The sequence below is a fragment of the Equus caballus genome, chromosome 21, assembly GCF_041296265.1.
Source record: "Equus caballus isolate H_3958 breed thoroughbred chromosome 21, TB-T2T, whole genome shotgun sequence".
Lineage (NCBI taxonomy): Eukaryota > Metazoa > Chordata > Mammalia > Perissodactyla > Equidae > Equus > Equus caballus.
This window is the reverse complement of record NC_091704.1, coordinates 15,188,234-15,260,322: the sequence shown is the minus strand read 5'-3', so window position 1 is coordinate 15,260,322 and position 72,089 is coordinate 15,188,234. Positions and strand designations below refer to the sequence as shown.

The following is a 72,089-nucleotide window of genomic DNA, read 5'->3' as shown; positions in this document are numbered from 1 at the left end:
TTAAATAACTCAAGAAGAGTGTTCCCCATTTAATGCTTCCCGTCCTTCCGATCCCGCGCTGAAGACCCCCTGGCACGGGCTCCTGCGTCTCTACCGCGTTCTGGCTGCGTCCCTTGGGGAAGGAGCGGGGTCCCGGGCTCGCAGCTCCAGCAGGCGGCAGCCGCGCGCTGGAGTCCGGGCGGCGGTCTCCACCTCCGGGACATCCTCCTTTCACTGCTCTTCTGCGTCGGGCAGAGCTGGGCTGGGAAAGCGGAAAACGTGCTCTGGCGGCGGCTCACCCAGGTCCAGCGGTTCCGGTTTCTACTTCGGCAGCGGTCTATTCATTTGCAGGGAAAAACTGTACAGGCTTCAAAACCATTCAGCTGAAAGAAAACTGCTGAGTAAATGGTAGCATTGCTGGCACTCAGATGTGGCAAAATTTGCCTCGAATAACTGAGGAATGGGAGACACTGGATCAAACAGACCTCCCGTGCTGAGTGAAGAGCAGAAAGAGGGAATTTCTCGATGGTTTGGCCCTCTGGCTTTCAAACCCGCCAGACTTGGGGTCAGATGCTGCCCTGGCCCGTGCGTAGGCTGAGGGTCTCCTCTCTGCCCACTTTCCCTTTAAAGGTGAGTTCCTTCTTCGTTGGGGGTGCTATTCAACCTTTCCTTCCAGCCTGTTGTTGCAAGTCACTTAACTTCGCGTCTCAGCGATGCTGTTTTCTCACCTGTAAACTGGCCTTAGTGGTGGTACCCAGGTCCCCAGGAGGTTGTGAGCATTCCATCAAATAAAATATGTCACTTATCAAAGGACTCAGGGCATAGTAAGCACTGGATAGATCAGACTCCTGTAACTCAGGAAAGATAGACACACGAGTTCAAGGAGCTAAAGATGTATGTTAAGTGGAGTATGCTTGATCGTCATGAACAGTTTTTTTAAAAAACAAGAGTTGCAAAGTTATTTGTTGAACTGATTTTTAAATGTTTTCAACTCTTTTCTCCTTTAATGGAGCTACAAGGCACTGAAAAAAGTCCCAAGAACTTGAGGTTTTGTCCATTCATGAGAAGCAGCGGGATTTGAGACAGAAGAAAACATCAACTTTGCAAAAACAAAGGTCATGTGTGCTTCTGAGTTAATGCCCACCTTTGTGCCAAGCAGAGACACAAAGTGTCTGTTTCTAAAGAGGCTTAGAGAGAGAAAGAATAAAGGAAATTGAGATTCCCTGAATGTAGCTTTTGCTGGAGAAACTTTGTCATGTTCATTTTTGAGGTAGTCCTTTCAACGAGTTCTACTGTTTCCCTCAACAAGCCTCCTCCCTCCCCTCCTGCCTCTGGACTCACCTCCACCGAGAGGCGAGCCTTTGACAATTTCCGTGTTGCAAACAGTCTCCCTGTGGCTGAAGTAAATAAAGAGACGCGCCATAGCACACTGTTATATACTGTTTCTTGAAGAACCTCAAGAATATAGATGATAAAATGTGAGAAAATACTTGGGAAGTGAAGGATGTTGACCATTTACTACCATTCGTCCATTTTAGACTTTATTAGTTTCACCTGCTAAATCTTTAAGCCAATTCTTCATCTCTAAGAACTTACTTCAGAGACTTCCAGATAGAAGGATCCATCTCCTTGTAATCTACTTTTGTATGAGACCTGTCATCCAGTGGTTTCAGCGCTAAGAACATCAAATTAAACTTCTCAGCAGTGAGAAGTGACAGAGTGAGAAGATGACACTCCGCCCTAGATTTCCCTGATTTATTTAATTTTAAATTTGTGTGATTTACCTTTAATAAGAGCTGTGTTTAACAGCCAGCTTGCAAAATTCCTGATAATTTAATAACTGGCTCTCGTGAGGGGGTTCGAGCCTCGTCCAGCACATCACTGACCACCTCCCTCCATCCCGTCCTCCCCCAGGTCATCTGATCACGGCACTCCCAGGATGAAAACGCCAGACGGACTCTCCAGACTTCAAGAGGAAGCCATAGCTCCCTACTGACATCCAGGGCTTCTCAACTCACCCCAACAAAATACTCAGCTCTTTTCCATCTCTGCCCTCCCCTGCTCGTGCCCCTGCTCCAGCAGACTGCATTCAGGCTGCCAGTCCCACACTGCCCTCTAAAGGCGTCTTCAAGGCTGGGCTGTGTCCGCCTGTGACAGCCTCCTTTCCTCTCATTGCCTAAGTTCTACTCACGTGTTCAGACTCTCATCACCTTTCAGTATTTTGAACATGCCCTTCCATTCTCTCCTAGCCTGTAGGGTTCCTCTGAGAAATCTGCTGAAAACCTGATAGGGATCCCTTTGTACGTTGTTTTCTTCTGCCTTGCTGCTCCTAATATTTTTCCTTATCTTTAACTTTTGCCATTTTTACTATTATAGGCCTTGGAGAAGGTCTGTTAGCACTGATGAAGTTGGGGGGAAGAAAAAAGAATCTCATCACCCCTTTCTTGGGCATTTCCTGGTCCTGGACCCCACCCCGCCTGCCAGCTCAGTGCCTATCACACCATATTATAACTGCAGCTTTAATATTTTTGTCTTGTGCACAGACCGTTTTCTCCACAGGGGAAGGTATCTAGCTCCATTCATCTTTACACCTGGGTGCCAAGCATGCAGTAGGTGCTCAATAAATGCTTGCATATTTCTGACTTAGTGTGAGCATGTCTTTAAACTCAGACTAGTTCTTTTATGTGCTGCTGGAACAGGTAAGATGCAAATTGTTGAAGCCAAAGTTATTCCTTCTATTCATATCATTCCTGATTTTTAAAAATCCTTCCCAGAGATTTTAAGGCCTTGATTTGTATACCTACTCTCGTATCTTACTTTGCACATCCTTCCAGTGTGTCTAAATACTTCAAGACTCATTCCTTTGAGCTAAGATGTTAATATTCCCTGATAAATGCAAGTGCCAACCCCTTATGGCAAAGATGACCATCCACACCTGGGTGTGAATTAGCATGGTGGAAAACCATGGCCTTGAGGGACTAGGACCCCAGAAAAGAAGTCCTGGTGGGGAGAGAGAGGAGATTGGGAAGGGCGAGAATTCGATGCTGCTGGATGGAGGCACCATGGGTCTGCTCAGTCTCCCCGAGTTGTGGTCCAGGGGCCGGGGTTGGCTGGGCCACTGGGCTTTCATGAGGGGAGGGGTCATGTAGAGGACAAGAAGCTCCACAAAGGGGATCACCAACCAAGGGGATGAGTGGGAAAGGGACAGGCACTGCCTAGAACCATATTTTCTCACTTGTGTGTCCAGGGTGTGGGGCAAAGAGGTGCCTGACAGAATTAAGGCTGTAAGAGAAAGGCGACAGGATGGACTGCAGCATTTCCCTAAGCAGTTTTGCTGAGGTCCACCCTGAATGCAAAGTCTGCCATGGACAGAGGCATGTATTTAGTGAGCGCTTACTGTGTGCGGGCACCGTGCCACAGGCTGGGGACACGCAGAGAATAGGGCAGACCCAAACTTGTGTGCAGGGGTCGACAAGTTGGCATTCGTGAATCAGAGGGATCAGTGACAGGGAAAATGCAGGGTGTTCTGGGAGCTCAGAGGGAGTACCTGACTCAGACCAGAGAGCGTGGAAGTCTTCCAGGGGGTGGTGACATCCACCCTGAGGCCTGAAAAATGAGTGGAAATGAACCAGGCAAGGGAGTCATGGGGAAGGACTGCGATGTGCTTCTCATCTTCCTCCTGTTCCCGGTTTCACCCCCTAGAAGTCTCCCTGAGTCACTCATCTCTATTCTCCTCATGACAATGGAGACCCCCTTTTGAGCACCTTCTGTGCACCACACCATGCTAAGGGCTTTATGGGCAGAGCTCATTGAATGCCCTTACTAGGGGGTAAGCTTTTACCCAAAGCAGCTGAAAACTTACGTCCACACGAAAACCTGCACATGGATGTTTATAGCAGCTTTATTCATAAGGGCCAAAGCTTGAAGCAACCAAGATGCCCTTCAGTGGGTGAATGGACACATATCCTGTGACACATCCAGAAAATGGAATATTATTCAGCGCTAAGAAGAAGCGAGCTATCAAGCCATAAAAAAAAAAAAAAACATGGAGGAACCTCAAATGCACATTCTTGAGTGAAAGCAGCCCATCTGAAGAGGCTACACACTGTACGGTTCCCGCTATCCGACCTTCTGGAGAAGGCAAACCATGCGGACAGTGAAACATCAGTGGCTGTCAGGGGTCAGGGGAGAGGGGTGAATGAGCAGGACACAGAGGATTTCTAGGGCAGTGAAAGTACTTGTGTGATGCCGTAATGATGGCTGCATCTCATCATACGATTGTCAACACCCAGAGAATTTACGCCGAGTGCAAACCATAGTGTAACTGTGGACTTTGGGTGATGATGACGTGTCAATGTAGCTTCACCCATTGTAACAAATGTCCCACTCTGGTGGGGGTGCTGATAATGGGAGAGGTTGGGCATGTGGGTGCAGGGGGTAAGTGGGAAGTCCCTTTATATTTTGCTGTGAACCTAAAACTGCTCTAAAAAGAATGAAGTTTTAAAAAAAATAAGTTGAAACCCAACAAGAAATGTTTGCACAATATTTTTTTGTAGATTAAAGTTTGAGAGCTTTGCAAGCTTTTTCTGTAAATGGCCAGATGGTACAAATTGTTGACTTTGCTGGTCACACCATCTCTGTCACAACTACTCAAGTTGCTGTTGTGACACAAAGACAGCCACAGACAAGATGTCAACAAGTGGGCATGGCAGTGTTCCAATAAAACTTTATTTATAAACACAGGCCGCAGACCCACATACCCTAGTCTTTCACCTCTAAAGCTGTAGTATAAAAGCATAGGGAGAAAGCAAGGAGAATGTTTCTGATGGGAACAGTATTAAGGCACAAGAAACAGAAGGCAAAGGAAAAGATTGGTAGACAATATTAGCACTAGAATCTCTAAAAACTGGCTGCAAATCAATGAGAAGAAGATGATCCAATAGGAAAAGGAGGAAAGGCTTTGAAGAGGCAGGTGGAAGAGAGGAAACCCACACGGCTAATGAGTGGTGGAGACGTTCCACTCTGCCAGCAATTAGGGAAACGCAAATAAAAGCGACGTGGGGACCACCGGGCAGCCATGTCCACAAAGTTAAGTTTCTCGCTGTCGAGCGTGAGCGAGGGTGTGGGAAACAGAGGCTCCACACAGGGGCTGGGATGCGAGTGAGCACAGCCACTGGGAGTCTAACGGCAATTCTTCTCAAATTCAAGAATCATGTATCAGGCGACCTGATCTTCTCACTGCTGATTCGTGCCTGAATCCGGTAATGCTGTGGCAGGAAAGGACACACAGGTACATGTCCTGCAGTATTCCCAATAAGGTGACAAATGGGAAGCCACTGAGGTTGTCTTAGTCAAATTTACACTTTACACTCATAAAATTGAATGTTGAACCGAGGTGGTTCCATAACAGTGGTTCTGACCCAGGGGTATTTCTGCCCCCGAGGGGACATTTGGTGACATCTGGAGATGCTTTGTCAGGGCTGGGCTATGCAGGCTGCTGGCATCTGGTAGGTAGAGGCCAGAGATGCTGTTCAACAGCCTGCAACATACAGGCCAGCCCCCACCACAAATGACCCAGCCCCAAATGTCAACACTGCCCAGGTTGAGAAACCCTGTTCTCTATAAACTAACATGGAGTTCATGCACCAAAGTGAGTAAAAAAGCAAGGTCACAGAAGGGCACCTACAGTATGATCAGAACCGTGTTAAAACTCGCAGTGTGGAGAATGGTTTGGTGGTTTGTGAGAGTTAAGCATAGGGCCCCAAATCCCAAATTTGCAGGGCATTAGACTCTGCTGGAGCCCCTGAGAAGCTCAGGTAATTGACTGAGCCCTGGCAGGCAGGGAGGGAGGGAAAGTGAGCACACACTCTCCCTGAGGTGGCCCTCTCCCTCGCAGGGTCCCCAGGGGCCCAGCATCCCCGTAGCAGAGGCAGAGGCAGTAGGGCCACAGTGAGCCAAGGCAGTGGGCAGGGCGCAGAGGCAGCATAAATAATGGCAGTCGGCCTCAGGCAAACCCCCCACCCAGCTGGCACCCTCAGGGCGGCAGGCTCCTTGCCTTGTGCCCAGCCCTCCTGAACAGCCCTCGCCTGCAGGGAAACACGAAGCCGGGGCTTCCTGCTGGGGTCAGGCAGAAGCAGGTGCCTAGGTGGGAGCCCCAGGTGAGTCCCTCCCCTGCCTTCGGCCTGACCAGGAGAGACCTGGGGGGCCAGCATCCACTCGGGACTCGGAGAAGAGCCACCTTGTTGATGCCACTCCTTGTGCCATTCGAGTCTCTGGGGTGGGGCTGCAGGCAGGGCTCCTGTCCTAGCTTCCCAGCAGTGGGATGACTGCTCTGCAGGCATTACCTTTTCTGGAGCTCTCCTTACCTTACAAGGAAGGTTCACTGCACAAGCGAGAAAACTGAGGTGCCGAGAGAGGGGAGCTGCCCCTCACAGTGACCCAGCACAGCTGTCTGACTTTTCAGCTCTCTCCCTCTCTGTCCTGGCCAGAAGCCAGCGGGAGAAGGATTGGGGCAAGGCAGGGAAAGAGGGACAAGAGGACTCAGGATGAGAGGCTCCAGCCACCTCCGGGGTATGAAGCACGGGAGGCACCAGGAGGCACAGGTTGGTGATGGTAAGAAGTTAAGGATGAAAATAGGGAGAGAAAGGGAGGGAGGGGTGGCTGAGATGGAGGGAGGGTGCAGAGAGGGGAACCAAACTGCTTCACCAGAGACAGCGGCATGGGGGCAACCAGCTAAGGCCAGATGAGGTCTGAGAGACAAGAGAGGCCTCATCTGTGGTCTCAGCCAGGGGCAGTGTGGCCCCGGAAGATGTTTGACAGTGTGTGAGGATACTTCTCATTGTTACGATGGGCGATGCTGCTGGCATCTATGGGTGCCAGAGACTCTGCTCAACGTCCTACAACGCAGAGGACTGCCCCCACCACAGAGTGTGATTTGTGCCCCTAGTGTCCCTAAGCTGATGGAGGGAAACCCAGCCCCAGGGGCATATGCAGGCAGGACATGTACATGGATGGGGCTGTCGCCTGAGTCCCTGGGTGGGAAGCAGGCCCCACCATGGTTCCTCCAAGGGCCAGATAGCAAGATTGCACTGTCTCTCTCCGGGGCTGGTCCCTTTACTCACAGACAAACCTGCTAGGTGATCCTGGTGGATCAATGCCAGGAGACGGTAGTCTCCATCTCTGCCGTCCTGCTCCCACGCCCACGATGGGTCTATGTCTGTCTGTTTACTTCGAAAAAATGGAGTTAAGAGAGTTGTTAGAGCAGTTTTAGGTTTCCAGAAAATTGAGCATATAGTGCAGAGAATTCCCGGATATGCTCTCTTTCTCTCTGCCCGCAGTTTCCCCTGTTATTAGTGTCCTGTGTTAGTGTGGTCCCTGTGTTACAGTTGCTGACCCAGAATTGACACATTATTATTAAGCAAAGCCCACAGTTTACATCAGGATTCACTCTTGGTGTTGTACGTCCTGTGAGTTTTGACAAACGCACAATGTCACGTATATGCCATTACAGTATCACACGGAATAGTTTCTCCACCTTAAAAAGTCCCCTGAGCTCCACCTGTTCATCCCTCCTCATCCCTGAGCCCCTGACAACCAGCGACACATCTGTTTCCAGTCTCCCTGGTTTGCCCCTTCCAGACTGAATGGACGCCCCTCTTAGCTGCGTCCTGCATCCCCACCATTCCAGAGGGTGGTACGTGCGGCCCTGGTCCACCCCCCAGGACATGGGGGTCTCTCGCCTTCTCATAGTTCTCCTCCCATTCTTCTTGGTGCCTGTGGATTTCTGCACTCTTGTTTGTGTGAGGAGGCAGCGTGTGAGTGGAAGAGCCTGGTGAAGCTGGCATCTCCATGGTCTGGGAGTGACCTCTCACATTCGTTAACAGCCACCAGCAATGGTGAGTGTAACAGAGAGGTTAGGAAAAGACAGGCCTTGGGGCCTATCAGAGTTAGGTTGAGATCCTGGCTCTCCCACTCCAGACCCGAGGTTTCTTGGGCAAGTGATGTGTCTTCTGTGGTTTTCATCTGCCACATCTGCAAATTGGGGGTCATGGCAGGTGCCTCATAGTGATGGGGTAAAGATTTGGTAGGAAATGCTTGAGCACAGGCCTGGTCCACAGCTCACACCCAACCAAGGGTAGCTATTCCCATGAAGACTTAAAACCCACTGCCAAGTACAGATGAGTCTCCACGTGGCAGGTTATGATGAGGGCCACAACAAAGTTAGGAGCAAGGAGTTTAAACTCACTCGGGAATCCTTCTTTTGGAAGCACCCAGGAATGAGTGTCCAGATATGCTCTCAGAAGAGGGTTTCCAGGAGGGCTGCACAGATGAGGTGACCTCTCAGCTGAGTCTCAAAGATAACCAGGCATTGCCAGGTGGAGAAAGAGGGGAAACAGGATCTGGGCAGAGGGAGCTTCCCCAGGAAATGCAACTGCGTTCTCTAGATCATTGGTTCTCCAGGGGTGGATGACTGTCCCCCATGGGGAGAGTGGCAATGTCTGGAGACATTCTTGGTTGTCACGACTGAGCAGGGGCTATTGGTGTGCAGTTGGTGGAGGCCAAGGATGCTGCTCAACATCCTACAGTGCACAGGACAGCTCCCCACAGCAAAGAATGATCCTGACCCAGATGTCACGAGTCCCACGGTTGAGAACCCTTGCACTAGACATTGGAGAGAAAGGGAAGGCTTGTGAGCACAACCCCACCACCCCCTTTTCAGCCATTCAGCCTCTTCTTGGAGCCTCTGGTTTCCAAGTCCTTGGCTTTGACTTGCCCGCTAAGATCCCTGAGTAGCAGGACTGAGTGGGGCTTTGGGGGCCTCTGTTCCGGGGACCTACGGGCAGGTCCTGACTCAGACATGGAGGAAAGATGCGAGTGACTCCAGGGGAGGGATGCCAGGAAACTCTGGACACCAGTGGCATTTGGGGAACGCAGCCTCCAGGCACCAGTGTGCCTGGTCCCCCTTCGTGTCTCGTTATCAACTGTCAGGGCTCGATCAACAACCTGAGCCCACTGAAGAGGGAATTTGTGACTTTTTTCTTATTTTTGAAATTATGGTAAAATATACCTAACCTAAAACGTACTTACATTAGCCACGTTATAACACACATTTCAGGGGCATTAATTGTATTCACGATGTTGTGCAACCACCACCTCTATCTAGTTCCAGAACTTTCTCATCACCCTTAAAGGAGACCCAATGCCCCTTAGAGGTGACTCCCCATTCTCTCCATCCCCCAGCCCCTGGCAACCTCTGACATGTTTTAAACAGCTACATGAGTGTTCACAGCAGCATTGTTCACAAAAGCAAACAACCGGAAACAGTGCAAACGTGCATCAGCTGAAGCAGGGGTGGACAAGGTGATGCATCAGTGCAGGGGGATATTGTTCAACCAGGAAAAGGGATGAAGTCTGATATGTGGTGCAGCATGTGCAAGCTCAGAAAATATCACGTTGAGTGAAAGAAGCCGCATACATCAGGACAATATTGTGTGATTCAACTTAGAGGAAACGTCCAGAACAGGTAAATCCATAGAGACAGAAGGAGACTGGTGGTTTACTGCCTTTTAAACTTTATACTACCTAATAAACACAGTTCATTTAGTAATAGCTATGTGATGGGGCCAGCCCACTGGCAGAGTGATTAAGTTCACTCCTCTGCTTTGGCAGCCCGGAGATCATCGGTCTGGACCCTGAATGTGGACCCACACACTGCTCATCAGGCCACGCTGTGGCAGCACCCCACAGTAGAAATGGAGGAGGATTGGCACGGATGTTAGCTCAGGGACGATCTTCCTCACCAAAAAGAATAAATAAATAAAGTAAAATAGCTGTTATTCATAAAGACGCATCAGAATCTCATCAAATTGAACGGATGTACTGAGCACAAACCACGTGCATTGGCTCACTTAGTGCACTGATTTAACTATCCTAGGCAGCACCTACAGGGGGCCAGGTCACATTCCAAGAACAACTCATTTACTTCTCACAACCTCTCCTGGGTAGGTCAGGGGAAATGGAGGTATCGAGAGGGGAAGAAATTCAGTCAAGTTTACGCAGGGGGCAGAGCAGAGATTTGAACACAGTTGGGGTGACCCCCACGTTCCTCTGTCTGGCGGCTGTGTGGCATCGCCTCAGAACACAGAGATGTGCATCATGGGGGCTGGGAAACAACCAGAATGTTATTTCTAGTCTCCTGCCTCTGATGCCCTGCACGGATGACTCCAGAGGAAGAATCTGGTTGATTCAGATTAAGTTAGAGACGCGCCCTGATCCAAGGAGTCGTATGCGTGGGGCAGGGACGTTTCACTGTGTCTGCAGCTGTGGAACGAAGAGGACTTCTCAGAAGGGAGGAGGAGGGCAGAGCAGCCATGGCTGGAAGCTCCATGGAAGGAACATTTTCATTTTTAGAGGCATCCTTGAGAGATGGTGCAAGGTATAGTCTTAGGAGACAGCCCAGCCATGGGTTCAAGTCTTGGCTCTGCCATTGTGACAGCTCCACCTTGAGTAAGCTGTGTACACTCTCTGCAGCCTAATATTCCTAATGAGTATGCTCAGGATACTGAAATTGCGGGTGATAAAGACAGCACCTTCCTCACTGGGATGATAGAGGAGTAAATCATACGAGGCACTGAATGGGAATCAATCAATGTTAGCAGTCACTTATCAGGAGCACCTGATGACCATTCTCCATCCAGTAGCTGACCTCTCGCTGTCACACCTCACCCCAGGCACAGCCTCCATGCAGGGAGCCAACCTCTCAGCAGTGAGCGAGTTCATCCTTATCGGCTTCTCCACTTACCGCCACCTCCAGCTGGTGTTCTTCCTGCTGTTCCTCCTGATGCACCTGTTCATGCTGCTGGGGAACCTGCTCATCATGGCCACCACCTGAGCGCAGCCTCCACACGCCCATGTACCTCTTCCTGTGCACTCTCTCCATCTCCGAGATCCTCTACACCTTCACCATCATCCCACGAATGCTGGCTGACCTGCTCTCCACCGTCCACTCCATCACCTTCACAGCCTGTGCCAGCCAGATGTTCTTCTCCTTCACTTTCGGGTTCACCCACTCCTTCCTGCTCACCGTCATGGGCTATGACCACTACGTGGCCATCTGCCACCCTCTGCGCTATAGTGTGCTCATGAGGCCTGGTAGATGTGCCTGCCTAGTGGCCTGGTCCTGGGCTGGTGGCTCAGTCATGGGGATGGTGGTGACAATGGCCATTTTCCACCTCATCTTCTGTGGACCAAATGAGGTCCACCATTTTGCTTGCCACATGCCAACACTGTTGAAGTTGGCCTGTGGAGCTGATGTACCACGGGTGGCAAGGGTGTGGGCCTGCTCTGCATCACAGTCCTGCTGGGCTGCTGTCTCCTCATCCTGCTCTCCTATGCCTTCATCGTGCCCACCATCTTGAGGATGCCCTCAGCTGAGGGCCGGCACAAGGCCTTCTCCACGTGTGCGTCCCACCTCACTGTGGTGGTCGTGCACTACAGCTTTGCCTCTGTCATCTACCTCAGGTCCGAGAGTCCCCAGTCTCTGGAAGGAGACACCCTGATGGGCGTCACCTACACGGTCCTCACGCCCTTCCTCAGCCCCATCATCTTCAGCCTCAGGAACAAGGAGCTGAAGATCGCCATGAGGAAGATCTTCCTCAGCAAGCTCCACCCAGAGAAAATGTGATCATCTGGGAGGAATTCCTTGGAAATAGCTAAACTGGTCTACCAGATGCTACCATGAGAAGTGGCACCCTGTATACACGTAGGAACCTATTTATCTGATGCCTTAAGGTTTAAAAGGAGCCTCGTCGGCTGTATCCAAATGTACCAACATTGGTTAAACAACGTCAGGAGCGCATTTGTGGTGAAGAAATGTGTGAGATTGTAACACACAGAAAATTAGATTTCATAATTCCTGCCCACTGCGGGACACTTTGTCAGGTAGCATTACACCTGGAACCTGTTCTTCTGCCAGAAACCAGGGTGGTCTGCTTACTCCCACTACCATAAATCCAGATTGCAAAGAGAATTGGAAGACGCCAGACGCAACCCTCTACCAAGCAGCAACAGGTAAATACAACATGGATAGTATAAAGCTACAGAAGACCAAAGCAGGTTATAGCAGAGCAGAGGAAAACACCCTAATTTTCAGCATTGCACAGCTCTGTGCAGTAGCAGTTAGAAACAGTAATAAGCAGACTCACAGAAAAAATTGAGGAAATCCCTACATTTCAAGTGTGAATTTTGAGCTGTTGTGGAGAGAAAGAGAAGTCTCTACAGTTCAAGGAAAAAGTGCCATCACGAGAAGTTGCCGGCTGTGTTACAGAGTTACGGGACACACTGGCCGGGCAGGAACGCTGTGTTGAGGCCCAACAGTGAGAGCAGAGCCCAGGATGAAGGTGTGTGCCGTGGTCACACAGCCTCGATGCTCTTCCCTTTCTCCACAAGGAGGGACTTGAGGTTGAGTGCACTGAATAGTGTTTATAATTCATTGAAAGTGTGTGTATTTAGGGGAAGGACAGCTACTTGATGATGTCACCTATGTCTAAACAAGCCACCTCATAAAAGTAAAGTAGAATGGTGTCGCCAGGCATGGGGTGTGGGAGAACCAGGGAAATGCTGTTTAAAGGGAGAAATTTGAAACCAGTAGTCAAACAAGCCCAGGACATCGAATGCACAGGACGGTGATTGCAGACAGCAATACTGTATCATAAATCTCAAAGTTGTTAAGAGACTAGATCCTAGTTGTGCCCACCACGAAAAAGAAAAGACAATTATGAGACGTGGTTGAGGCACTAGCCGGTGCTACAGCGGTAATCACATTGCAGCATATAAATGAATTCAATCAGCACGTTGTACACCTTGAACTCACACAGCCTTATATGTCACATGTTTCAATTAAAAAGAGGTTTCCCTGACAAATTTGTTTCTGAATATGAATATATGCACTTATTTTAGAAGAGGAATTTGTAATAACACTTAATGGACACCAGTTTATGGTGATACTGTCGTACTCAACAACAGATGTAATTAACATGCACAAGCAATAAATAAATGTCAAAGTTAACAAAATAGAAAATACGTGTATTCCTGTTGAAGTTGAATAGTAAACTACACATTGTTTGTCCTAAAGCTGATTCAGTCTTTCTCTACAACTTGAGCAGTAAAAACATCACATGTCAACATGAAGTGGGAGGACGTCGGAAACAATTTCAGTCAAGACTGGGAACCCAGAGCACCGTCCTTGCAGAATACATGATGTACTGCATTTTCGTTACGTCATCGTCTCACTACAGCCTCACATCATCTCATTGCATCATCTCATTACAGCCTCACAACAAGGCGTAAGGGCAGGTAAACTCACATCCACCCCATTTGACAGAGGGGAAGCTGGGGAAATGGTTGCATGACTCATCCAAGATCAGGCAGCCTAGCAGAGCCAGGCTTCCAATGAAGGTGTTTACTGAACCCCAGTCCTCCCCACCCACTGTTTCACACATGGTCTTCCTTTAATGGGTTTTGTGGATCAGCCATCAGGGGAGTCTAGCCCATCCTCAAATCAAACAACCTGGCAACCTAAGAGTCTTTCATACCACAGGTGGGCAATTGCAACCTGGCATGCCCTGGAGCATGCATCCTTGGGAGGCTGGTGGAGTATGTCTACAGATTGAGGACTGCTGCATGATTTTAAATTCAGCTTTAGTCTTGCAGGAATTCCTGTGGAACACTTTCACACTGTTCCAAGATGCTCCTCTCTCTGGCGGCAAAGCCAATCGAGACAAGAATATAAGCTGGCCCTTTCATTTTCTTCATTAAAGGACAGTTTGAGCTTGGATCCTTCTGGGATCCAAATGGAAAGAGAACCTGGAAAGTGGTGTGTACCCACAATGAGCTGGGCCCCCAATGTCTTATGCTAACTTATTGTGGTCCCTCAGGCCATCAGCCTCCTGAGGTCAGGAAGTGTGTCCGTGTTGCTCACCATCCCACCCAGCACCAACATGGTACTTGGAAGATACAACTGATTAACAAATGTTTCTTGGCTGGACCAGTGTAATCCTCACAATGCAGCAAACCAGTGGGAAACGGGGTTCAGGGAGCTATGTTTGAGGTCAGAGTGACCTGGGTTTAAATCCTGCTTCCCTTTTCTCACTTAATTAGATCGACACTTAGAGATATATTCCACATCTGTGTCAATAAAAGGATGTTCAGAGCAGGGACATTTTTGATTGGAAAGCATTTCATATATGCGTTGATAAAAGCCTCATAAGCAAATGTGGGTTCATTTGTACAGTGGAACCCAAGGCATCCAGTAAAACCATTCAACCCTTGGACTTCATCAGCGTCCCTCTCTCCCTGGGGATCCCATGATGTATGGTGGCCTCATGAACCTCTGCACACAGCTGATCCCTAAATTGTTGTCTTTATCCCTATAAAGCTGGCTACTCAACATCTCTGCATAGGGATCTGGTAGGCATCTCAAATTTAATGTGCCCAGAACCAGCTTTTGGACATTCTCTTTGTTGTTATCGTGCTCTCTCTCTCCCTCTCTCCCTCCTTCTCCCTTTCTCTCTCTCTTTCCCCTCCCTCTCTCCCCTCTCTTCCTCCACCCCACCCTCATAGCCTCCTTCTCTCTCCGCTTTCCTCCTCCTTCTCCCCCTCCTCCTCACCCTTCTCCTCCTCTTCCTCCCAGTCTCTCTCTCCCTCTCCCTCACACACACACACGCACACACACACTCCTTCCTCCCACAGTCTTTCCTATCTGAGAAAATAGCAACCCAATCTGAGTTCCTTGGAGGCACTTCTGCTCAAACAGCAGAGAGCCCTTATCTAACCATAGCAAACAAATTAGAAACTCCCCTGGCCATGTCCCTTCTCTCTTGATCTGCTTTATTTGTCTCTCATGTGCTTCTCACCACCTCGTGTAAATCTGCTGATCAGATATTGTCTGTCTCTGCCTTAGACTGCGGCTTTGAAGAAGTCAGGGACTCAGACCATTTTGTCCACTGCTGTGTGCCTCCATGGCATATGGTAGGCTCTCAAATATTTATTAAAAAAATTAATTTGGAAGAATGAGGATAATTGAAAGTAATCATGAGGTACAATTTTTATTCATCCAATTGGATGGACAAAAAAAATTTCAGTTTTGTTAACGCTCTTGGAGCAACTGTGGGAAAACTGGCTCTTCCCTACATTATGGAGTGTCCTCAGGCAGGTCACTTGCCCTCTCTGAGCCTACCCTGTAAGAAAGCAAAAGAACCTCCCTTCTAAGATAGTCATGAGACTGAAGCAAGACAGCGCTTGAGAAGGGCATAGCACAGTGCCTGGCATGTGCACATCCTCAGTAAACAGTAGTTAGGGTGATATTATAATTTTGAGTTTGGCTGGACAAGGGTTGGATCAGAGCGAGAGGCGTGTGTCGGAAATGACCAACTGGAGTCACAGATTTGATGTGTCTGGGTTCTCAGCGAGGTCGAAGGTGTGGGGCCTCAGTGGAGATGGTGGTGGTCCAGCAGTGGGTGCCGTTGGGAGAGGTGCTACTCCAGTGAGCTTCCTGACCTGCCCCTCTTCTCCCAGAATTCCCCTCCCCAGGAACAGTCTACTCTCTGGCTCCTAGCATCCGTGAATGGTCTACGTGACTCATTGCCATGGTGACAGCTGATAGGGATGGAGCCAGGTGAGAACTTGCTCTCTTGGGAGACAGAGAGATGCTCTGACCTGCAGGTAGGACTGGGCAGTGGTTAAGCGATGAAGCAGCGTGCTTGGTTAAATCACATCCCGTCTCCTAGCCTCAGTTTCCCATTATTAAAATGAGTTTAATAACAATTTGGCCGCTTGTAGGATGGTTCTGGTAGTTAAATAACATCATCTGTGTAGGGAAATTGACAGTGACTGGCACACAGTAAGCATTCATTAAACGCCAGCTTTTTAAGGTCGACTTAACAAGTACTTGTGCCATCTGCGCCTCAAATCCTGTGGTAGTTTTGGGAGTACAGAGAGGGCCCACTGCTGTTCCCGGCCTTGGAAGCGTTTCCATGGTGCTTGCTGGGCTGACACACAGAGAAACACCAGGGCTCTCACCAAGACATGGGCCAAGTGCTAAGGGCCACCAAGAGCGGTGACTGCACAGCTCAGGTCACATCAGCCAGGTCTCCCTCCTCTGTACTCCAGGGGCCTCACCAGTGCCCCCCAGGGGACAATGCGGAAGGTTCTGGAGACGGTTTTGGTTGTTGCAACTGAAGGACTGAAGGCGGGGGACGTGCTACAATGTCTGGTGGGTCAAGGCCAGGGATGCTGCTCAACCTCCCACAGTGCGCAGAGCGGACCCCACCACGGAGGACGGGTTGTCCCCAAATGTCAACAGTGCCGAGGATGGTAAACCCTGCAGCAGTGACCAATAAACATTTATTGAGCACTGACAGTATGCCCTGCACGTCTTTAGACTTCACTGGGACACAATATTGAACTGATCAGACATGACCCTGATGTTTGCAGTTGAGAGGGAGGATGTGAATATTAAACAGATAATCACAGTAATTGCTGTATATGATAAATCGTGCTCAAAGCCGTGGGGAAAAGAAGTGAGTTGCTACGAGGGCTTCTAATCGGGTTGGTGACACAGCATAGGGAAATCAAGGAAGGCTTTCCTGAGGAGGTGTCTTCTGGAGTCGGATCCAAGGATGTGTGGGAGTAAGCCAGGTGCAGGGTGCTCCAGGTAGCGGCAGAGGCACGTGCAAAGCTCCTGGGGTACAAGTGTGCTTGGTTTATTGCAGGAACAGGAACTAGTTGGGCTGCAGAGGTGGGGAGGGCAGGAGAATAAAGTTGGCAAGGAAGCACTGACCCAACCACATGAGGTTTGTGCTGCATCCTAATGGTGTAAGCAGAGGGTGATTCTTCAGATACACTTTAGAAAGATCCCTCTGGCTGCTGGACAGAAAGCCTGGTGGGCTGGGCTGGAGAAGGAGGAAAACGTCCTCGAGACAGGACTGGACTTTCATCCCCAGCAAGGGGGTTGGGGTCCTCATTTTGGAAGAGCAGAGCAAGAGGAGTGAAGGCAGCAAAGTGTATCTCTCAAGCTGGCTTTTGCCTCCAGCAGCTAGCATGGAAACGCTTGGCTCCAATTAGCGCAGGAGGGGCTCCCCTGATGTCTGCAGATCTGCCCATCAACAGCCCTTCTCTGTGCTCCAGGCCTTTTAACCACCTCTCTGGGCTCTGTCCCCACCTTGGAGATACCCAAGAATGTGGCTCCTAGGGGACCATTAGCAACGAATGGCAGACAGCTAGGAATGCAGGGTTAGGGGAGCTTCAGAAAGTGGAAGCTGAATAACGGAAGGCAGGACAGGGCCCCTTGGGGTAGGGTCTCCACCCCTGTGGTGTGCAGGGCATCAGCCCTGGACCCTGGTTGCATTCAGAATGACCTTTGGGCGCTTGTCTCTATTTTCCACAACCAGAGAGCTAACGATGGCTCCTAGTTTTTGGTCTTTTGCAGGGAAAAGAAATGTAAGGTTATTTTGGGGTCTCAGCGTGGGGAGAGTCTGGCATGATCAGGACTAGGGTCAGGTAAATGAGGCCCCCGCCATACAACCAAATTCAAGGGACCACCACAAAATTCAGTGATCAAGACAAATTATGTTTAATGTAATATTTTTAAAAATCAAAATTAATGCAAAAAATCCCAATGAACAACATATCAACATTTTAAATAAAGATGGGATGCAACGCTGACTCTAATAAAAATGTTAGATAATAACAACTGCTGTCGAGGATGTGGAGAAATCAGACCATCCTCCAATGCTAGTGGGGATGTACAATGATGCAGCCACTGTGGAAAACATCTGTCATTTCCTCAAATGGTTACGCACAGTTACCACACCAGCCATCAGTTCCACTCCTAGGTATACAGCCCAGATGAAAACGTGTCCACACAAAAACCAGCACGTGAATATTTAGAGCAGCATCACTCATCACAGCCAAACCGTGAAAACAAACCGAGTATCTATCATCAGATGAAGGGGTAGACAAAATGCAGTATATCCGTACAATGCAATATTATTCCTCCTTAAAAGGAAATGAAGCACTGATGCATGCTACAACGTGGATGAACCTTGCAAAAGTTATGCTGAGTGAAAGAAGCCAGTCACGAAAGCATAAATATTGTATGATTCTATTGTGTGAAATGTCCAGAACAGGCAAATCGATAGAGACAGTAGATTGGCACTTACTTAGGGCTGGAGGGAGGCGAGGAAAGTCGGGTGATAGCTGAAGTGTACAGGGTTTCTCTGGAGGTGATGAAAATGCCCTGAACTGACTGTGGTGATGATTACACGTATCTTTGAATGGACGAGTTACATGGTGTATGAATTGCATCTCCTTAAAGCTGTTTCTCAAATCCCATACCTAGCTGATGATAATGCTCAAAACACTGGAGCTATTACCAGCATAACTATTATCAAGGAAGGAAGAAAGGAGGAAGGGGCGGAGGGAGGGAGGATGGAGGAGAAGAGAGAGAGAGAGAGGGAAAGTTACTCTGTCTCCGACACAGATGTCCGGCTTCATCTTTGAGCTAAAGCGTCTGCAGACCAGCGGTCCCCAATCTTCTCTGCAGATCCTGTAGGGCACGGTCCCCACAGTGTCACCCCCAGACCACCAGCAGCATCACCTGGGGTCGCGTTAGAAATGCAGATCCTACAGCCCCTTTCAGACCCTCTGGGGTGGGCCCAGCAGCCTGTGACTTAGCCAGCCCCCAGGTGAGTGTGATTGGTCCCCACGTTGCAGACTCACGCTGGCCTCACTCCTGCCACAGAGGACTCACTCAGCCGAGCCCACACTGCATCCCTGCACCTCCCTGGCTTTGTGACCCTGGACAAGTCCTGAACCTCATTGTGTCCCTTTCCTCAGTTAAAAATGGGCTGTAACCCAAAAGGGCTGCCTGCCTCTTACCGGGCCCCCTTTTTGAGGCAGAGCCAGCCTATGGACGCACATCCCCCCAGTATCTGACTCTACAACACATGAAAGAGAAGTGGGTTTTCATTGGGGATTTTGAGGGAGTCGGGGAAGAAGATTTACATCGAGTACTCTAAGGCAAGCTTATAAACCTTATAACGTGCCCTTTTCCTCCCTGCTCTTTCCTCCAGTGTCTTCACCAGTCACTGGCCCATCACCTCCCCTGGTTCCTGGTCAACTGGCAGCAATTGGGCATTTCTTCCTGCCCCTCCCATTTCCCTCAACGCAGCCACCACTTCCTCATCCCTCTCTACGTCTTTGCCCCATCTCTCTACACATTTCTTTTCTCACAAGGAGAAATTCAGATCCCCCCCTCCCTCTGCAAGTTGCATCCTTAGAGCATCTTCAGCTCAGCCAACAAAGGCAACTTATAGGAAGACAACCCCTTCCTTCTAAAATGTGATGAACTGAAAATGAAAACTAATTTTCCCCATCAAAAATGCGTTCCTTTCCTCAACACGACAGTCATGATGAGAAACATGAAGTGTCTGAAGCACAGATCACAATCCGTGGTATACAGCAGGTGCCGACTCACTGTGCTGTTGGTGTCATTGTTTTGAGTAGATCAAGCACCCCTCATTCACACATTCAAGACAAACCATGCACACAGGTTCCCAACACAGCGATGTGGGCATCCCGTCCTCCATGGACAACCCACTCTCAGCACAGGGGACAGAAGGAAGTCGACACACCAGGCCAATCTTGGGGAAGCTGTCTCCCCCATGAATCCTGGAGGAATGAGGTCATCCAGCCTGGGGGAAAGGAAAGAAAACAGAGATCTAGAATTTACAGAGCGCTTGTAGGGGGAGGAGGGGAATTCACTGACAGGAATCATCACAGTGAAGCATAACTCTTCACCTTTTACAGATGGAAGACTGAAGTGCCTCCACCTGCCACATCCCCTGCCACAAAACCAGCCACTTCCGGAGTTCTGGGGAAAGGAGGAAGGGCTTCCTCATGCGATCTTCAGATCCTTGTTCCTGAGGCTGAAAATGATCGGACTAAGAAAGAGGGTGAGGACTGTGGCCATCAGGGTGTTACTGTCCATAGAATAAGGGCCCTTGGGCTTGAGGTAGATGATGGAGGCAAAACCGTAGTGCACGACCACCACAGTGAGATGGGACACACATGTGGAGAAGGTCTTGTGCCGGCCCTCAGCAGAGGGAATTCTAAAGATGGTGGACATGATGAAGACATAGGAGAGGAAGATGAGGAATGAGCAGCCCATCAGAGCCGTGACACACACCGGGATCACACCCAAGGTGACAGAGGATGTATCCCTCCCACAGGACAACTTCAGGAGGGAAAGCACGTGGCACCCAAAATGGTGGATCACATTAGACCCACTGAAGGTGAGGTGAAACACGATCAATGTCACCATCATACCCATGACTGAACCACCAACCCAGGACCAGGACACAAGATGGACACAGCCTTGGGTGCCCATGAGCACATTGTAGCGCAGAGGGTGACAGATGGCCACATAGCGGTCATAGCCCATGATCATGAGCAGGAAGGAGTGGGTGAAGCCAAACATGAAGGAGAAGAGCATCTGGCTGGCACAGGCCACAAAGGTGATGGAGTGATGGGTGGAGAGCATGTCCACCAGCATGCGAGGGGTGACAGCCACAGTGAACAGAATCTCAGAGATGGAGAGGGCGCACAGGAAGAGGTACATGGGCGTGTGGAGGCTGCGCTCACTCCAGATGGTGGCCATGATGAGCAGGTTCCCCAGCAGCGTGAACAGGTGCATCAGCAGGAAAAGCAGGAAGAAGGCAGGCAGGAGATGCTGGCGGAAGGTGGAGAAGCCAAGGAGGATGAATTCAGTCACCGTACTCTAGTTCTGACCAGGCAAGGATGCTGCATCTGCTCAGATCAGAAACAGAATGAAGCCCAGTCATTAAAACATAGGCTCTAACACAATTATATGGCAATTCAAGAGAACTATTCTATTGAACAATTTCCTCAACTTTTCTGGGTCTCATAGTCTTCATCAGTAAGACAGAGTAAATCATAACAGTGCTTTCCATTCAGTATTGTGATCAAGATAAAATGAGATCAGTATATTGAGTGCTTCAGGCATAGTTTGGTACTGGGTTTTTACTAAAAGTGACTGAAATATAGAAGAGCTCCCATGTTTGGAACCATTAAAACAGATGTAGATGGTCAGGGTCATATTCTCTTGAATAATGTGCATGTTCTAGAAAACATAGATTTGGATCTTGGGGATAAAAAATATTTTTACTCTGAGAGTCTTTGTCTTTTCATTGACTATTTCAATCATCTACATTTATTTTGATATTGCTTTAATGGTACTCATTTCTGCTGTCTTACTTCATACTGTGCATTGACTGTTCTAAAGGAACTGAACATAAAGTTTGAAAATGAAAGGATGGACAAGTATGTGTCAACCAAATACGTACCAAGTGAAAGCTGAGTCAGCAATCTTGAAACAGACAAAATGGATTTAAGGAAACAATAATGATACTGTCTCTATTACCATATGCCACTGAAAGGAACCAAGATTCACTGGAGAAATGGCCTGGGCATGGAAGCAAGCCTAGGATGTCTTGTCTCAGCCGGAGATGAAACTTTCACTGAGTTATGGGTCAATGTTAAAAGGATGTGGGAACCAGTTTGAAAATGTGCACAATTGGCCAAAGCTGATCATGTAAATGAATGATCATTGCACTTAGAATGGAGGATCAATTTAAATAACATCCTAAGCAGCAATCAGATAATCCAGAGGGTGGGATATTCCACAGAGCCATTGTTCTCGTCTCATCAGTACCAGAGTCATGAGAAGAATGAAGAGCAATTTAAGGGGCATGGCACCCAGATGCAGTGCAGGTACTAGATTACATCCTGATTTAGGTAAACTGGTGTAAACTATTTTTAAAGCTCTAAGAACACTTTGATTTTGGAATGAATAAATGGCTAAGTATGAATAATATTAAGGGATTATTATCACTATAGTTGATTTTAAGTGTGATCTCATTATTTTGGCTGTGAAGATAATATTCTTAGTTTAGCTGCATGCAGAATTTCAAAATTCTATACACACACACACTCCAAGAGACAAAGAGGAATGGTTGCTTAAGTATAGAAGAACATTGTAGAAACCAGCATGAGGATCAATCATCTATATAACAGTAACCTGGATATTAAGTAGTAGATAATCAATACAACTTCAGGGAAATAGATATCAATAGTAAGAGCTAAATCAATAATAGATAAAAAATTGTAGACATTTTAAGAGAGTTCAGAAATGTCAGTTGGGAATTATTAATTAAAATGCAATTAGAATGTTCAGATTTTAGCTATTGGATATATTTAGACCCTTAACAAAGGAAGATTAAACATTGATTTCAAGCACATAGAGGACTTTTTCAAAAACTGACTACAGGTTAACAGATAAAAATATCCCCTATCAATTTGAAAGTATAAATATTATATAGATTATAGTGCAGTAAACTAGAAATTGATAAAGAAGGAATAGCTTTATGACCAGCTAGATTTGGAAGCTAAAGTGATTATTAAATATTCTTCTGTTTCAACAGGAAAACACAAATCAAATGTAAAAATATTTACAGTTAAATGATTGAAGCATCAAAATTCTAATTTTAACCTGAAAGAGTAGTATGAAGGAAATACACAGCTTTAAATGTATTCATTAAGAAACTTTATGAAGAAAACAATCATGCTCAATAAAAGCAAAATCAGCTTATTGGAAAGATTAACAAGATAGAGAAAAAAGGCACAAGATGTTAAGAACAAAACTCAAAATTAACATTGGGAAATAACAACAAAAAATGGAAATTTTTAAAATTAATAACAATAGTAAGAAAAATGCAAGTTAACAAGTTTGAAACAGTAGATGAAATAAATGCATTCTTTGAAAAATGTAAACTTTCAAAACTGGTGCAAGAAAAAATAGCAGCCCTGAATACTGAAATTAGTTTTAAAAAATTAAATGTTGGTGTTTTTACCTTCTACTTATGAGTGAGATCATACGGTATTTGACTTTCTACCTCTGACTTATTTCACTCAGCATAATACCCTCAACGTCCATCCATGTAGTCACAAATGGCTGGATTTCCTCATTTCTTGTGGCTGAGTAGTATTCCATGGTGTATAAATGCCACATCTTTTTATCCACTCGTCCCTTGATGGGCACATAGCAATGGAAAATGGAAAGGTGGTTACCATTGGGGCGGGGTGGGGGGAACAAAAGTGGTGATTAGGCTCACATGTGAGGAGATGGACTATAATTAGTTTTTGGGTGGTGAACATGATGTAATCTAACAGAATTCGGAATATATTATGATGTACATCCAAAAGCTATATAATGTTATAATCCAATGTTACTGCAATTTAAAAAAAATAGCAATAAATTGAAAAAAGCAAAAGAAATTAAATGGTTAGTCAGCGACTGTCCCTCCCCAATATTGTGGCCCCAGTGGATTTACAGGTGAGCTCTCCTAAACTTTCAATGAAGATTTGGTGAGAATATTATACATGTTCTTCAAAAAGGAGAAAAAATATGTGAAAACTGCTCCACTCATTTCATGAGGTGAATGCATCTTGATTCTAAAACCAGGTAGAATGTTTCTAAGAACAGAAATTCGTGCTTGCCCTATTCATGCAGATTTTAAAATCCATACTAAGACATCACCTAGTAAGATCCAGGGGTTTATGAAAAATAGTATATTATGATCAAGTGGTGTTGGTTTATCCTGTGAATGACAAGGGTGGTTGGTCATCAGAAAAGCTATCCTGCAACTCATCATAAGAATAAAGAAATATAGAAAGAATAAAGAAAAATCGTATGATTATTTCAATCAAGGAAGGAACATACTTTCTAAAAATCAAGTCCCGTTTGTGATTTTTCTGTGAGCTATAATTGACATATACACTGTACTAGTTTTAGGTGTACCACATAATCATTGGATATACGTACCTCTATTTAGGGTTTTTGAAAAAGTCTCTTTGCAACATGTGTGGAAGGGGACTTTCCTAGCTAGATAAGGAAGATATCCCACAAATTTAGCAAAAAGTCTACTAACAGGGGAAACTTCAGAGGCAGTGTTTTAGGATGAGGAGGAAGCCAAGGCTACTCACTGTCTCTGCTGTTCTTTAGTGTGGAACCGACAGTCATGATCAGTGAGAAAAAGAAAGAAGGAGACTCAGGAATGGAAGGGAAGAACGTAATCACCCACCTGGAAAAGATCAAAGGTCAGCATGTGACACATGACAACAACAGGAGAACACAATGCTGCAGACAGCAGATCAATTCACAAGACTCATAACCTTTCTCATGGTATTACACCAGGAATAATCATTCAACATACAGGATTTAAGTAAAAAGTAAGATAGTATTTCCAACAACGACACAAACTGTGAAGAAACAGCTCTCAAGCATTTTGGTCTCCGGATCCTCCAGACTCAAACGTTACTGAGGCCCCTAAAGGCCTCTATCAGTTTTTACCCAATTAGACATTAAAACTGAGAATCTTGAAAAATATTTAGCTATTAGTACATTTAAAAGAGCAACATACCCTTATTTCATGTTAATGCAAGTAACATGCTTTTAGGAAAGTACATGTTAAAAAACATTTAGTGAGAAGAGTGGCCTTGTTTTACATTTTTGAAACATGTCCAACGTCTGAGTTGAGAGGAGACAACCTGATCATTGTATCTGCTTCTCATTCAGTGTGTGGCAGTATGTTCTTCCAGTCGACGATATGACAAAACCCATCCTCAGATGTAAGTGGAAAAGGAAGGGACTGTGGACCCCAGGGTTCCTCATATCACACTTTGGCATCCTCTGTTATAAAATGAATAGGAATTAACCCAAAGCTTGCAATACCTCCAAAGACAGAAAATTTAACTACTAGTAAAAATGTAGGTGATCTGAATACATGAAAACCTGTCTACACTCTTGGACGGGATGAGCTAGTGTGGTTATGATGTCAGTTGTTCCCCAAATTATGTCATTGGTGCAAACGCACTTCCAATTCCCGTGAACTGACTGGAAATTTAACACTATAGAAATTTTCTTCTGAAAAACAAAAATAGGGCAAAACTATACTAACTTTCTAAAATGAGTAATTGGGGACATCAGTGTCATGGCAGAGTGAGCTTGCCTGGGACTCTCTCCCCTCCAACATACAACAAAAAGGAGGAACCATATTTGAACAGAAAATGCCCTAAAAGCACAGGAATCCTTAGACAGTCACAGCAGCCAAATGATGGGGGGTGGAGATGTGGGAGCGCCCCTCAGAGGAGCTGGAATGTGTTGAGAGACTTCACTCCCTCCCCTAAAGACTGCAATCGTCCTGCAGAAGGAGCTATGAGGGAAGGATCAGGGGAGGGGTCACATGCCTGCAGAACCTCCCAGAACTCCCTAAGGTCCTTGCAGCCTAGAGGGAAGCCCTCTAACCTGGCAAAAGCTATTGCGTGGGGTGACCTTATTAAGCCAAGACCCCAGGAGACCAGATAGCAGAGCTTATCAGGAAACCAGGGACTGTGCACAAAGGAAAATGCACCCCGCCAACCCGTGCTGTGCTGCACCATCTCAGCTGAAGGCGTAGGGCTCAGAATATGTGGCTCTCAACCCTCATCCAGTGGCGATAGGCTGTAACTGCCACCGAATAATATCAAAATGGAAAAAACCCACCCTTTCAGCATCAAACCGTTCATCAAAACTCCAGACCAGAGAGAAAACAAATATTCAGAATTCTGTCCTGAGGAGTCAGAAATGAGTAAACTAAACAACAATGAAATTCAGAATAGCTATCATCAAAAAACTAAATGAGGTAAAAGAGAATATAGAGAAATAATTCAATGAGTTCAGGAGCTACTTCACAAAAGACATTGAAACTATAAAGAAGAATCAGTCAGAAATACTAGAGATGAAGGGCTCAATGGAAGAGGCAAAACAAAATACAGATTCCCCGAATGCTTGTGTGGACACCACAGAGGAACAAATCAGCATAATTGACGGTAGACGTGTTGATGGGGCCAGCCTCATGGCCGAGTGGTTAAGTTCGCATGCTCCAATGCGGCGGCCCAGGGTTTGGATCCTGGGCGTGGACATGGCACCACTCCTCAGGCCACATTGAGGTGGCGTCCCATATGCCACAACTAGAAGGACCTACAACTAAGATATACAACTATGTACCGGGGGCGATTTGGGGAGATAAAGCAGGAAAAAAAAGATAGACATGTTGAATTGTTCGAGACAGAGCAGGAGAGAGAACTGAGGCTAAAAAGAAATGGAAAATGTCTCCAAGAAATATCTGACTCAATGAAGAAATGCAACATAAGAATTATAGGTATCCAAGAAAGTGAGGAGAAGGAGGATGGAGCAAAAAGCTTGTTCACAGAAATAATAGCAGAGAGCTTCCCAAATCTAGGGAATAAGAGGGAAATGTGTGTGGAGGAAGCTTTCAGATCTTCTCAATTTGTCAATGTAAAAAGACCTACTTCAAGGTATATAGTAGTAAAACTGGCAAAAGTGAGTGACAGAGAAAGAATAGTCAGGGCAGCAAGGCAGAAGAAAATAACCTACAAAGCAACCCTTATCAGACTTTCAGAACATTTCTCTGCAGAAACCTTACAAACTAAGAGAGAATGGAATGACATATTCTAAAGTTTGAAGTATAAAATTCTTCAGACAAGAACACTCTATCCAGCAAAAATACCCTTCAGATATGAGGAGAAATTAAATCTTTCCCAGACGAACAAAAGCTGAGGGACTTCATAGCCACGAAACCCACTCCTCCACTACAAATCCTCAAGAAGGCCCTCATAGCTGAAAAAGGGGAAAAAGGGAGAATGGGGTCACAAAACACAGGGGAAGGAGACAAATAGATAGAATCAGAATAGGATAGCAAATATTCAACTGTAGCATTAGGATAAAAGGAAGGAAAAGATCACAAACAAAGACAATCTCGTCACTTTGACCACAAACTCAGAACAGGAGCTGGATAAGATACAAGAATAATAACTTAGGAGGGGAGGAGGAAAGGGACTGAATCAGTTTAGACTACGGAAATAAGAGGCCATCAGAAAATGGACTATGTTATGCACGAGATTCTGAATACAAACTTCAGGGTAGCTACTAAACTAAAAAGTAGAACAAAGACACACAAAAAAGGTAAGGAAAAAACTAAGAAACACAGCATAACAAACTGCAGAACTCAATGTGTGGACCAAAACACACAGGACGAGAAACAAAGAAAATGCAGGAAAATCGGAAAACGAGTGACAGAATGATGGCATTAAGCCCTCATATGTCAATAACCACCCAGAATGTAAATGGATTGAGCTCTCCAATAAAGAGACACAGAGTGGCAAGATGGATTAAAGAACAAGATCCAACAATTTGCTGCCTCCAGTAAACACATCTGAGCCCCAATGACAAATACCAGCTCAGAGTGAAGGGGTGGAAGAGGATACTCCAAGCTAATGGCAAGCAAAAGAAAGTGGTTGTCACAATGCTTATATCAGACAAAGGTAGATTTCAAGATAAGGAAGGTAAAGAGAGACAAAGAGGGGCAATATATAATGATCAAAGGGACACTGCATCAAGAAGAAATCATGCTTATAAATATCTATGCACCCAACACCGGAGCACCAAAGTGCATAAAGCGACTATTAACAAACCTAAAAGAAGACATCAAAAATAACACAATAATAGTAGGGGACCTCAACACCCCACTCACATCATTGGACAGATCATCCAGGCAGAAAATCAACAAGGAAACAGTGGAATTAAACAGAAAGCTAAAACAGTTGGACTTAATAGACATATATAGAACACTCCATCCCAAAACCGCAGAATACGCATTCTTCTCAAGTGGACACGGAACATTCTCAAGGATAAACTATATGTTGGGAAACAAGCAAGCCTCTATAAATTTAAAAAATTTGAAATAACACCAAGCATCTTCTCCAATCATAATGTCATAAAGCTAGAAATTAATTACAAGAAAAAAGCTGAGACAGGGACAAAGATGTGGAGACTAAGTAATATGCTATTGAAGAAGCAATGGATCATTGAAGAAATTAAAGAAGACATCAAAAAATATCTGGAGACACATGAAAATGATCACATGCCATACCAACTCATATGGGATGCAGCAAAAGCTACAGTAAGAGGGAAAGTCATTGCAATACAGGCTCACCTTAACAAACAAGAAAAGTCCCCAATAAGCAATCTCAAATTACACCTAAGTGAATTAGAAAAAGAAGAAAAAACAAAGCCCAAAGTCAGCAGAAGGAGAGAAAAGCTAAAAATCAGTGCAGAAATAAATGCTATTGAAACAAAAAAGGCAGTAGAAAAGATCAATGAAATAAGGAGCTGGTTCTGTGAGAAGATAAAGAAAATTGACAAACGCATAGCTAGACTTACTAAGAAAAAAACAGAGAAAGCTCAAATAGACAAAATCAGAAATGAAAGAGGAGAGATAACAACAGACACCACAGAAATACAACGGATTATAAGAGAATACTATGAAAAACTATATGTCAACAAAATGGATAACCTAGAGGAAATGGATAAATTCTTAGACTCTTACAACATCCCAAAGTTGAGTCAAGAAGAGACAGACAATCTGAACAGAACAATAACGAGGAAAGAGATTGAAACAGCAATCAAAAGCATCCCAAAGAATAAAACCCCCGCACCAGATGGCTTTCCGGGGGAATTCCACCAAACATTCAGAGAGGATTTAATATCTATCCTTTTCAAGCTATTCCAAAAAATTAGGGAGGATGGAACACTTCCTAGCACATTCTATGAGACCAACATCACTCTGATACCAAAACCTGACAAGCACAGCACAAAAAAGGAGAACTACAGGCCAATGTCGCTGATGAACATAGATGCAAAAATTCTCAACAAAATTTTGGCAACCTGAATTCAGCAATTTATCTAAAGGATCATACATCATGATCAAGTGGGATTTATACCACGGACACAGGGATGGTTCAACATCCGCAAATCAATCAATGTCATACACCACATCAAAAAATTCAGGAATAAAAAGCACATGATCAGCTCAATAGATGCAGAGAAAGCATTTGATAGGATCCAACAGCCATTTATGATAGAAATTCTTAACAAAATGGGGATAGAAGGAAATTGCCTCAACATAATAAAGGCCATACATGACAACCCACAGCCGACATCATACTCAATGTGAAAAAACTGAGTGCCATCCCCATGGAAACAGGAACGAGACAAGGATGCCCTCTATCACCACTTTTATTCAACACAGTACTGGAGATTTTGGACAGAACAATTAGGCAAGAAAAAGTAATAAAAGGGATCCAAATAGGGAGTGAAGAAGTGAAACTCTCGCTGTTTGCAGACGACATGATCTTATATATAGAAATACCAAGGAATCCATTGGAAAACTATTAGAAATAATCAACAACTACAGCAAAGTTGCAGGGTATAAAATCAACTTACATAAATCAGTAGCATTTCTATACTCTAATAACGAACTAACTGAAAAAGAACTCAAGAACACAATACCATTCACAATCATAACAAAAAGAATAAAATACCATGGGGTGAATTTAACTAAGGAAGTAAAACACCTACACAATGAAAACTACAAGACTTTCCTAAAAGAAATGGATGACGACATAAAGAGATGGAAAGACATTCCATGCATACGGATTGGAAGAATAAACATAGTTAAAATGTCCATTCTACCTAAAGCAATCTACAGATTCAATGCAATCCCTATCAGAATGCCTATGACATTCTTTACAGAAATAGAACAAAGAATCCTAAAACTCATATGGGGCAAGAAAAGACCCCGAATTGCTGAAGCAATCCTGAGAAAAAGGAACACAGCTGGAGCCAGCACAATCCCTGACTTCAAAGCATACTACAAAGCTACAGTAATCAGAACAGCATGGCACTACTACAAAAAGAGCTGCACAGATCACTGGAACAGAATTGAAAGCCCAGAAATAAAACCACACATCTATGGAGAGCTAATGTTCGACAAAGGAGTGGAGGGGATACACTGGAGAAAAGCAAGTCTCTTCAACAAATGGTGCTGGGAAAACTGGAAAGCCACATGTAAAAGAATGAAAATGACCATTCTTTTTCCCATTCACAAAAAAAACTCAAAATGGATCAAAGACCTAAAGCTAAGACCTGAAACCATAAGGCTTCTAGAAGAAAATCTAGGCAGTACACTCTTTGACATCAGTATCAAAAGGATCTCTTCAGACAACATGTCTTCTCAGACAAGGGAAACACTAGAAAGAATAAACAAATGGGAATGCATCAGACTGAAGAGCTTCTTCAAGGCAAGGGAAAACAGGATTGAAACAAAAAAACAACGCACCAACTGGGAAAAAATATTTGCAAGTCATATATCCGACAAAGGGTTAATCTCCATAATATATAAAGAACTCACACAGCTCAACAACAAAAACTCAAACAACCCAATCAAATAAGGGGCAGGTGACATGAACAGAAATTTCTCCAAAGAAGATATACAGATGGCCAATAGGCACATGAAAAGATGCTCATCATCACGGATCATCAGGGAACTGCAAATCAAAACTACACTAAGATATCACCTTACACTCATTAGAATGGCAAAAATAACCAAAACAAAAAGTAGCAAGTGTTGGAGAGGTTGTGGAGAAAAAGGAACCGTCATACACTACTGGTGCAAATGTAAACTGGTGCAGCCACTATGGACAACAGTGTGGAGATTTCTCAAAAAATTAAAAATAGAAATACCATATGACCCAGCCATCCCACTACTGGGTATCTATCCAAAAAGCTTGAAGTCAGCAATTCCAAAAGGCCCATGCACCGCTATGTTCATTGCAGCATTATTTGCAATAGCCAAGACGTGGAAGCAACCTAAATGCCCATCAACTGATAAGTGGATAAAGAAGATAGGGTGTATATATACATATATACACACAATGGAATGCCAGTCAGCCACAAAAAGGATAAAATCATTCACAACAACATGGATGGACATTGAGGGTATTATGTTAAGTGAAATAATCCAGATAGAGAAAGACAATCTCTGTATGTCTCCACTCATATGCGGAAGTTAAACTTGTGGACAAAGAGAACAGACTAGTGGCTACTGGGGAAAGGGGGGATAGGGGTGGGGACAAAGGGTGAAGTGGTGCACCTACAACACGACTGACAAACAATAATGTACGACTGCAATTGCACAAGGTTATAAACCATCATAATCTCAATAAAAAGTTAAAAGAAAATAACAACGAGCAATTGGGAGACATAAACCTTTGCAGAGATTGAGACACATTATAGAGTCATAGTCATTTTTAACAAGATAAACGTGGAACATACACAGACACTGATTAAAGCGATTGATTGTCTCAGAAAACGTGCCTGCATTATCAAAACCTAATGTATGATAAAGGCAGCTACAGGAGTCAAAGGAAAAGATGGATTCTTTACTAGTTTATGTTGGGAAAATGCTCATTTTATGAAGCAAAGTTAATCTAAATTTCTGCCTAAGACCACATGCAAATGTGGAATCCAGAGGGAACAAGACACAAATATGAAATACAGACTATAAAGTTAACAGGAGAAAGTGTAGAAAAATAACTTTGTTGATCTAGCAGTGGAGAAGGAACTCTTAGCAAAAGTTTTCAAGCACAAATGGCAAGGCGATTTTGAAAAGATAGAAAACATCAACATGAACGATTTTGTTCAACAAAGGACGTCCTGGATAAAGTTGACAGGCAGATGGAAAGTTGGGAAAGGAGCATTTGCATTGTCCTATGCCACAACTAGAAGGACCCACAACTAAAATATACAACTACGTACAGCTGGGATTTAGGGGTGGGAAAGCAGAAAAAGAAAGAAGATTGGCAACCATTGTTAGCTCAGGTGCCAATATTTAAAAAGAAAAAAAAAAGAAGAAGTAGGAACTTCAGTACAGAAATGAGCGAAGGTCATGAGCAGACAAAACAGGTACCCAGGTAAATGGAAAGATGCTGAAAAGAGTAATAACAGGAAAAAGAGAGAGAACAATGGAATTTCACTGTGCAGCTGTTCAGTCCCCTGCATCAAAACATGCCCCGAGTTGACCGGGCTGTGGGGAGAAAGGTTGCTGGAGCACGGCTGCTGGAACATGCAATGACGAAAATTAAGAGAACGCATGCTCTGTGTACCTGTCATTTTGCTCCTGAGCATCTGTTTCGGTTCCTCATACCTATTTCTAGGGGAGTGTGTAAGAGGATCTTCCTTGTAGCATTGCTCTAGTAGGGGAATGGGACAAGCCTGCCTGTCCGTAACGAGGGAGAGGACAGGTAAGATGGGTTGTACGCAAACTCTGGTCCCCCAGGCAGGAGATAAATGTACACAGGGCAGGGGATATGATTCTTCAAAATATTATGATAGAATAAAGCAAAACAGAGGAAAACCTCTCTGGCATAATTCCATTTGGACGCATTAAAGATATAGCACATGAAACTACTCTGTATGATACTGCAACGGTGGATACTTGTCAGTATTCCTTTGTCAAAACCCGTAGAATGTACAACACAAAGAGTGAAACCTAAGGTAAAGTACGGAATTCAGTTACAATAATGTATCCATATTGGTTCATTACTTGAAACAGTGTACTACCCTACTACAGGATTGTACAGCGTTTGGTAGCTTTCCTGGCCCCAGTCCACCAATGCCAGGAGCATCCCTCCCTCCTCGTGAGTGAAACAAACAAACGTATCTCCAGACATGTACAAGTATTCCATAGGGGTCAGAATCACCCAACATGAGAATCACTGACCTAGAGGCTACAAAGGGCACCCAGGTGGGTGAGAAGCAGGGACCCAGAAGAAGTAACCTGAGAAGATCCCTCCCAAAGAAAGGGCCTCTCTTAGGACCCTTCTCCCGGGTCCTGACCCCATGTCCAGGCTGGGCAGCACTCCCCTCCCGACAACTGTCTGATCCGGCCCTCCTCCCCTCACAGTCCTGGTCTCCCTCAGCCTGGGCCGCCTCTCCCATGAAGCCTCCAGCAGGGGAGGGCAGAAGAAGCTCTCCTGCTTGATGCTGTGAGCAGCACACACAGGCAGGTGTGGGGCAGACCTCGGGGCTCCTCCAGCTGAGGCCATGTGCTTTATCCCTGCTGCAGCCTTCCCAGCACGCTGCTCCCCACGGCCTCTCCGGGACGCCAACCTAGAGGATCTGTCCACAGGGTCTGGAGAGGCCAGGAGGTACCTCAGTTGGCCTTTCGGGCCCTGCAGCCTCCACTCAACCTCCAACTCTGCACACATAGCAAGGATCCCCTGCTGACTCTCTCTCAGAGAGGCCCCAGCTCATCTTGAGGTTGAACTTCTGCCTTTCAACACATCCTCCACATAGGTGCAACTCAACCACAGTAATGAGACATTAACGGGTTTTTAACAAATATGTGGAGAAAAAGATAAAAGGATTTCCACAAGATGTCAGATAGCAACACCTTTTTAACATGCTTTATGGTCTTACCCAAACACTGAAGCCCATCCCTTTCTCTCTCTCCTCTCCTTCTCTCTCTCCCTCCCTTCCTGAATCCTTACCTCCCGCATCTCCCTTCTCTATCCTTCCTCAGGGGCAAACTGCTCTCTTACCAACCTGCTTCTCCTTCTTCCTCCCTTTCCCAGATTTTGCCTGATATTCTTTTTCATCTAATTCAAGTTCAGATTGATTTAAAGGACTCTATTCCTACTGATCTGCTCTCTCTGTCTCTTTCCTTCTCTCTCGGTCTCTCTCTGTATTGATTCCGATTCCTTTACTCAACTTGGCTCAATGTAAGAAAACTCTCGTAGAATCCATCCCTCCCACAGGCAGTGAGGAACTGCAAACCGTAACCCATTTTCTCAGAGACACATACTTTATTATCTTGTGCACATTTTTAATAATTTAAAAGACATTAGTAAAACACTAGATACAATGCCTGATGCAGAGAAAAGGTCCAATGCTGGTGGCATTTATTATTATTATTATTATTGTTTATTCTTACTTGGTGGGGGGAAATAAAGTATTTTCTTGCTTGTCCGTTCAAGAACGGCCAAGTGCATCAGTACCCAGACACATCCACGTGATGCCACTCACCCACCTACAGAGAGATATCTCAGTCTTGGCTCAGATAATGAGGCGGAGTTCATCACTCTGGTTTATAAACAAGGGATCATGATTGCTTAGGCCTAGTCAAGAGTAGGACAAGCAAACTGAGGAGAAACAAATCAATAGCTTCATTGACATCCTATGGGGTGTAGGTATTTTCACACACCTGAGCCCTTACAACAGCCTTATGGGGACAGATCATTATCTCAGCCCTCCTATCATAGTTCCTCACCTCCAAACTGTTTGTCAGGAGCTCACAAGACAGAGTTTTCTGCAGACGCATTTTTTTTATGGCATTCTTCAGCTCCCTATTCCTGAGGCTGAAAATGATTGGGCTAAGAAAGGGCGTGAAGACTGTATAGGTGGTGGCCATCAGGGTGTTACTGTCCATAGAATGAGGGCCCTTGGGCTTGAGGTAGATGATGGAGGCAAAACCGTAGTGCACGACCACCACAGTGAGGTGGGACACACATGTGGAGAAGGTCTTGTGCCGGCCCTCAGCTGAGGGGATCCTCAAGATGGTGGCCACGATGAAGACATAGGAGAGGAAGATGAGGAACAAACAGCCCATCAGAGCCGTGACACACACCAGGATAACACCCAAGGTGACAGAGGATGTCTCCCTCCCACAGGACAACTTCAAGAGGGGAAGTACGTAGCAGGCAAAATGGTGGATCATATTAGACCCACAGAATGTGAGGTGAAAAACTATCAAAGTCACCATCATCCCCATGACTGAGCCACCAGCCCAGGACCAGAACATGAGACTCGCACAGCCTTGGGTGCCCATGAGCACATTGTAGCACAGAGGGTGACAGTTGCCCACGTAGCAGTCATAGCCCATGATCATGAGCAGGAAGGAGTGGGTGAAGCCAAACGTGAAGGAGAAGAACATCTGGCTGGCACAGGCCACAAAGGTGATGGAGTGATGGGTGGAGAGCATGTCCACCAGCATGCGAGGGGTGACAGCCACAGTGAACAGAATCTCAGAGATGGAGAGGGCACACAGGAAGAGGTACATGGGCGTGTGGAGGCTGCGCTCGCTCCAGATGGTGGCCATGATGAGCAGGTTCCCCAGCAACGTGAACAGGTACATCAGCAGGTACAGGAAGAAGAAGATGGGCAGGAGATGCTGGGGGAAGGTGGAGAAGCCAATGAGGATGAATTCAGTCACCGTGCTCCAGTTCTGACCAGGCCAGGATGCTGCATCTGCTCAGATCAGAAAACAGAATGAGGGCACAGTGGTTAAAACATAGGCTCTAACACAATTAAATGACAATTTCAGAGCTCTCAGGTTTGAATAAGTTGCTTAGCTTTTCTGGGTCCCACAATATTCATCAGCAAAATGGAGGAAATGTTAATAGTTTTTACCATGAAGCATTGTGATAGGGATAACATGAGATCACTCTATTAAGCGCTGAAAACAGGGTCTGACTACTAAGTGTTTTTGCTAACAGTGACTAAATTGCTGAAAAGTCCCCATATTTGGAACCATTAAAGAGAGACACAGATGGTCAGCATCACGTTCTCTTGAATAGTGTTCCTGTTCTGGATCATATATTTGGATTTGGCAGTTCAAAGAAAAATTCTCTGAGAGTCTTGTCTTTTGATTATTTAACCTATTTACATTCTTTTTAGTACTGTTTTATTGGTACTTACTTCTGAAATCTTATTTCATATTTTGCATTTACTATTCTATATAAACTGAACAGAAAGTTTGACAATAAAATGATGGACAAATATATGCCAGGCATAATGCACCAAAGGAAAGCTGAGGCAGCAATATCAAATACAGACAAAATGGAATTTAAGGAAACAACAAACATAATGTCTCTATTACCATAAGTCATTACCGACAAGCAGAGTTCCTGGAGAATGGCCTGGCATGGAAGCAAGCCTAGGACATCCTTGCTGCTGTGAACTAGAACTTTCTCTGAGTAATGGGTGATGTTAAAAGGATACAGGAACCAGAGAGAAAACGTGCCCGTTAGCCAAAGCTATAACAATTTGAGCATCAGAAGGAATTATCATTGTTTGGAGGATGGAGTAACAAGCTAAATGACACTGTGAGGAGCAATTAGACCAATCTAGGAAGTGGAGTATTCCTCAGAACAGTCGGTCGTGCTCGTCAATAAATCAGGGTTATGAAAAGGATGGCGTGAAATTCAAGAGACGTAACAGTATAGCATACTAGATTGGATCCTGATTTAGATCAATTACCTGTAAAGTGTTTTTAAGGCAATAGAGAAAATGTTGTTCATGGTATGAATGTGTGATTAGGTGTGAAACATTTTAAGGAATTATCACTAATTTATTTGTTAATTCTAAGTGTTATCTTGTTATTTTGGATATGAAGGAAACTATTCTCAGTTTTAAAATGCATACGGAAATTTAAAAATTACACAAACACACCAAGGACTAAAGGATAATATTTTATAAAGGTTAGAAGAACGTTTAAGCAAGCAGCATAAATATCGTTAATGAATATAACAATATACCCTAGATATTAAGTAACAAATGGTCAACACAACTTCAGTGAAACACATATAAATAGAAGGAGCTAAATCAATAATAGACAGATTAATATTATGATTAGAAATTTTAACAGAGTTCAGAAATGCAGTTTGTGAATTACTAATGCAGTTAATAATTTTCAGACAATTGCTTTTGGATATATTTAGAGTGCTCAAAAAAGAGAGCTTAAACATTGTTTCCAGGACATAGAAGACTTCTACAAATATTGGCCTTGTCTTAGGACACAAAAAAACCCTTCATCAATTGCAAAGTATAAATATTATACAAGCTATGATACCCATAAATAGAAATCAATAGAGAAGGAACAGCTTTTCAAATCCTACATGTTGGAAGCTAAATTTTTTATTAAATACTCTTTTGTTTTAATAGTAAATCTTAAAATAAATTAAGAAATAATAATTAGATAATTTGAGCATCCAATATTAAATTTTTAAACAAAAACAGTACTATATTAAAAATATAGATTTACATACATTTTCCAGAAACCTTATGAGAACAAAATCGTGTGCAATAAAAGCAGAATGAGTTTATTGCAAAAAATCAGTAGATAGTAAGAAACAAGGAGAAGATGTCACAAAATTGGGAAGTAACTATAGAAATAATAAGTATTTTAAAATAAAAATAGTAAGGGGATTGTAAGTTAACAAATTTGAAATGTGGATGAAATGAATAAATTCTTAGAAAATATAATATTCCAAAACTGGGCAGGAAACAATAGGGGCCCTGGATGCTCAAATAAGTTAAAGAAACAAATGTTTAGTTAGGACCTTCCCTCCCTAACATCACGGCCCCAGCGGGTCTGCAGGTGAGCTCTCCTGAACTTTTAAGGAACAGTTGGTGTCTTATACATGTTCCTCAAAAAAGCATAGAAAATATACGAAATCTACTCCACTCACTTTGTCACGTTGAAGCAAACTTGATTCGAAAACCACATAGAATGTTTATAAGAACAGACGTTCGTGCTTCCCCAGTCCATGTGGACTAATGTACCCTTAATAAGACAAAATCTGGTGCAACGCCATGTTTTACGAAAAATAGTACATTATGGGCTGGGCCCCATGGCCGAGTGGTTAAACTTCCATGTACTCCGCTTCAGCCGCCCAGGTTGGTGGGTTCCAATCCCAGGCATAGATCTACTCCACTCACCGACCACGCTGTGCAGGTGTCTCACATGCAAAAAAAATAGAGGAGGATTGGCAGCAAATGTTAGTTCAGGGCGAATCTTACTCACAAAGAAAAATTGTATGATTAACTGATGTATGTTTATCCCATGAATGACAAGGATGGTTGGGCATCAGAAAACCTACCATGAGATTCAATACATGAATAAAAGAAAAAAGAAAAAACCATATACTTATTTCAATCAAGGCAGGAATAATTCTAAAATTCATGTCCTATTTATGATTTTTTGGAGATGTAATAACATTATATAGTTTTAGTTCTACAAAATAATTATTTAATATACAGATGCATTTATGATTTTGTTAAAAAGCCTGTTTGCAACGTGTTGTAGAAGGGGACTTTCTTAGCTGGATAGATAATATAAGCTATGAAACTACTAATAGCATAACAAATGGGGAAAGATTTAGATGCAGAATTTTAGGATCAGGAAGAAGACAAGCCTACTCACTGTCTCTGCTGCTCTTTCCAGTGGAACTGACAATCATGAGTGGTGCTACGAGGGGAGAAGAGAAAGAAGGTGTTTCAGGACTGGAAGGGAAGAACGCGATCACCCACCAGGAAAAGATCGAAGAGTCAGCATGTGACACGTTACAACAACAGGAGAACACAGTGCTGCAGGAGGCAAATCAATTCACAAGACTCATAGACTTCCTCATGGTATTACACCAGGAAGAATCATTGAACACGTAGGATTTAAGCAAACAGTAGGATAGCATTTCCAATAGCGACACAAACTGTGAAGAAACAGCTCTCAAGCATTTTGGTCTCAGGATCCCTTCACACTCAAAGGTATTGAGGCCACGAAAGGGCTTTTGTTGGGGTGAATTATAATTATCAACTTTTACTGTATTGGAAATTAAAACTGAGAATCTTTAAAAATATTCAGTATATTTAAAAGAACAATAATAAGCCTATTTCATGTTAATATGAGTAATATATTATTAGGAAAGTAATCACAGTTCTCAAAAAACAAGTAGTGTGAAGAGGGGCCTGGTTTTGCATTTTTACAGATACGTCCCACGTCTGCCTTGAGGGGAGACAACCTGGCACTCGCATCTGCTTCTTCATTCAGTCCGTGACAATATGGTCTCTCAGTTGAAGCATTTGACAAAATACATCCTCACATGTAACTAGAAGGGTGAGGACCTGATGGACCACAGGGTTCCTCATATCACACTTGGAAAACTTCCTAGGAATTAACCCAAAACATACAACACCTCCAGAGTCAGAACTGTAACCACTAACAAAAATGCAGGTGATCTGAATACATGGAAAATCGCCCACACTCTTGGACAGGATGAGCTAATAATGGTTATGATGTTGGTTCTTCCTCAAATTATACCATCAGTGCAATTGCACTCACAATCCCCATTATTGGTCTATAAATTTAATACTACCCTACATTTCCTTCTGACAAATAAATGTCAATGGAAAACTATACTGATCTTATAAAAATGGAATAAATGGAGAGATAAGCTCTCCCAGGTGTTGAGACACGTTATAGAGCGATGGTCGTTTTCAAAAGTGCGAACCTGGAACAGACATAGATGCTGATTAAATTGACTGGAAAGCTCAGTAAATATCCCTGCATTATAAAAACCTAATATATGATGAAGGTGGCAGTGGAAATCAAAGGGAAAAGATGGATTTGTGGTGCAAAAAATGTCCATTTTATGAAGCAAAGTAAATCGCAATTTCCGCTTAAGACCACATTCAAAGATGGATCAAGACATAAATATGAAAGATAAAGTATAAGGTTAGTAGGAGAAAGTGTAAGGAAATAACTTTGTGCTCTAGGAGCGGAGAAGGATTTCCAAAACAAAATTTCAAAAGCAGCAATGACAAGGTGATTTGAAAGACATGAAAATGTCTGCGTGAAGTATTTTTGTTTGGTGGAGCATATCCTGGATAAAGTTAACAGGCAGCTAGAAAATTGGGAAAAGATCATTTGCAATGTCTAAAACTGTCAAGGGAATACTGTCAAGAAGAATAAACAAGAAAGCATAGGAAGCTCATCCCTGTATGGGCAAAGGATATGAGCAGACAAAACACAGAAGGAGGAACGAAGGTAAGTGAATAGGTACCAAGCTAAAGAGAGAGAGACACAGAGAGAGAGAGAGAGAGAGAGACAACAGCAATGGAATTTCACTGTGCACCTATTCAATTCCAAAATCAGAAAACGCCCAGTGTTGATCGGGCTATGGGGAGAAGGGAAACTGGTGCACTGTTGGTGGGAGGTAGAATGGTGAAAATTCAAACGATGTTCCTCTGCTCCTGAGTGTCTGTCTCCATTTCAAAAGCCTATTTATGAGGGGACGTGTAAGAGGATGTCTCCTGTAGGATTGCTTTTAGTGGGAGAGTTGGACAAGCCTGTCTCCCTATAATTGGGGAGAGGGCAGGTAAGCTGGGTTGGATGCAAACCCTGGAGCCCTAGGCAGGAATTAGATGTACACAGAGCATCTTAAATAAATTATTCTTTAAAATACTATCGAGTGAATAAAGCAAAACACAGGATGAACTCTCTACCATGATTTCGTTTGGGCACATTACAAATATAGGGCATGAAACCATCCTTGTGGGACTGCAACAGAGGCCACCTGTCATTATGCATTTGCTGAAACCCACAGCATGTTGAACACAGAGTAAAACCTAATGTGAACCATGGACTTTAGTGGATACTAATGTATTCATATTGGGGCATCAATTGTAAACATGTCCCTCACTGATACAAGATGTGAACAATAGAGGAAACTGTGGGCAGGGAGAGGAGGTACATGGAAACTCTTGATATATGCCGATCAATTTTCCTGTAAACCTAAAACTCCTCTAATTAAATAAAGTCCATTCACTTAAAAAGTTAAAAAATAATTTAAAAACATTTATGCACCCAGAAAGCAATACATATCTCACAAGAACAAATACAAATCAGAGAGCACATATCAAGGATGTTAGAATGATTGTCAAAACACAGAGGAAATGGGGTGAAAGAAAGCAAATTATTAAGTGAAATAAGAGAAGGACCTTGTGCAAACTAACACTGATCAAAAGCCACAGACTGGAAGTATCATTGACTCAAACCTCCGATCTGAAGTCCACCGTCAAATAAAACAGAAATATTTTTGTGAATAAGTTGAGTCACTTCCCTGCCCAAGCACCTGAAGTTTTTGGCTCTGGGAGCGGGTCCACCTATTATTCGAGGGGTGAGATGTGAGTAGTCTCACTAGGGCATTTGTCCCTAGCTGTTCCTCCCAATAGGGATCAGCCTGGAGCTTGGAGGACACGGAAGCACCAGAACAGTGAGGAGCTCTCCTGCAGTGAGGGGCACTTTGCTGGAGCGAGGAAGACTGCACTGATCACCTGGAGAAGAAAGTCCCCCACGTGGCCCCCCTCCCCAACCCAAGACCTGGCATCAACTTCCTTCTGCACCTCGTCCCTCCCTTCGCTGGGCCCTCTCTCCCCTACAAAGAGTTCCTGGCTTGTTCCGTGCCATGCCCTCCTCATGGCTCATCTCCTCTCCCTGGACCACTGCCCCGGGCTCCGGCCGTTCTCCCCTCCTCTGCCCCCGGTCCACAATGGCTTCCAGAGAGAACTTTCTGAGACACACACGAGGTATGCAGTCATCACACCCAGGGTGCAAATCCCAGCTCTCGCTGTGTGTCTCTGAGGAAGACTTCCCGACTCTGAGTCTCCTCGCCCCAAATGAAAAATGAAAGTACTCAGAGAAGCGCCTTCAGGGGCTCGCTGAGGATTCATGTCAAGGGCTCAGAGTCCACCTAGTAAGCGGGGTGACCACTGACTTTGTTATTGTTTTTGGCCTTGTGAGCTGTTTGTTCTCGTCCTTGTGTACCAGGCGACACCCACTACTCCCTTTCTCAACTTTGGGCTCTGACCCCAGTGGGGCCTTAGTACCTGTGGTAACCTCACAATGCAGTTCCCCCAGAGGCTGACCCAAGCCCCACACTCTCCTCAAGCCCCTGCCTCACCCCTACAGGCCACCTTCCCACCTCCTGATTGGCAGAAAGGCCATGCATCTCAGGACTGGGCTGCCCCTCTCCTCTGAGATGTAGACACAGTTCTGTCCGCACTGGTCTCCCAGAGGATGGCTCACACACAGGTGCTGAGCAAACATCATAACCCACAGGAGTTCATCCAGTGCACCCTCTGCCTCCCCAGTGTCTCCCCTCCCGGTTAGCAGGGGCCACCTTCCCCCAGCCCAGGTTGCAACAGTAGAGGCAAGACACACTCAAGGTGGCATTTCTCCACTTCTGCACTATTGACATCTGGAGCTGGATGATTCCATGCAGCTGGGGCTTCCTGTGAAGTGCACAATGTTTAGCAGCATCCCTGGCCTTGGCCCACTAGATGCCAGGAGCATCCATCCATGCTCATGAATTGTGACACTCTAAAAGGTGTCCCAGATACTCCCAAATGTCCCCTGGTTGGGAGAGTCACCCTGGGCTGAGAGCTGCTGACCTATGAGCTGTAGAGGACTCCTAGGCCAGTAACTCCGAAGGGACCCCGAATAGGCAACCCAAGAAGATCCCTCCCAAAGAAAGAGCCTCTCTTAGGACCCTTCTCCCTGGCCCTGACCGCATGTCCAGGCCATGAGGTGCTCCCCACAACTGTCTGATCCTGCCCTCCTACCCTCACAGTCCTGGTCCTCCTCAGCCTGGGCTGCCTCTCCCATGAAGACTCCAGCAGGGGAGGGCAGAAGAACCTCTCCTGCTTGATGCTGTGAGCAGCACACACAGGCAGGTGTCGGGCAGACCTCGGGGCTCCTTCAGCTGATGCCGTGTGCTTTATCCCTGCTGCAGCCTTACAAGCACGCTGCTCCCCAGGGCCTCTCTGGGACACCAACCTAGAAGATCTGTCCACAGGGTCTGGAGAGGCCAGGAGGGACCTTAGTTGGCCTTTGGGGCCCTGCAGCCTCCACTCAACCTCCAGTTCTGCACACACAGCAAGGGCTCCCTGCAACCTCTCTCTGCCCAGAGAGGCCCCAGCCCCTGCTGAGGGCTGAGGAGCTCCCAGTCTTGGGGAGACAGGGCTGTGTACAGATGCCTCAACTCCTTGGGGTATAGCTAGGGTCAGAGGGAAGGTGGGAGCTGGAGGAACCAGAGTGGGAATCCAGGGCTGTGCCCTGGGTGAGGACAGCTGAGGCTTCCCAGGATAAGGGCAATTTGGAGCTGGTCTTGGAGAGAGGATTCTCTTGGGCAATATGTGTGCTCAGTGTCTTCTGGACAAAGTGGATAGCCCTGCCTCTGTTCCCGGTCAAGTTCTAGCCTGTCCCTGTGTCCTGCCACCAGTATATGCCTCCAAGTCACATAGTAAAACTTAATATTTGGTCTTTTGGAGTTGTAGCTGGTTCATGATCCTCTGATAAGAGTGTATTTGTATGCTAATGAGATGACTGGTAGATGTGCATTTATCATTATAAAGTATCTTCTGCCTAAAACTACACGTATGCCTTGCCTTTGAGTAACAATTTCATCCCCCTTCCTGGGGATGAAACAATCAGGCCCCTTCCTGGATCCTCAGTCCTACTTGATTCCCAACACCAGCAGGAGAGTCAGACAGACCTAAAGTTCCAGGTGACTCCCTTCATTCACATGTCGTGTGAACTGCACCAACATTTCTCATCTGTGTAAGGGGGTACCCGTATATAGCCTCTGACCTCTCTTTGTGCCACCCTGAAATAGCACTTCTGCTCTTGAACACGTTCCCCGAATAGGTACAAGTAGCAAGGTAATGAGAAACTGACGTTTTCCCTTAAGTTACAAGAGGAAAAAGGAGAAAGGATTTCCATAAGATGTCAGATAGCAGCACCCTCCTAACACGCTGTGTGTTCTCACCCGAACACGGAGCCCTCTTTTCTGTCTCTCTCCCTCCCTCCCTCATGTCCCTTCTCTATCCTTTCCTCATGTGCAAATTGCCATCTTACAACCTCTTTCTCCTTCTTCCTGCTTCTTTCAGATTTTGCACCATATTCTTTCAAATCTAATTTGATGTTCAGATAATTTTAAATGACTCCATCCCTCCTAGTCCTCTCTCTCTGTCTTTATTCTGATTCCTTTACTCAGCTCAGCTCAACAGAGAAAACATCCCTTAGAGTGTTTCACTCCCAAAGGCGGTGAAGAACGTTAGACAGAAATCCGTTTTCTCAGAGACAAGCACTTCATTTTCTTTTCTACATTTGTTACAATTAAAAAGAAAAGGATAATAAAACACTAGACACAATGCTTGATACTCAGAAAGGACTCAGTGCAGGTGGCATTTATTATTATCCTATTTTTCTTCATTCGTATTTGGTGGGGAGTAATAAAGTCTTCCCCTGCTTGTCCATTCAGGAAGGACCACGAGCATCAGTGCCCAGACACATCCAGGTGATGCTCCCCACTGGCCCACAGAGAGATGGCACATTCCTAGGCTTAGATACTGGATTGGAGTCCATCACACTGAGTCATTAACAAGAGATCATGATTGCTCAGCCTCTGGAGCAGGAAGAAAACAAATTACAGAAAAGCAAATAGCTAGATTACGCTGAACTCCTATGGAGTGTGGGTATTTTCACTCACCTGAGTCCTTACAACTGTCCAAATGTGAGACATCTTAGCCCTCTTATCATATTTCCTCATTCTCAAACAGTCTGTCATGAGTTAAGAGGACAGAATTTTCTGAGGAAGCTTTTTTTTATGGCATTCTTCAGCTCCTTATTCCTGAGGCTGAAAATGATTGGGCTAAGAAAGGGCGTGAAGACTGTATAGGTGGTGGCCATCAGGGTGTTACTGTCCATAGAATGAGGGCCCTTGGGCTTGAGGTAGATGATGGAGGCAAAACCATAGTGCACGACCACCACAGTGAGGTGGGACACACATGTGGAGAAGGTCTTGTGCCGGCCCTCAGCTGAGGGGATCCTCAAGATGGCAGACACGATGAAGACATAGGAGAGGAAGATGAGGAACAAACAGCCCATCAGAGCCGTGACACAAACCAGGATCACACCCAAGGTGACAGAGGATGTCTCCCTCCCACAGGACAACTTCAGGAGGGAAAGCACATGGCAGAGAAAATGGTGGATCATATTAGACCCACAGAAGGTGAGGTGAAACACGATCAATGTCACCATCATCCCCATGACTGAGCCACCAGCCCAGGACCAGAACACGAGACTCACACAGCCTTGGGTGCCCATGAGCACATTGTAGCGCAGGGGGTGACAGATGGCCACGTAGCGGTCATAGCCCATGATCATGAGCAGGAAGGAGTGGGTGAAGCCAAACGTGAAGGAGAAGAACATCTGGCTGGCACAGGCCACAAAGGTGATGGAGTGATGGGTGGAGAGCATGTCCACCAGCATGCGAGGGGTGACAGCCACAGTGAACAGAATCTCAGAGATGGAGAGGGCGCACAGGAAGAGGTACATGGGCGTGTGGAGGCTGCGCTCGCTCCAGATGGTGGCCATGATGAGCAGGTTCCCCAGCAGTGTGAACAGGTACATCAGCAGATAGAGGAAGAAGAAGATGGGCAGGAGATGCTGGGGGAAGGTGGAGAAGCCAATGAGGATGAATTCAGTCACCGTGCTCCAGTTCTGAGCACGCAAGGATGCTGCATCTGCTCAGATCAGAAACAGAATGAAGCACAGTGATTCAAACAGACTCTAACTGAGCTATGATGGCAATTTAAGAACTTTATACTGTTGAACAATTGGCTTAACTTTTCTGGGTCTCACAATCTTCATGCATAGCAAGGAGTAAATCATGAGTCCTTACCATCAGCACTGGGATATAGATAAAGTGAGATCATCATATTACATGCTTAACACATAGTTTGACTACTGACTTTTTACTAACAGTGACTAAAATAAACTTCCCAGGTTGTAATCATTAAGGACAGATAGAGATGGTCAGAGTTGAATTCTCTTGAATGGAGTGCCTGTTCAGGAAAACATATATTTGGATCTTGGGGTTAAAAATTTTTTTCTTATCTCAGAATCTTTTTCTTCTAATTGCTTAACCCATTTATGCTTGTTTTAATACTATTTTATTGGTACGTATATCTGCCATCTTATTTTGTTTTTGTGTTCTCTTCTGAAGGAACTGAATAGAAAATTTGAAAAGAGAAGGATGGATGACTATATGCCAGGCAAATATATCAAGTGAAAGTTGATTCAGCAATCTTGATAACAGACAAAATGGATTTAAGGAAACAAGAATCATAATGTCTCCATTATGACTAGTCACTCAAAGGAACCAGGAATCCTGGAGAAATGGTCTGAGTGTGGACAAAAGCTAGGACATGTCTGCCACTGTGAAATGGAACTTTCACTGAGTAATGGGCTAATGTTAAGAGGATACAGGAACCAGGTTGAAAATGTGCCCACTGGCCAAAGCTGATCATGAACGAATGATCGTTGTACAGAGGATGGAGGGTGAAACTACATGATACCATGGGGACGCAATCAGACAAATTCAGAAGGCAGAACCTTCCATAGAAACTGGTTTGGTCTCATCAATAAACCAGGTGATGAAAAGGATGAAGAGAAATTCAAGTGACATAACAAGCAGATGCAATATAGTGTACTAGATTGGGTCCTGATGTACATAAACCATCTGTAAAGCATTTTTATGGCAACAGAGAAAACTTTGATCATGGTATGAATGATTAGATGTGGAAATATTAAAAAATCATTATTAATGTAATCATTAAGCATATTCTTGTTATTTTGGGTGGGAAGCAAAATATTCTCAGTATTTACCTGCATGCTAAAATTTAACAATTACACACATACACCAAGTGATAAAGAAATGATATTTTATAAATGTTAGAAGACCATCTTAGTGAGCAGCATAAATATCATTAATCTATGAATCAATACATCCTGGAATATTAAGTAATAATTAAACAACACAACATCAATGAAAGAGATATAAATAGAATAGCTAAATCAATAATAGGTAGATAAATTATAGTTAGATATTTTAACAGATTTCAGAAATGCCATTTTTGAATTATTAGCAAGAGTGCAATTAGTAATATTGAGACATTAGCTATTGGGTATATTTCGACGCTTCCAAAAAAGTGATTAAACATTGTTTTCAAACACAGAGAAGACTTTTACAAAAATTGACTCTATTAGGATGTAAAAGCTTTTTCCATCAATGGCAAAGTTAAATATTATTCAGATTATAATACACTAGCATTACAAATTATGGAGAAGGAATAGCTTTTCAAATCTCTTATGTTGGAAGCTAAATTTTCTATTAAATCTAATGTCTCAACAGTAAATCAAAAGAATTCAGAAATATTTTAATTAAATAAATTAAGCATTGAATGTCAATTTTTTAACCCAAAATAATCTTATTTGGGAAATAGACACCTTTAAATATATTTATCAGGAAATGAAAACAAGAAAACATCATGCTTAATAAAACGAATATCAGATTATTGGAAAAGATTAGTTAGATAGAAAAAAGGAGAAGATGCGAGTAATAAAACACAAAATTAACACTGGGAAATAACAAAACTAATGATATTTTTTAAATGACTAAAAACATAACATGACAAATTTGAAACTATACATGAAAGGAATAAATTCTTAGAAAATATACAATTCCAAAACTGACGCATGAAAAAATAGAAGCCCTGGATGCGGAAATAAGTTTTAAAGAAGTTGAGAAGTTTCGTCAAGGACCGTCCCTACCTAATGCCGTTGGCCCCAGTGCATTTGCAGGTGAGCTCTCCTAAACTATAAGGAACAACTGGAACCTCATACACGTTCTTCAAAAAACAGAAAAACATATATGAAATCGACTGAACTCACTTCCTCAGGTTAATGCAATCTTGATTCTAAAGCCAGGGAGAACGTTTATAAGAGCAGACATATGCGTTCCCCCTATCCGTGTGGATTTTAAAATCCATCATAAGACATAACCTAGTCAAATGCAACGGTTATGAAAAACAGCATATTGATATCAAGTGGTGTGGGAAGATCCCATGAATGAGAAGGATGGTTGGACATCAGAAAACCTGTCATGTGACTCATCATATAAATAAAGTAAAAAAGAAAACTCATATAATTATTTCAATCAGGCAGGATAATTGTAAAATTCAACTCCTATTCATGGTTTTATGAAAGGTCTCTCCACTGCATGAAATCAAAGGGGTCTTTCTTAGCTAGATAAAGAATATATACTACAAAATTAGCAAATCCTGTACTAAACGGGGAAACTAGATGCAGTGTCTTAGGATCAGGCACAGGCCCCAGCTACTCACTGTCTCTGCTGTTCTTCAGCATGGAACTGGCCGTCTTGGGCGGGGCTGTCAGGAGAGGAAAAGAAGGGGCGTCAGGATGGGAAGGGAAGAAACGTGATCCTCTGCCCGGAGAAGATCCAAGCGTCAGGACGGGACACAGAGAACGACAGGAGAACAGAACGCAGCCGAAGGTGAATCTGTTTACAAAACTCACAGTGTTCCTCATGCTGTTACCAGGAATAATCAATCAAATATAGAATTTAAGTAAAAAGTATGGTGACATTTCCCATAGTGACACAAACTATGAAGAAACAGCTCCCAAGCATTTTGGTCTCAGGATCCCTTTACATTGAACAGGCAGAGGCCTCCAAGGACTCTATCAATTTTTATCATATTACATGTTAAAGCTGAGAATCTTTAAAAATATTTACTGATTAGTATACTTAAAAGAACGATAACACACCACTTTCATGTTAATACAGGTAACGTTTTTAGAAAAGTAATTACACTTTCAAACAACAAGTAATGAGAAGAGTGTCCTGGTTTGACATTTTTGCAAATACACCTAATGTCTGACTTGAGGGGAGACAAGCTGGCACTCGCATCTGCATATCTTCATCAGTCTGTGGCACACGCTGTTTTAGTTGAAGCATATGGCAAACACATCCCCACATGCAGTTGGAAAAGTAAGGACCTCATGGACCCCAGGGTTCCTCGTATGGCACTTTGAAATCCTCTGTTACAAAATATCTAATAATTAACCCAAAACATGCAACACCTCCAAAGACAGAAATTTTAACCACTAATAAAAATGTAGATGATCTGAATACACGGAAACCCGTCTATACTCTTGGATGGGATGAGCTAGTATGGTTATGATGTCAGTCCTTTTCCAAATTATATCATTGGTGCAACTGCATTTCCAATTTCTGTGAATTGACTATCAATTTAACACTATGCTAAATTTCCTTCTGAAAAGTAAAAATCCATGCAAAGCTATACCAATTTTCTAAAAATGCAGTAAACAGCAGAGACAGCCATCCTAGGTATTGACACAAATTGTAGAGTCAGAGTCATTTTGAACAGTGTGAATCTGGAACATATAAAGACACTGATTAAATTGATTGATTTTCTCAAAAAATATGCCTGCATTATCAAAATCTAATCTACGATAAAGGTGGCAGCAGAAACCAAACAGAAATGATGGATTTTTACTAATTTATGGTGGGAAAACTGATCGTTTTATGAAGCAAAGTAAACCAGATTTTCTGCCTAGGGCCACATACAGAGATGTAATCCACATGGGTGAAGACATAAATATGAAATATAAACTATAAAGTTAACAGGAGAAAGTTTAGAAAAACAATTTTGTTGATGTAGCAGTGGAAAAGGATTTCTTAAGAAAAACTCTAAAAGCACAAATGATAGGTGATTCTAAAAAGATATGGCACACTCACATTAAGGATTTATGTTCAACGAGAGATACTTTTGATAAAGTTGACAGGCAGATGGAGAGTTGGGAAAAATCATTTACGTTGTCTGAAGCTGACAAGGGAACACTATCTAGTATAAACGTGAAACCATTATATGAGGAAGAAGTAGGAACCTCAATACAGAAATGAGCAAGGGTAATGAGCAGATATTTCACAAAAGGAGTTGCCAAGGCATATATAAGTATGCTTGAAAAAAGGAAGAAAAGAGCAAGAAAGAGAGAGAAAGAAAGAAACAGGGATGGAATTTCAAGGTATACTTATCCAATTCCCCAAAAGAGAGAGTGTCCAGTGTTGATGGGGCTGTGGGAAGAAAGAAACTGTAACACTGCTGGTGGGATGTAGAATGATGAAAATTAAGAATAGACATGCTCAGTACCCCTGAGTAACTATCTCATTTCTCACACCTATCTATAAGGGAGCGTGTACGAGGATGTTCCTTGTAGCGCTGCTTTAGCGGGGAAATGGGACAAGCCTGCGTGTCCACAACTGGGAATAGGACAGGTAAGATGTGTTGGATGCAAACCCTGGAGCCCCAGGCAGGAACTAGATATACACAGAGTAGGGTGAATGAGTCTTTAATAATAGGAGTGAATAAAGCAAAACAGAGGAAAAACTCTCTGGCATAATTTCATTTGGGCACATTAAGGACATAGCACATGAAACTATTCTGTATAATACTGTAACAGTTCATACATGTCATTATTCCTCTGTCAAAACACATAGGACCTGGGACCGGCCCCATGAATGAGTGGCTAAGTTCCCACACTCCACTTCGGCAGCCCAGGATTTCGCTGGTTCGGATCCTGGTTGCAAACATGGCCCCGCTCATCAGGCCATGTTGAGGAGGCGTCCCACACAGCATAACCAGAGGCTCTCACAACTAGAATAGACAGCCAGGTATTGGGGGCATTGGGGAGAAGAAGAAAAATAAAAGATAGGCAACAGTTGTTAGCTCAGGTGCCAATCTTCAAAAAAGAAAAATCCCATAGAATGAACAACACAAGAGTGAAACCTACTGAATATATGAACTTTAGTTAAATATAGTGTATCCACATTGATTCACTGAAAGAAACAATGGACCACCCTATTACAGTATTGTACAACGTTTAGCAGCTTCCCTGGCCCCAGTCCACCAACGCCAGTAGCATCCCCTCCCTCTGCATGAGTCAAACAACCAAACCCGTCTCCAGACATGTAAAAATATTCCATAGGTGTCAGAATCAACTGAAAATGAGAATGCTGACCTAGAAGCTGCAAAGGGCATCCAGGCAGGGTGAGAAGCAGGGACCAGAATAGGCAACACGAGAAGATCCCTCCCAAGGCTAAATTCTCTCTTAAGATGCTTTATTCTGGCCCTGACCCCATGTCCAGGCTGGGCAGTGCTCCCCACAACTGTCTGATCCTGTCCTCCTACTCTCGCCGTCCTGGTCCCCCTCAGCCTGGGCTGCCTCTCCCATGAAGCCGCCAGCAGGGGAGGGCAGAAGAAGCTCTCCTGCTTGATGCTGTGAGCAGCACACACTGGCAGTGTGGGGCAGACCTTGGGGCTCCTCCAGCTGATGCCGTGTGCTTTATCCGTGCTGCAGCCTTCCAAGCACACTGCTCCCCAGGGCCTCTCTGGGACACCAACCTAGAAGATCTGTCCACAGGGTCTGGAGAGGCCAGGAGAGACCTCAGTGGGCCTTTGGGGCCCTGCAGCCTCCACTCAACCTCCAGCTCTGCACACACAGCAAGGGCTCCCTGCAACCTCTCTCTGCCCAGAGAGGCCCCAGCCCCTGCTGAGGGCTGAGGAGCTCCCAGTCTTGGGGAGACAGGGCTGTGTACAGATGCCTCAACTCCTTGGGGTCCAGCTAGGGTCAGAGGGAAGGTGGGAGCTGGAGGAACCAGAGTGGGAATCCAGGGCTGTGCCCTGGGTGAGGACAGCTGAGGCTTCCCAGGATAAGGGCAATTTGGAGCAAGTCTTGGAGACAGGATTCTCTTGGGCAATATGTGTGCTCAGTGTCTTCTGGACAAAGTGGATAGCCCTGCCTCTTTCTCGGTCAAGTTCTAGCCTGTCCCTGTTGTCCTGCCATCCAAGCCAGACAGTCTGACGTGAGCACATGCCTCCCTGTGATATAGGAAAACGTAAATGTTTGGTCTCTGCTCATTGTCCCTGGTTCTTGACACTCAGCTCCTAAATCCCTTGGAATCACAGGAGTGATGAGTGTCTTCCATGCTGATGAGATGACTGACAGATGGGAGCCCCTGGGTAGCTTCAGGATGGGGGCAGAACCTGAGATACCCAGGCAGGTTCAGACTTGGAACTGTCAGCCCCACACCCAGGACCTCTGGGGAGGGGAGAGGGGCTGGAGGTCAAGTTCCTTACCAATGCCCCATGATTGGATCAATCGTGCCTGGGTAGTGAGCTCCCCATGAGTCTCCCTAGACCACAGGATTTGGAGAGCTTCTGGGTTGTGAGCACATTGAGGCGCTGGGAGGGTGGTGCACCTGGAGAGGGCAGGGGAGTTCCATGCCCCTTCCCACATACCTTGCCCTAAGCATCTCTTCCGACTGGCTATTCCTGAGTGGTTTCCTCTATAATAAACTGGTAGCAGTAACTAAACCCCTTTCCTGACTTCTGTGAATCATTCTAGCAAAGTGTCCAACCTCAACAGGGAGGGTTATGGGAACCCCATTCTGTGTAACCAAGTCAGACAGCAGTGTGGGTACCCTGGGCCCCCAATACCTGCCACTGGTGTCTCAAGGAGGCCGTCTTGTGGGACTGAGCCCTTAAACCTGTGGAGTCAGTGCTAAAACCTGGCAGAGCAACCCCTTCACATCAGGCCAACAAGAGGGAAGCCACAGCCAAGCAGGTGGGAAAGACTGAGACACAACCTCCCCACACACTTCTCTCTGCCGTGCAGCAGCCCAAACCGGGAGTGAACTCAAACCCAGAGCTCCTCCCTGAGGAGCGAGGCACTGCTGAGACAGTTAAGGAAATTGCCTGAGTAAGTTTGGCAAGGGTTACATTTCATTGCCCGGCTGCCCCCACCCCCACCCCACCATCCTCACACAAAGGTGCCCATCAGCCTGTTGAAGCCGCTGAGAAGTCCTGGGTGAGGGAAACCCTTTTTCTTTTTTTTGGACTCAAAGTGTTTGTCAAGTTGATCACTTAACCTGGGTTGTGGGCACACTAGCGTTCATTTTATAGCTCTCTATAACATTTTGTATATTTGGTATGTTTGATAAATAACAACAAAGCTTTCAGGGGGTGAAGTTCGTTAGTTTTTGACATATAAAAAGCTGTACATATTTAATGTATAAACTCAAGGACTTTGGGGATAAATATACACCCGTGAAATCACCACCACCATCAAGGCCACAGATACATCCACCACGACCCAAAGAGAAATCCATTTGATAAAGTTTAATCCCGTGCTTCCTTGAGTGGAAACCTACCTGAGATCTCTTTTATTTGGCTGTTTAATCATAATTCTGAACATTGGACCACAGTTTGTGAGATGCTGCGGCAAACATTTGATGTGAATAAACAAACTGGGTACTCCTGAAGACAGGGTGCCATGTGGTCGCCCACCCAAACCACCATGAGGGAGCCTGGCTGGAGCTGAGGGCTCCTGGTCCCAGAACAGGGTAACTCATGGATAGGCGGAGCATCCTCCCTCCCTGGACGCCCAACTGGCTCAGGTCAGAGATGCCCATCCAGGAGCCCATGCTCATAGTCCAGGCAGGAAAATCATCACTTACTCCACGGATACCCAAGAAAGCAGCCACCCGGAGAAGGGCATGGGAGAGCAGCAAGAAGTCCAAGGCACAGGGACACCTCTGGAAGGGAGATAACTTAAGGAAAAAACCTCCCGAATGGAGGAGAGAGCCTCCTGCAGGAGTTGAGCACCCTGGCTGTAGACACATGCACATGTGCGTTTCAGCCCAGCTCCAGGTGGGACCTTGGCTCATCACCAAATTCACCCAGCCACAGTGTCCTCAGCTGGAACACGGAGGTACAAACAGCTGCACGTCCTTGGTTGCTGTGAGGACTCAAGGAGATAAGGTGCAAACAATGCCTGACAAGTAGGAAGCATTCCCAGAAGGGTTCCAGGAGTATGATTACAGGGCATTGACTGCCAAGCTAAGAACTCTGGCATCTTTCCTAGAGGAATATTTCTGACTTCAACATATATATTGAGGACCAGGCTCTGAAATAGGTGCGGGGACCACAGAGATGAATTAGATCCCATCCCTTCTTGTAAGACACTCCCACTTTGCCAGGGGAGCAGACCCATGAGGATGTAACCACACTTGGAGTGATGTGCTAGTGATGTTGAAAAATAAAGAAGCAGAGGTGGGCATAGGGAATCAGTAGGACTTCTCCAAGACGACAGAGAGAAAGCAAGCCACCCGGACGGGCCCCAAATAAAAGCATAAAGATGGCAAAGTTCAGAACAGAGGCCAAAGGCAACAGCCGGGGCATCAAGGGAGAAGAGGACCCTAAACCTCCACCATCATCTCCTCATGATCAGAGCTGAGATGTGAGTCAGGATCAGCCCCTGCGAATGCTTGAAAGAGGGCCTGGCTCTGGCTTTCACCTCACCAGCTTCATGAAGCCGTGTAGAGGACCGAGCTTCATCTCTGCAAATTCCTTCTAGCTACTGAACCTCCCTTCTCCCATAGCGGGACCCCTCTATGCTCTGAGCTGCCCCAACCCCACTTTGTTATTCTGGGAGGCTCCACCCACCCTGCCCCCCCACTTCCACAAACCTCACCGCGGCTCTTTTCTCCTGGCTCAGCACCGGGTCCAAGACATCCAGGCGACTGGGCCTCAGCTAGTTTGTAGGGGGAGAGAACCTGGGTCTAGACTCCCGGTCAGCTTTAGCGTGAAAAGCCCTTGCAGGTTCTCACTGAAGCAGTGGGGGCTATTTCAATTGAAGCCATCGTTCTATGGGCTCCTCTCTTCAGCTGCGTGCTGCCAGAGCCACTCCCCAGCACTTTCATTTTCTTATTATTTTAAGTATAGGATGCACATCAGGGAGAAGAGAACTAACTTGTGTGGAGTTCCCTCTGCTTCCCAGACTTGGTGCTCAGCACCAGGATTCCGTAATCCCGTGTGCCCTTCCTGCCAGTCCTGCGAGGGGAGCACTGCACGCCAGACAAAGAGAGGGAAGCTCAAGAGTTTTCAAACGGCCCAAGACCCCAAAGCTAGGAAGGAGCAGAGTTATGGCACTAGGGGAAGGCCATCCTGTCCCAGTACCAGAGCCAGATGGACAAAAAGTCCCTTGTCTCCCGCTGGCTGTAGACAATGTCTTCTCTAGACCGCCCTTTCCCTGAAAGTACAGACGTCTGAGGGTTCTGGCTTCACGCAAGGACCTTTCAGAGGCCCAAGGACGTCTCTCTTACCCCACACAGCCATCAGAGTCCAAGCCTTTTGTCACCAAGATCAGCAAATGAGCTCCAGCAATGGAAACTTCAGAAGAATCGAAGTGCCCTGGTTTCCTGCTTCCCATCAGCTTTTTTTTGTTTGCTTTTTTTGTGTGACAGAAAATGCATGTAACATAAAATTAATCATATTTAAATGAACAATTTGGTGGTTACCTCTATCTAGTTCCAAGACATTTTTGTCACCCCAAAAGGGAAGCCTGTACCTATTAGGCAGTCACTCCCCATCCTTCCAGCCCCTGGAAACCAGCAGTCTGGGTCCTGTCTCTGTGAGTTTGCCTGTCCTAGACATTTCACTTAAATGAAGTCGTACAACATGTGGCCCTTTGTGTTCTTTCAGGGCTAATCCATGTCACACGACGTGTCAGGAGTTCATGTCTTTTTTATGGTTGAATACTACTACGTTGTATGCCCATGCCACATTTTGTTCATCCATTCATCCATTGATAGATGTTTGTTTTTATCCTTTTGAGATCCTTATTTTCTTGTAAATTCATCTGTGCATTTAAGAGGGTGCCTGTAATATTTTATTCATTACTTCTGGATGCTCTGTAGAAGGAGTTTTATCAGATTTTCTAGACATGAATATTAAAAGATTTCAACATGTTTCTGAATTTTGGCACATCTTGCCTTTTTCTGTCCAGAAAAACTTTGACAACTCACAATGCCTGCAGCTTTGTGTGAATATATCAATTTCACTGCCACCATGCTGGCATTGAATATTAATATTTTAATTTGTATGTAACTTCATGAGTAAAATGAGTACCTCAGTTTTGTTTTAGTAAGTGCCTTTGTTCATTAGCCACAACAAATGCTCTAGTTTTCAAATATTTTTTGTTAAAAATTCATTGTAAAGGTGAAATTGAACATGAATAGTCTAACTCAACAGTGAGGGTTCACACAGCTCCAATAATTACAGCACGTGAAAATGAGTTAAATATCCATTGATGTATGAATGGATAAAGAAAATGTGATATCCATATGATGGAATATTACTCAGCCTTGAAAAAGAAGGCAATCATTCCACCTGAGACGACAGGGATGATCCTTGAGGACGTTATGCTAAGTGAAATAAGCCAGTCACAGAAGGACAAATAATGCACGATTCTACTCATATGAAGTATCTGAAATAGAAAAACTCATAGGAGCAGAGAGTAGAATGTTTGCCAGTGGTTGGAAGGAGGGGAAAAGGGGAATTTCTGCTCAACAGGTATAAAGTTGCTGTTGTGCAAGATGAATGAGTTCTAGAAGCCTGCTGTGCGACAGTATGCCTCCAGTGAACAATAGTGCATTGTGCACTTAAAAACTTAAGAGGGTAGTTCTCATGTTAAGTGTTCTTACCACAATAATACTTAAAAAATGGAACTAAGCAGGCTACCTAAATGCTGGACTCTGCACACACAACCACTCTGTTCCACGCTTAGGGACTCAGGGTCCAGTACCAAGTGAGACAACCACAGCTCCTGGCCTTACATGGCTCTTGATCCACACTTGATGGTCTGGCTCCTGGGCGTCATAGCTTCATCATGAGAAGAGGACAATGGGCTCCAAGCTCACCCCTGGATGACGAATAGGGGAGGCACGACCTCCCAACAGACGTGGAGGTCATGATGGGAGCCCAGCCACCACCCCACATAGGCAGGCACACAGTACTTCCTGGGACAAATGCAGAGACAGGAGACTCCAAGGAACCAGAACTAATATGTACACAGAAGACAAGTGTGTGGACAGAGGACAACGTACATAATAAGCACAGCAAGCCTGTTTAATGAATGGTGAGAGAAACTGGTGAGAGAGAGAAGAGCAGCCATGACTTCCAGGAGCTGGCCTGGCCTCTCAGCTAGGTCCTTGTACTCTCTTGTTGAACATCAACATTTCACGGGACATCATAAAAGTCCCCTCTGTGGCTACGATGAGGCAAGATGAAAGCAATATCCCTCCGTAATCACGTCTGAACACAGGACAAACATGAATGCTGACCAAACCAAAAGAAGAAAAGAGAACTGACCAAACATCTCTGTCTCTTAGCTAAAGTGGGTGACTGCGGCTTCCTTACCGATCGAAACTGCTGCCTCAGTCTATTCCTCCCTCCTTCTAAATGAGGTTTATCGAGACGCCCATTTATAGGATTATCCTGGTGTCTGACAGCATCCAACCCAGAGCAAAGCCCCACTCCCTTAGGGCCCCCAAATCACCTCGCACAGGCCCACCTCCTAGAATAAGTCCTACCTAATGCCCTGCTAATGAGACGTGTTGTGCTGCCTACTCTCGCTTGCTGTAATGAGCAGTGAGCCCAGCTTATCCAACGTCAGGTGTGTCCTCGTGGTCTCTGGCTGTAGGAGATTGTCACTGACATGAATCCAGAGCCCACTTTTAGCAGTGGAATTTGAGTATCACTGAAAACATGCTGGGAGATGCTGTGGTGTAGACAAAAAATATGCTCCCCAGCCTTGGGTCTCCCCTCCCTCCCTTCCCCAAGATACCCTGTCTGGATTACGGCAGAGCTCTGGCAACTGTGGGGAGGAGCAACTTCACTCCTCAGAGGAGACAACGGAACAAGAGGGGAGACTGCCCTTCCTGAGTCATCTGTGCCTGAGAGTGGTCATTGTCCACTCTGCTCACGGGATCAGCTCCAGCAGTCCTGGAGACACCACCTCTTAGGACACCTCTTTTCGGGGTGCAACCCAAGGCTGTGACTGTGAAGGCGATATTGTCAATGCAAAAAAGAAATAGCTACAGTGATGGACAAAGAAGTGAAAGGCATTATTCAGCTGATGAACAATGAGAAGGGGAACAAACTTTCAGTTAGAAGATGAATAAGGTCTGGGAATCTAATGTCCGGTGTGGTGACTCTAGTTAACAACACCGTATTGTGTATTTGAAAGGTGCTGAGAGTAGATTGTAGAAGTTCTCACCACACACAAAATATTGTAACTATGTCAGGTGATGGGTGTGTCAACTAAATTTATTGTGGTAATCATTTTGCGATATATACATGTGCCAAATCACTATGCTGTACACCTTAAACTTACACAATGTTGTCTGTCAACTATATCTCAATAGAGCTGGGGGAAAGAAGACCGAATTTTCCCTGTTATCAAAGGGAAGGGACCTTTTTCCTTCTCCATTGTCTTAAATCATTGTCTTCAGAAAACTTGAATCTGTATAAACGTTCCCTTTCTCCACATCCTCACAGACCTTTGCTATGTTTTGTGCTTTTTTTTTTTTATAATGGCCATCCTAACAAATGTGAGGAGATAGCTAATTGTGGTTTTCAGTGGCATTTGCCTGATGAGACGTGATGGTGATCACTTTTTCATATGCCTGTTGGCGATCTGGATATCTTCCTTAGAGAAATTTCTATTTACGCCTGTTGCCCGTTTTTAAATCAGGTTATTTGTCTTTTGCTATTGAGTTGTGGGAATTCCTTATACATTTTGGATAACTGGTGCAGCCGCTCTTGCAAACAGTATGGCAGTTCCTCAAAAAATTAAAAATAGAGCTGCCATATGATCCAGCAATCCCACTTCTAGGCAGGTATCCAAAAGAACTGATCCCATGATGTCTAAGAGATAGCTGCATTCTGACATTCATTGCAGCGTTATTTACAATAACAAAAGACCTGGAAGCAACATAAAATGTTCATTGACAGAAGAACAGATAAAGAAAGTGTGGTATATACACACAATGGAATACTATTCAGCCTTACAGAAGAAGGAAATCCTGCCATTTGCTGCAACGAGGATGAAATTGGAAGGCATTATGCTAAGTGAGATAAGCCAGACACAGAAGAACAAATGCTACAGGACTCCACTCACATCAGGAATCTGAAATAGTCAGACTCAAAGATGCAGAGAGTAGATGATGGTTATCAGTGGCTGCAGGAAGGCGGAATCAGGGAGCGCTGGTCAAAGGGGACGTGGCTTCACTTGTGCGGGATGACTAAGGCCCAGAGCTCTACTGTACACATAGTGCCTGCAGCTAACAATACTGTTGTGTACACTTAAAATTTTTTAAAGGCTAGATCTTACATTAAACCCTTTTATCAGAAAAAAGAAGGAGGGAGGAAACTTTCACAGGTGATGGTTAAGTTTATTGTATTGCATGAACAAGGCAAAGAAAACATGCATTCGTAAATCCTTCCTCTGTCCCTTTGATATATACCATAACTCTTTTAAAAATCTCAATATGTCTCTGGCCAGCATTACAATTCAGGAACATTTCTCTTCAGGGCCTGGAAGCTGACTCTCTGAAATGTGAACTCAGGGAGACAGGGCGCGATCTCCCCACGACTGTGGAGTTTAGCCTGATGTCTTGCTTCAAAGTGGAACTGTTGTCTGTCATAGAGATACAAGGTTTTACATTTTCCCCAGATAAAGACAACTAACTAAAACAGACGGCCACCCCGATCACCCGATAAATCTAGGATAGCTTATGAAAGAATGTATAGCAGTCTCTGCTATGAAGTCCTCAGACATAACGATAAGTTAGGGTTTATCTTGAAAATACGTAGGTAATGGATTGTACCTGCTTGACCATAATAAAGGCTGAGATTTCTTTCTATTTGCACTCGTGAGCAAGACAGCCATGATGTCAGGAATGGGGTCCTAGACAAATAGCCCCTCCTGGGGCTGGCTGCTGCCCCTGCAGAGAGCTTTGTCTGCCAACCGCAGTGACAGAGGCTGAAGCCCTCGTATGGCAGCTGGCTGCAGGGTCGAGTATGTTGGACGCCTTCCATCACAGGAGGAGGACGGAATGGAGACTTCCTTTGGATGGAGGTTGGCCTTTCCTTCTGGCCTAGTGCCAGCACCACCATCTCTAAATGGCGTTTGAAGGGCCTTATGCCCCTGAGATTCACTAACACCCCCCTGTACTCATCACGCAGGTGCAACCGGCCTCAGAGAACAGCTGAACAGTGCATGGGAAACTCAGTCATGGCTCCTTTTTCGAGCTGTGCTGCGTGAGCCAGACACTGCATCATGTCCCCACCAAGAGCAGCTGAGACAGCTGCACTCTGGACGGAGGAAGGCTCCCAGAGAGAAGCAGAGAGCCAGCAGCTGGCTTTTACTTGTAGGGCAAGCACTGATGGACATGAGCCTGAGCTTCAGTCTCCAAGGTCTTCAGGGTCTGGGCAACAGCAAGCAAACCCAGGGACCGCCAGACTTGGGAAGTGTAAGGAAATCCTCTTCCCACAAAGCCAGGAACCCACTCTGGAAATAAGCACACCCCACTCCAAGGAAGACGCAAGGAAAGGGGCTGTCAAACTCTTGCACCAAGCAGAGGAAGGAAAAATTACCAGGCAGAATGTGAAACTGCAAATGTGGGCTTCTAGACAAATGATTACTCTCTTGGTCATCCAAAAGCCAAGTGCTCAGGTTACTCCCAGACTCATTCTGTCCTCCAGGAGCCTGGCTGAACAAACAGACTCTCTCTGGAGAGACTCATTCCAATCAGACCTCAAAGAAGTTCCACAGATCGCATTTCAATCAAAATGTGTAACTCAAGGTAAAAAGAAGGAGAGAAAGAAAAAGACTAAGTCCACAAGGAAATGAGGCACCATGATCAAGAACCAACAGAAAACAGGCAGCGAAACAGACTACTGGACCTCCGGGCATGGAATTGATTTCTTCCTTTGAAGACACAAGATAACAGAATGATTGACCACAGGGGCTGGGGTTCTGCAAGCCTCCGCAGCAGCTAGAGGCCGCATGGAGCACGCTCTTCAGTGTTGCCAGCTTCCCAGACTACAGGCGTGATCTCCTGGCAAATAAATGACAAGCAATGGGTGTAGATGTGGCACGCTTGGGGCTGGGTGCTGTCATAGGCTGGGGTCCCCAGAATCGGGACCTCAGGTGAGGAGGAATGTGAGCAACTTATAGGATGAGCAAGGGGCAATATTACGTAAAGCCTCATAAAGGGTAACTTCGGCCTGAGACCCCAGGGAGATCTGGAGATGCTCAGGTCATGCCTCAGGTCATCTCAATCAGAGTCAGGATAGCTAGAGTATTTATACTCCTGAGCCCATCAGTCATTGTTACAGTCTGCTGCCAAGGGTAATGCAAACTCCCAGGCCCTCCTGGCCCTCTGCGGCCAAGCAAGGTGGGTTCTAGGAGCTCACAGCGTGCTGCCTACATGGCACCTGCTCTTCCTCCCTCAATTTCTAAGGATCACAAAGAGCTCACCAGACACCTTGGAACCAAGACACTTTCCACCTCCTCTCTCTCCCAGGTGCACCCATTCTGGGGCACCCTGTCCTCCACAAACAAAGCAGGAGTCTCCCTGGCTCAGGGATGGGGGGCAATCACACTGGACATCTCCCATCATGCGTCTCTGCACTCCCACTCCCGCCTCTGAACCCCATGACCTCTCAGTGGGCTGAGGGCAAAGGAGCACACGTCAGTCCCTTTGGAAGCAACCAACTGATGGTGTTCACCTCCTGTTCACATGGAAACTTTCACCACATTGATCTTCAAAGTTCTCATCTGAGTATTTGCTGCGCCCGTAAGATCTGCCTCAGCAGCAGAGCGACATCACTCAGGGCACACGGAAGACTCTGCCCCATTGGGCTGTAGTTTGAGCTGTGGGAAGGGTGGACCAGCACCCAGTCACTGCCAGACCAGAACCAGGATTTGGAATCACTTCTGGAGGGAGGGACTGTGAGCTCAGGAGCTGGTTGGGGCAGAGGCAGCAATGAAAATGCACTGGTGGCAGCCAGGCGTGCTAGGTGGGTGGGGAGACCTGGCCCTGCCCCAATCTCCATCCAGCACTTGGGCAGGAACGGGGGAGCAGTGGGAGGAATCGGGATCAGGAAATCTGGGGACTGTGCTGACCCCAGAGTGTTGAACCCTGACAGCACACTGGAGCGGAGCATGTGAACTATCCACTACACCACAGGGCCAGCCTCTCAAATAGATATTTGCACACCCATATTCATAACAGCTTGACTATTCACAATAGTCAAGAGGCAGAAGCCACCCAAACGTCCATCGACTGGTGAATGGACCTGCATGTATACAACAAAAATATATAGAATGAAATGCATATACGTAAATATATGTACAATGAAATATCATTCAGCCTTCAAAGGAAGGAAATCTTGTCATATGCTGCAACATGGATGGACCTTGAGGACACTGTGCTAAGTGGAATAAGCTCGGCACAGAAAGAGAAATCCTGTATTCTTCCACTTATACGAAGTATGTGAAGTAGTCAAATTCATAGAGACAGAAAGGAGAATGGTGGTTGCCAAGGGCTGGGCGAGGGGGAATGGGGAGTTTCTGTTTAACAGGTATGGTGTTTCCCTTTTGCAAGATGAAAAGAGCTCTGGAGATCCATGGCACAACAACATGATCACACCCAGCACTACTGGACTGCAGACTCCGCAGAAGCTGAACTATAACAACGTACACAATATTGTAAGCAACACGACCCGACCCCAATAAAAAGATGGCTAAGATGGTAAATTTTACGTTATGTGCTTTTTACACAAAAACATGAAATTCTGATGGCTGCAACAATAAGGATAAACCTTGAAAACATTATGCTACATGAAAAAAGCCAGGTGCAAAATGTTGCCTGAGTCCACTAATATGAAATGATGGGCAAATCCATAGAGACCACAAGCAGATTAGTGGCTGCCAGGGGCTGGGGGCAGGGGAGATGGGGAGTGACTGCTTACAAGACAGCGTCTCCTTCTGGAGGGATGAAAATATTTTGCAACTAGACAGAGGTGGTGGTTGCGTGCTGTGAAGGGGCTAAGTGCACCAGCCTGTTTATTGTAAAATGGTTGCTTCTATATTATGTGAATTTTACCTCAATTTCCTAGAGAGTAAGGTGGGCCTCCCTCAGCCCTCTTCTGCCTCGGTGCTGTCTCAGCCTTGGTTCACAGCCCAGCCCAGCCGCAGAGGGGCAGAAAGGGAGAGAGTGCCCAGGGGCAGCCCCGAGCTAAGGCAGGTAGAACCCACGGCCCCCTGTTCAGCCTTCCTGCTCCTGCCCTGGGCAGCGCTGAGCCTCCACACAGGTGTGCACGAGAACAGCAGGAGAGGCACTTCAGGACAGCTCTGCTGCTCTGCTCAGGGCTGGGCGCCACGTGTTCCTACAGACTGGCACCTGGGTGCTCCCTGTGCCTCACACACGCACACACGTGTGTGTCCTACACCTTCACACACCAGCATTCCACCTCCACCTCTCCCCGCACACACAGGCGCTGCCGGCAAGTGCACCACAAATGCACACGCAGGCTCGCATGCGCATGGGCCGCGTTGAGACCCGGGCCCTTGCACAGATGCAGAGACCCCGCCAGCGAGGATGGACTGCGGAGAGTCCGGGCCACAGGCACAGAAACGTCCACTGTCACGGCGCGACACTGCAGAAACGCCAGGATGGTGGCTAACGCCGGTGTCCCTGACAGGCAACTGTCTGCCCCAGATCTGTGGCGACCACCACTGTGTGCACCAACGCTCAGGGGCTCTGAGCGCGCAGAGGAGATTGGGGGCGCCGCTCGAGAGTAAGGAACCTCTGCTCCGGCGCTGCTGGCCCTGGCCTCTGTGGAGCTGGCTTCCGGACCCAGCACTCTGGTTGCCCACAGCCCTTGCCCTCTCCCGTGCTTGCATCCCTTTCTCCGGAAAGGCACCCAGGGGCGCACACGCTCCTCTATGGGCAGCCGCGGGGATAGCCCTGAGGGGGAAACAGGGAGACCCCACTCCCCCTGGGAGCGCAGAATGGGGGTGGCGGGGCCAGAGGCTGCCCCCTCGCTTTATCCCTGTCTTCTCTAGAGGAGCCTTCCAAAGGCATCCCCGGGGAGCCAGGTGCGGGACGCTGGCGGGCCTGATGCAAGGCCCCGGAATCTCGCTGGGGCCTGGCGGAGACTTCCGGGCGCCTCGGGCCTCCCTGGGTTCAGCCCACAGAGGTGCCTGCAGCCCTCAAAGAGGACGGTTAGGTTGGAAGATAAAGGTGACAAGACCGCCCCTAGCTGGATGGAGGAAGGAACACAAAAGGGAGGCTGTGGCCACTTCCCTCTGCTCTCAATCCCGGTCTCCTCCCCTCTCTGGAAGGGTCCAATATGGACATCCTGTCTCAAAAGCCCAAGCTGCATCCACACCTTGGAAACAGACACCCCTGGGCCCTGCCAGAGAGACCGGCACAGGCTCCCAGGGCAGGCCTGCACCTGCTGTGGTGGAAATCCTGGGTCCCAGTCCTGTGAATGGTCTGGAAGAGGGCAGATGGCTGGCCGCTGTGGCCATCAGAGGGCCCAGCCAGAGCTGGACTGTCTCCAGCAGGGTCCTGCTTTGTACCCAGGCTGCCCCTGCTGGGAAGGGAGGATGAGACAGTGCCAGGGGGCTGCAGCCATGAGCAACTAGGCTCCCTGGCTCTTGGGCCAAAATGGAGCTCAATGTCTACTCTTCTCCATCCCCCACATTCTCACCTCCAGGACGCCAGCATGATGCAAGCACGTATAATCTGGAAGACAACGTCAGCCTGTGTTCATTTCCTGGGCTGACGAAACAAATAACCACAAACGGGGGCTTAAAATGACAGAAGTCAATTCTCCCACAGCTCTGGAGGCCACAAGTCTAACATCGGGGTGCGGGCCGGGTGGCTCCTTCTGGGGGCTCTGGGGCCGCACCTGCTCTGTGCTGCTCTCCCGGCTTCTGGCGGCTGCTGGCAGCCCTTGACGGCATCACTCCACTCTCTACCTGCCTCCTCATAGGGTCTTCTCCTTTGTCGGTGTGTCTTCTCCTCTTCCTTTAAGGACATCTGTCATTGGACACCGGTCATTTGGGGCCCAGCCTAAACCCTGCATGATTTTGTCTTGAGATCCTTACCTAATGACATCTGCAAAGACCCTATTTGCAAATGAGGTCATGTTCTGAGGTTGCAAGTGGACGTGGATCTCTGAGGGACACTGTTTGAACCCACTGCAGCATCCTTTGTGACTCAGCTATCGCCTCAACATCCACTCCCTGCACGGTGCTGGAAGGATCCTGCTAAATAAGCCTGATTACATCCTTTCTGTGCTTAGAGCCAGCCACGGCCCATGGTGCCCAGATGCCTCATGGCAGCTACAAGGCTCTGTGCAGTCTGGTCCTGGTTAGCCTCTGCAATTTCCTGTCTCAACTCCCTCCTCCTCTTCCAACACAGCACCCCCACTTTGTATCTCTAGTGTGAAATGAGATGGGAACATTTTCAATTTCTTGAGTGTGCCAGACTCTCTCTCATCCCAGGTCCCCGTGTGTACCTCACTCCTCACTCCCATTTGTCTCAATCAACTGGTCTCAGAGCACATGCTGCCTCCTCCAGGAAGCCTACCATGATTCCCCCACCCCTGGCTGGGTCAAGTGCCTTCCTGACTCTTAGCTCCCCCTATCATAAGGTGTTGTCCTTGCCTGATTATCAGCCAGAGTCTCCCACTAGACTGTGACTTCACGAGGCGGGGGACAATGTCTCGCTGGTTCCATGCTGTGTTCCCAGCACTGAGAAGGCTCCTGCACATAGTAAATATTCAACAAATAGACATTGAAGAAAATAATGAAGGAAGTAGGTGCACTGAGACCCTACAGTGCAGGCAGGGAACAGGGGAGGCACCATCTGAGCTGAACTTCAAAGCATGAACAACAGTCCCTGGCACACAGTTAGGGAGGGAATCGCAGGCAGAGAAGCCGGCATGAGGGAAGGGGTGGGGAAGTGCCTGGAATGGGGTTAGGAGAGGCTGGAGGTCAGAATGGGGCCAAAATGAGAAAGGGCTGGAAAGCACCTTAGAACCATCTTTCTAGCCCCAGGGGTAGAGGAGTCTGGAGGGAGAGATCAGGAGGGGCTGGGGCAGCCAGCCTGGCCTGGCCTGAGGGTCCAGCCAACACTTTCCTCTAAGCTCTGTCACACCGGGACAGCAGAAGACCCAGAATTTGATGGAATTTCCTCGGCACACCCCAAATCGGGAAAGTACATCAGAGGGACAGATGTTAAGCAAGAAATGGAGCCAGGACTTAGGAGAAAGATCCTTTGTTGCTGCTTCTGTGTGGCCAGAGGTCAGGAAACAAGACTGGAGTCACAGATCAGGGAGGGGTCAATGATCTAATCCACAGAGAGTAGGGCAGGCTGGGGGGCTTCCTGGAGACAGTGGCATTTCAGCCGAGACTTTCTGCTCCAGAGGCGGAGTGAGAGGAAAGGGTGCATTGGGCAGAGGGAACAGCACGTGCAAAGGACGAGGAAAGCACGTAGGAAGATGACTCTCCATCCAAAGAACAAAAGAAGGCCAAGATGGCAGGAGGCATGGGCAGCAAGGAGGAGTAAGTGGCTCAAGGTGGCCTACAAGGACAGGCAGGAGTCCAAAGAAAAGGACCTTATTCCATAAGCCCAGAAGCCACTCATTTGCAGGAGGGACACTGTCTATAATACACACACAAGGGCAGGTGGGTCCCTGTGATGCCAACTACACCTGAAAATGTATTCCAGATACCTTAGAGAAGATCTGTGTGCATCTCAGAAGGATTTCGCAGCTCACAGACTTTCTACAGTGAAAGGAGAGTCATGTGCCTGTTTCCTCAGCAAGTATTTGTTGAGCAGCTACTAGGCGGCAGCTGTGGGAACACAGTGGTGAGCAAGTCAGTGGTCCTATGCCCGGGCCGCCAGCCTAGTGGGGGTGAGGGCTGTTGAACAAGCAATTTGGACCACACAGTGCAGTGAGCATTATGATCAGTGAGGTGGGAGCTGCGGCCGCCCTGCAGTATGCAATGCCAGGTGTTTTCTGTGCTTTGGGTTCCGCTGCCCAGGGTGCCTCGGTGAGTGCCGCAGCATTTGGCTGTTTGGAACTCTGAGAAGCTCGTGCCTTGGGGGAAAAGAAGGCCACTTCCAATGCCCACTTACAGCTCTGGCTGCCAGTCAAAGTTGGGCTTAGAGTAATTGGGAAACTCTCCGAGGACCATCCTCCAGAGTGGAGTGAGCCTGAGGCTCTGCCTGCAGCTCCCCCTGAGGTGTCATCAGACTCCACCTGCCTCAGCTCAGTGCCTGATCCTTAGGGATGTTTATATTTTTAATTTCCACAGATGAAGTGGAAATAGGAATTGCCTGTCAATGTTAATGAGCCCCCAGGTGTCACAGACTATCCTCTGGCTCGTTCACCAGAAACACAGAATTGGCTCCAAGGGGATGCTATGCCAGCAGAATTGGCCATGCTGTGCAGTGCAGGCATTTTTCATCCCTCTGTGTCCTCCAGGAAGGACGCCCGGCAGCCCTGGATGATGGGCACTGAGTGCACGGGGTGGAGCTGGAAGTGGTGGATTCAGACGAATTACACTAATTGCCTGCTGTCGAGACCCCAGGACGTCACTTCAATCGAATCTCTGGGGCTTTTTTGGTTTGTTTTCTTAAACAGAGGCAAGTTGACCACCAGTGTGCATGCTTCTTTTCTCTTCAGATTGTTAAACATAGGTTAGCAGTCAAGGTCTGAATAACTTTTTGTTTCAGGGCAATGCCTCACATCAAACCAACTTGGGTTCAAATCATGACCCAGTCAATTCTTTGCTGCATGACATTGGTGAAGTGAGTTGACAAATCTGTGCCTCCCTCTGCAAGTGCGGAGGCTAATAGGAACAGAACCTGCCTCACTGCTCTGTGTATGAACTTGATGGTGCTTAGTAAGCTCTCAGTAAGTGCTAGATGGTATTATTTATCACTCAGTGGCATCTTATAAGTGTTTGCACCAACTGACTCCTTCACTTCCCTTACCCCACACTTGAGAATTCATCCCTTCATTCACTCAGCAAACGTTTATTGAATGCTCTCTGAGTTCTACGCTCTTGGAATTCAAGCACAGAGCAAGCACAGTGAGTACCCCTGCCCTCCTGGAGTTTACCTCACAGTCAGGAGAAAATAAACCACGAGAATATGAGTTAATGAGTCAAAGAGTTACACCTTTGTCTTAGCATCTTAAAAGAATTAAAAAGCGTGCTGATTTTAGGATTAGGAACCCAGTATTAGAAATGGAGAGCATGTAGAAGGGGTGGAGCAAAATGGCGGGGTGAGCTGACCCGGGATTCTCTCCCCTCCAAAATACAACAAAGGATTGGAAAAACTGAATTTCAGAGAATAAATCTAATGCCAACACATTAGAGACCTACAATACCAAGAAGGCGGAGAACATAAACCTTGCTGAAGGCCTCGGAGGCGCTGGAACGGGTAGGAGAGAACATCGCTCCATCCCCTAGAGTCTGCGATCGCTGCTGCGCAGGTCCCGGAAGGAGCGGGGGAGGGGCCGTGTGACCGGAGGATCATCCAGGACTCCTGCTGCTGGTTCAGTGGAAACCCGCTGACAGGGCAAAGCTTCCGTGCGCGGGGACCACATAAACCCAGGGCCTCGGGAGACCAGAGAACAGAACTGATCTGAATCCAGATAGGCACCCGAGAATAGCAGCCCCTCCCTCCCGGCAAAGCTACTGGGCACCGCCATCTTGCCCGAAGGCGGAGAGCTCAGAACATGCGGCTCTCGAACCCCATCTAGTGGCGACAGGCTGTAACTGCAACCGAATTCTACCCCCGTGTGAAAAAACCGCTCCTCTACCACCCAGCAATTTATAAAAGCCCCAGATCAGAAGGAAAAGAATAAAAAGATAGAATTAAGTCCTGAGGACTTGGAATTAGGTAAACTAAGTGATAATGAGTTCAGAGCAGCTATAATCAAAAGACTCAATGAGGTAGAGAGAAAGATAGAGAAACAAGCCAATGAGTTCTGGAGTTAATTCACAAAAGAGATTGAAATCATAAAGAAGAATCACACAGAATTGCTAGAGATGTAAAGCACAATGGACCAGATAAAACAGAATACGGACTCACTGAATGCCCGTGTAGACACCATAGAAGAGCAAATTAACATAATTGAAGATAGACAGGCTGAATGGGTCCAGACAGAGGAAGAAAGTGAACTAAGAATTAAAAAAAAAAAAAGAGGAAAATCTCCGAGAGATAGTGGATTCAATGAGGAGTGAGAACTTAAGAATCTTAGGAATTCCTGAGAACGTGGAAAAGGAAAATGAAGCAGAAAGAGTGCCTAACGAAATTATAGAAGAGAACTTCCCAAATCTAGGGATTGAGGGAGAAATGTGTGTAGAGGAAGCTTTCAGATCTCCTAGATTTGTCAATGTAAAAAGACCTACTGCAAGGCACATAGTAGTACAATTGGCAAGAAGGAAAGATAAAGAAAGAATACTCAGGGAAGTAAGAAAAAAGAAGAGAATAACCTATAAAGGAGCCCCTATCAGACTTTCAGTGGATTTCTCTACAGAAACCTTACAAGGTAGGAGAGAATGGAGTGACTTATTGAAAGCTTTAAAAGATAAAAATCTTCAGCCAAGAATACTCTATTCAGCAAGAATTTCCTTCAGATATGAGGGAGAAATTAAATCTTTTCCAGACAAACAAAACTTAAGGGAATTTGTAACATAAAGCCCTCCACTACAAGAGATCCTCAAGAAGGTTCTCACACCTGAGAAAAGAAAAAAGGGAGAAAGGAGTCACAATCCACAGACTAGGGAGACCGATGGATAGAACCAGAATAGGATAGCAAATGTTCAACTATAGCATTAGGGTAAAGGTAAGGAAACTACCAAAGCAAGGACGATCTCATCACTCTAACTACAAATTCATAACACGAGTTGGAATAAGAAATGAAAATAATTATTTAGGAGGGCAAGAGCAAAGGGTCTAAATCAGTATTGGCCAAGTAAGTAAGAGACCACCAGAGAATAGACTATATTATACAAGAGATTCTAAATACAAACTTCAGGGTAGACACTAAAATAAAATACAGAACAGAGTCACAAATCATGAATAAGGAAAAATCTAAGAAACCCAGCATAAGAAATTGCAGAAGTCAATGGATAGGCTAAAACACACAGGAAAAGAAATGCAGGAAAACAAGATAATGAGCGACAGATTGACAGCATTAGGTCCACATGCATCAATCATCACTCTCAATGTAAACGGATTGAACTCTGCAATAAAAAGACACAGAGTGGCAAAATGGATTAAAGAACAAGATCCAACAATTTGTTGCCTCCAAGAAACACACCTCAGTCCCAAGGACAAACACAGGCTCAGGGTGAAGGGGTGGAGGACAATACTTCAAGCTAATAGCAAGAAAAAAAAAGGCAGGTGTTCCAATTCTTATATCAGACAAAGTGGATTTCAAAATAAGACAGGTAAAGAGAGACACAGAGGGACAATATATAATGATCAAGGGGACACTTCATCAAGAAGAAATAACGCTTATAAATATCTATGCACCCAACACAGGAGCACGAATATTCATAAAGCAACTATTAACAGACCTAAAGGAAGATGTTAAAAACAACACAATAATAGTAGGGGACCTCAACACCACACTCACATCAATTGACAGATCATCCAGACAGAAAATCAACAAGGAAATAGTGGAGCTAAACGAAAAACTAAAACAATTAGACTTAATAGACATATATACATCACTTCACCCTAAAAGAGCTGAATACACATTCTTCTCAAGTGCACATAGAACATTCTCAAGGATAGGCCATATGTTGGGAAACAAGACAAGCCTCTACAAATTTAAAAAAATTGAAATAATAACAAGCATCTTCTCGGATAAGAATGCTATAAGGCTAGAATTTAATTACAAGAAAAAAGCTGAGAAAGGCACAAAGATGTGGAGACTAAACAACACACTACTGAACAAGCAATGGATCATTAAAGAAATTAAAGAAGAAATCAAAAAGTACCTGGAAACAAATGAAAATGATAGCATGCTGTACCAACTCACATGGGATACAGCACAAGCTGTATTCAGAGGAAAATTCATCGCAATGCAGGCACATCTTAACAAACAAGAAAAATACCAAATAAGCAATCTTAAACTACACCTAACTGAACTAGAAAAAAAAGAACAAATAAAGCCCAAAGTCAGCAGAAGGAGAGAAATAATAAAAATCAGAGCAGAAATAAATACTATTGAAATGAAAAAGGCAGTAGGAAGGATAAATGGAACAAAGAGCTGGTTCTTTGAGAAGAGAAATAAAATTGACAAACCCCTAGCCAGACTTACAAAGAAAAAAAGGGAGAAAGCTCAAATAAACAAAATCAGAAATGAAAGAGGAGAAATAACCAACTCTGTAGAAATACAACGGATTATAAGAGAATAATACTAAAAACTATACGCCAACAGAATGGATAACCTAGAGGAAATGGATAACTTCTTGGACTCCTACAATCTCCCAAAGCTCACTCAAGAAGAGGCAGACAATTTGAACAGACCAATCACAAGGAAAGAGATTGAAACAGCAATCAAAAGCATCCCAAAGAATAAAACCCCAGGACCAGATGGCTTTCCTGGGGAATTCTACCAAACTTTCAGAGAGGATTTAATACCTATCCTTTTCAAGCCATTCCAAAAAATTAGGGAAGATGGAACACTTCCTAACACATTCTATGAGGCCAACATCATGCTGATACCAAAACCTGACAAGGACATCACAAAAAATGAGAAGTACGGGCTAATTTCACTGATGAACATAGATGCAAAAATTCTAAACAAAATTTTGGCAAGCAGACTTCAGCAATACATCAAAAGGATCATACATCACGATCAGGTGGGATTCATACCAGGGACACAGGGATGGTTCAACATCTGCAAATCAATCAACGTGATACACCACATCAACAAACTGAGGAATAAAAACCACATGATCATCTCAATAGATGCAGAGAAAGCATTTGACAAGATCCAACTGCCAATTATGATAGAAACTCTTAGCAAAATGGGGATACAAGGAAATGACCTCAACATAACAAGGCCATACGTGACAAACCCACAGCCAACATCATACTCAATGGGCAAAAACTGAGTGCCATCCCCCCTAAAACAGGAACGAGACAAGGATGCCCTCTATCACCACTCTTATACATCATAGTACTGGAGGTCCTGGCCAGAGCAATCAGGCAAGAAAAAGGAATAAAAGGAATCCAAATAGGGAGGGAAGAAGCGAAACTCTCGCTGTTTGCAGACAACATGATCTTATATATAGAAAATCCCAAAGAATCCATTGGAAAACTCTTAGAAGTAATCAACA

The 72,089-nt window shown here is 45.5% G+C and overlaps 2 protein-coding genes and 2 pseudogenes across 2 annotated transcripts; 1 reads left to right on the top strand and 3 right to left on the bottom strand.

Annotated features, from left to right (window-relative positions):
- Positions 1 to 10,720: 10,720 nt before the first annotated feature.
- Positions 10,721 to 11,662, top strand: LOC100070750 (olfactory receptor 10H1-like; annotated as a pseudogene).
- OR10H4OP (olfactory receptor family 10 subfamily H member 4O, pseudogene) lies at positions 19,934 to 20,809 on the bottom strand (annotated as a pseudogene).
- LOC100070768 (olfactory receptor 10H3) lies at positions 34,358 to 35,222 on the bottom strand. Its single transcript, XM_067053850.2, is given in 2 exon segments — positions 34,358 to 34,390; positions 34,392 to 35,222. Coding segments are annotated over 2 exon segments (849 nt in total). The 5' UTR covers positions 35,208 to 35,222.
- A 9,252-nt stretch (positions 35,223 to 44,474) lies between these two features.
- On the bottom strand, positions 44,475 to 45,419 carry LOC138919847 (olfactory receptor 10H3-like). Its single transcript, XM_070246449.1, has one exon. The coding sequence runs from the start codon at positions 45,321 to 45,323 to the stop codon at positions 44,475 to 44,477; it is 849 nt and encodes a 282-aa protein (XP_070102550.1). The 5' UTR covers positions 45,324 to 45,419.
- Between the last annotated feature and the right edge of the window lie 26,670 nt (positions 45,420 to 72,089).

Bases quoted from the DNA above. Each gene is read 5' to 3' on its own strand.
- LOC138919847 (XM_070246449.1), bottom strand. From the start codon at position 45,323: ATGTACCTGTTCACACTGCTGGGGAACCTGCTCATCATGGCCACCATC.